At 40.3% G+C, this 72,089-nt stretch overlaps 1 pseudogene; it reads left to right on the plus strand.

Moving 5' to 3' along the window:
• Positions 1-54,811: 54,811 nt before the first annotated feature.
• On the plus strand, positions 54,812-55,419 carry LOC109575971 (large ribosomal subunit protein uL22-like; annotated as a pseudogene).
• Positions 55,420-72,089: the final 16,670 nt, after the last annotated feature.

A 72,089-nucleotide genomic window follows, 5' to 3' on the forward strand; every position in this document is an offset into this window, starting at 1 on the left:
ATATAATGGAGATTAAAAATTAAAGAATATTTAACACAGTAGATAAGAAAATCTAGGTGATTCTGTAGACAAATTTTTGTATTCATTTTTCTAGATAAATATTAATTTCCTAATATGACATTTGAGGACAATGAAAACCAAAGAAAACTAATAGCCAAAGGAAAAAAATCTACAGTGAGCGAGAGAGGGAGACAGAGATAGACAGAAATGTAACATGGCCTTTGTAGTTTTGGGAATGACTTTTTATCAAAACCAAAAAAAAAAAAAAAAAACCCATACCATTGTTAAAGTTACCCATGTATTTAGGAAAAATGGAAAACTTTTAAATTTACTCTATAAGATTGTCATGAAAGTAATAATACCAAAAATTATAATTGATTTTAATAACAAGCAATATAAAAATCCCAAATATATTATTAAAAATTATCCTTGGGACTATCTGAAGACCAAGAAGTGTATCTGAAGACCAAGAAGTGTATCTCAAGGATGCAAGGATTGCTCAATACTAAGAAATATATTTGTGTAATTTATATTAATAAGAGGCTAAATAGTATGGTTAATTTGTGGGCCCTGGAACCAGACTGCCTCAGTTTGAATCGTAGGTCTGCCAGGTTTTACCCTTACGACCTTGGATAAGTTACTCAAACTCTCTGCTCTTTTGGGTCTTCGTTTGTAAAGCAGTTATTATAGTTGCAGCTACCTCATTAAGTTTTGTTTGGGTAAATGAGTAAATATATGTGGAAAATTTAGAACACTGCTTGGCAAATTAATAAATAGAGAAGAAATGTTTAATTTAAAGATATATATAATATTTTTATTAACATAAATAAATAATTAAGTTTAAAAGAAATGAAACAAAAATATAGAGTATTGCTTTGCATTAATAAGGTACCCTGAAAACTGAACTTTAAAATACTAGGCCAAGAGATGAATAAAAAATGTTCATATGTTGTCAGATGCCAATAGTACATAAAACTGCAAGACTCATTTCTAACAAAATTATAAATAACTTTTCAATAGAAAGAAAATCCATAACCTAAAAAGCAAATGGACCTACTGGAAAATTACAGGAGCATCAATTTGTTTAATTTTTGCACCATCATTCTTAATGGTAAAACTTTAGAACTGATTCTGTGAAGTCAGAGAATACAAAAATGTGAATCTTAATGCTACTATTCATCTGTGTTCTGGAGGTTTAAGACAATGTAGGGCTTCCCTTGTGGCTCAGCTGGTAAAGAATCCGCTTGCAATGCGGGAGACCTGGGTTCGATCCGTGGGTTGGGAAGATGTCCTGGAGAAAGGAAAGGCTACCCACTTCAATATTCTGGCCTGGAGAGTTCCATGGACTATACAGTCCACGGGGTCACAAAGAGTTGGACACAACTGAGAGACTCTCACTTTCACTTTCACTTTTGTAATATAATAGCAAAATCATGAGGTTAAAAAAATGAAATGGCAGATGCTGTGCTTATGCAGACATTCCCAAGACATAACCAAAAAGAGATAGAGAAAGGATCAAAATATAATATCACTTGTTCTCCTATATAGTAACAATGCACAATTATAAATAATACAAAATAATTCAATTTATAATAACAATTTAAACTATAAAATTTTTAGAATAAATGTGGGTTACATAAGATATGTGTGAAAAACATACAATTTGTGAAAAAAATAAAAATAAATAGAAACCATGTTCACAGTAAGGAAGATTTATTATAATAAGCATGTCAATTAATCTGGAACAGCTTGTAAAATAAAAATCTTGAGATACTTTTCAAAGAAATTGACAAACTGATTTTGAAGTTAATCTGGAATAGTCACGTGCAGGATTAGTCAAGGGGAATTTTGAAGAAGATTAGCAGTGGAGCAATGTCCACTCATGACAGTTTCCGTTCAGTTCAGTCGCTCAGTTGTGTCCGATTCTTTGCAACCCGACCCCATGGACTGCAGCAAGCCAGGCTTCCCTGTCCATTACCAGTCTCTGGTTCCTCTGCCTTTTCTAAACCCAGCTTGAACATTTGGAAGATCTTGAATCATGTACTGTTGAAGTTTATCCCACCAGAAATCAAACATACAATGCAACCAAGGGAACTAAAACTGCAGGATTATGTAAGAATTGAAAACAGATCAGTAGCATATACCCGTGTGAATACAGAATTTTTAATATTCAGTAAATGCAACATTTTAAATCAGTGTTATGAGAGCAGGGGTCCCCAGTCTTTTGGCACTGGGACTGATTTCATGGAAGACAATTTTCTCACTGATGAAGGTGGTAGCAGATGGTTCTGGGATGATTCAAGTGTATTACATTTATTGTGTACTTTATTTCTATTATTATTACCTCAGCTCCACCTCAGATCATGAGGCATTAGATCCTGGAGTTTGGAAACCCCTGATAGATAACCTCAAGTGGATACTATCTTATAGTGGCAGTTGGTAGATAAATCAGTGAAGTGTCATAGGAGGCCAAGAGCTAAGTGTGCACATCTTTACCCAACTGCCTTCACTGACGCTATGTTGGTAGCTGTGGTGGGAGTACTTACAGAAATTCACAAATGTTGCAAATGAGGGATTTCCCCTCAAGGCTTTTCTGTGCTCCCCACCTCTACTTCCATGAATGTGTCAAGTATTTACTAGCTGCCGCTGCTGCTACTGCTGCTGCTAAGTCATTCCAGTCGTGTCTGACTCTGTGCGACCCCACAGACGGCAGCCCACCAGGCTCCCCAGTCCATGGGATTCTCCAGGCTAGAACAATGGAGTGGGTTGCCATTTCCTTCTCCAATGCAGGAAAGTGAAAAGTGAAAGTGAAGTTGCTCAGTCGTGTCTGACTCTTCGTGACCCCATGGACTGCAGCCTACCAGGCTCCTGTGTCAATGGGATTTTCCAGGCAAGAGTACTGGCGTGGGTTGCCATTGCCTTCTCTGAGCACTTCGTACATCCTTTGAACAAACAATTCTACTTGTAACAATAAGCCCTGTAGAAACCCTTTCCATGTTGGATTAGTTCAGCAGAAAGTAAGAGTGACCAAGTCAAACTGAATTACATCATAACGACACTTGTGATCTCGCAAGGCGGGAGTTCAGAAGTCAAGCACTAGCTGGTTGACTCTGGCTCGACGGTGTCATCAGTGACAGGTTCCCTTCATTGCTCTATTCTGTTGTTCATAGAATTTGCTTCACTTTAAGTCTTTCAATTATAAAATGGTCCAGTGTGGGAAGAGATAAACTCTTCCTTGACCATAGAACCTGTTTTCCCCTTTGAATGACTGGGTCCACTCAGGTCAAGAGAGTCAGAAGGGTAAGGCTGCTTTGAAGCCTCAGTTTTCTCAGGATCAGCTGAGAAATGGGGATTTGTGTGGCCAGTTGAATAAAGTCAGGGTTTTTCTAGGCCCAGGTAGACCTCCTAAGTTTAAAAAAGAAAAAGATTTAAAAGAAGAAAATCTTAAAAGGAATAAAAATGATAAGTATTTATTGTATAATCACATTTATTTAGAACAAAAAAACTCTCATGTGTGTGTGTCTGTTTGTCTATCTGTGCCTATCGAGGTGTGAGGAAGGAGAAAGAGGGAAGAGGAGGAAAGGGAGGGTGAGGAAACCAGTTCTGTCAAGGGATGGACCCAACCCGCTGTAGCTGTGTGACCTTGGGCATGATACTCAACCTCTCTGGCCTCAGTGTCTGCAACCGTACAATGAGGATAACAGTGTCTACCCTATGGGATTGCTGTGCTGATTAAATGAAAGACTATCTGTAAAGCTCATTGGAGGATACTCAGCAGATAGATGTCAATGCTCTATAAAGGTATATTGATATTTCCTTATTCTTTCTATGCAATTAGATATAAATTTTTAGCTGTGGGAATTTTTTGTAAGATAAAATAAATGAAAAGTAGTGTTCCCAGGGAAGCAATACTACCAGCTGTAATTAAGGACCTGGTATATTCCAGGACTGGATTGGGTCATCTGTGAGCTGCCCCATGAGAGGCAGAGGGGAGCTCAGCTGGGAGCATTTACTCTCTGGCCTTAAGGCTTCTTTCAGGATGTTCTATAAAGGACATATCTTACACTTTTCTTGAAAGAAAAAATGTAAAGGTAGCTTTCTTTTTGAAATGTGATTTTGTGCTTTATAATGCAATAGAATGAAAGTTTTTCTTATCTCATTTGTTTATTGCATTGAAAGAGTTATTCTTTTTTGCTATAGAGAGCCCACTGCAGTTTGATAAAATGTTATGACATATTTTTAAATTACATTCAATTTAAGTGCAATACCAAACAAGGTATCTGCCAGTTTCTATCATGGAATATCCAGCCTCTATGAATCCTGTTGGTATATATTTTTATCTTTACTCGCATATGAGTATTTTCATTTAGTGGTATTTTGAGTTTGCAAATGATTTTACATCTTAGTTTTTAAAGTTAACAGTACATTATAAGCTCCTATTTATATGTTCTTATATAATTTTAAAACTATATACTGCAGTGCTGCATTCCATATTATATTGATCTGATGGGGTTATGGGAAGTTCCCTGGGTGTTAATCACAATAGGCCCCCTAGCCTGCACCCTGGAAATGAAAGATTGTAAATTCTGCTGAGATGTTTCCAAGATTCAGAAGACAGCACTACACCAGTGTGTACTGTTGGGTGTTTTGTTTTGTTTTGTTTTGTTTCTCTCTCTTGGTTAAAGGAGAAATCAAGTCCAGAGCTGAGTTCAAGGCATTCATGGCTGGGATTGTAGCCAGGCTGTCTGTCTTTAGAAGTGGGCTCCTGTCTGGGGAGGAACAGAGGCCCCGTGCAGCGCCGCCCAGACCCTGCCGCCCGCGGTGCCAAGTGCGCTGAGCTCTGCATTGAGCCAGGGAGACCCCGCACAGCTGCTGATGCTTCGATGTCAGAGCTGACATGGGGTCACCATAGCGACGGAGGCGGCTGCCAGAGAAGCCCGGGGGCGAAACCCCGCCTGAAAGGACAGGAAAATGACACTGGCCAGTTCGTGCCCAAATACCCACTAGGTAGAAGACAGAGCTGGTTACAGATCAATATAAAAAGAGAGAAAATGCAAATCAGTCCAAATTATATAAAACCAACAAATAATTACCGGTCCCCAGTATTTCCAGCCGGGAGCCAGAGGGTCGGCCTGGGCAAGGGGCAAGACTGGTGTTTAAGTCCCACCTCTAAGATTTGATGCAGTATTGGCAAAAGACAGTGCTAATTTATTTGCACATGAAATAATGTTTATCTTAAATGAAGTGTGGAGAAAATTAATGAAAATATCAGATGTAAATTACTGGGGGCTTAAAGAACAAGCCAGCACCCCTTTAGGGAAACAAGACACAGTTTAAGAGATTAAGACACTTTGATGGAATGACAATCGAGGTTCCTAATTGTGACTTCAAAGAGTGTAACTGCTGAAGTTCCTTATGAATTGTAAGAGAAAAGCTGATTTGTTTGTGCAGTTTTGATATTAGATTTATTTTATTATGTATTCCTGAAAGACACTCTATTTGGAGTAGACATATCATAAATATTTAATTATCTGAAAATTAAATCAATCATCATTCTCTATCTTATTCTGGATAAATAATTTACTTTTATTAATTCTAATATAGAAGCTACTTTCTCTTTATTTTCCCTTGTTATTTCTGACTGTAAAAGAATTGTCCACTCAGTAGAAAATTTGAGACACAATTGAAGCTATAAAAATGTGGAGAAGAAAATATCTATAACTCCATGCCCAAGAAACCAATTTTAACATCTGGAATATTTTTTCAAGAGCTATCCTTATGCATTTTTTATCCTAATTGAATTCATATTGTATATGATTAAATTTTTGCTTTGGCTTAGTGGTATTTAAAGGCATTTTTCCCTGCAGAGGGAAATTAAATTGAATGTAATTTTTAAGATTGCATTTTATTTCTTTGACATATTATGATTTCATTATTGATCTCTGGATCTTGAGGATGCCCTGGAGAAGGAAATGGCAACCCACTCCAGTATTCTTGCCTGGAAATTCCCATGGACAGAAGAGCCTGGCAGGCTACAGTCCATGAGATTGCAAAGAATTGGACATGACTGAGCGACTAACAAGCACACATATTATTGAGAATTTTAAATATCTTCTTCATTAAAATTAACCCTAAGTTAAATATATTTGGGTTAAATGCCTGTCGACATTTTAGATTATTTCATTAGAATAAATAGGTTACTTAGAAGTGGAGTTAATGTGTCAATATGTATGAGAGTAACACCATTCTTGTTAATACCGCCAAAATTCTATTAATTGCCAAAAACACTGACAGAAGTTATTCGGTTCCCTCAGATACCACTAGTGAGAGTCAAGCAGAAACTTTCAGAAAAGTTTCTAAATAGCTTCCCCAATAACTTCCATCTGTTTATTTCATCTTTGTACCTTAACATTTGAAATCATATCATTTTCAATTGAAAAGTTTTTATAATTAGGAAGCTGATGTCTTTTTTAATCTCCATTTATTTATTTATTTTAATATAAATTTATTTATTTTAATTAGAGGCTAATTAGTTTACAATATTGTGTTGGTTTGTACACATGTTCCCATCCTGACCCCCCCTCCCACTTCCCTCCCCATACCATCCCTCTGGGTCATCCCAGTGTCTTTTAAATGCAAGGAGATCCAACCAGTCCATTCTGAAGGAGATCAGCCCTGGGTGTTCTTTGGAGGGAATGATGCTAAAGCTGAAGCTCTAATACTTTGGCCACCTCATGCGAGGAGTTGACTCATTGGAAAAGACTCTGATGCTGGGAGGGATTGGGGGCAGGAGGAAAAGGGGACGACAGAGGATGAGATGGCTGGATGGCATCACCGACTCAATGGACGTGAGTCTGAGTGAACTCCGGGAGTTGGTGATGGACAGGGAGTCTTGGCGTGCGGTGATTCATGGGGTCGCAAAGAGTCGGACACGACTGAGTGACTGAACTGAACTGAATTGAACTGAACCATTTGTAATTTATGTTGTGGTTTATTGGTTCATGACCTTTGTTTAAAAGATGATTTTGTTTGTGTGATATGGATGGGTAAGTAATTTGGGCCATTTCATCCACTCAAAGCAACTAGAGAATGTGGCAAGATACCGCCAAGGTGCATCAGAGACCTAGTAAGTCAGTAACCACTGAGTCAGGACGCAAGGAGAGAGTGAAGTCAGACAGGCTACCCAAGGTTTAGAGGTCTTCATCCTTTTGCTGCAGTGTGGGCAGGCTCAAAGGGACAGAGGTTCCATGGTCTCCCAAGAGGAAGGATGAATCTGGTAACCTGGTTACTTTTGATTGGACTTTGGAAACCTGCTCTTCAGTAGTGAACTAAAAGGCAGTAAGACTTGTGCTCTGGAATCCACATAAGGAGTAAGTGTGACCCAGCGCCCTTTCTTGGTTGTCCCTCTTTCTTTGTTTCACTCCTCTGGTTGCTCATTTCTGCTTCCTGGGATCATTTTCCAAGTAAAGCACTAGCTGGTGAACTTTAGTCTCAGGGCTCTGCTTTGGAGGGATCCCAAACTAGTACATTTGATATCAAAAGGAACCTTAGAAAACAGATATTCAAGGTGGGATTTTACAGCTGGTTCACTCACTGGGCAGATGGAAATGAGAACACACATCTGACTATGTGCGGATGGCACATGTAGCCCCATCACTATTAGTACTGTCATCAGTGGGGGATTAGGGTAAGATATAGTTAGAAAGGAAAGTAACAAGTTGTATACTTGTGCTGGCTTTTGAATTGAATGGGAAAAAATGGTCATTAAAATTTAGCTTTTGTTAGCTTCTTTGAAAGCTTCAGTTCTAAGTACTCTGAGATTCAAAGGGTCTCCAAGGCAGTTGTTTGTGCACCCCCTTATCTTCTTCAGGTACAAGGGTCCAGCATCTAACTGCTAACATTGCAGAGCTGCAAAGGGGAATGAATGAACACACAGCCTTACCAGGTGTCCTACATTGAGGGCCCTAAGGGGAACTAATGGAATCTGAGACCTGAGATTGGGTGTATGTATGTGGACATGCTCAGAACGTGGGCTCGTAGGTTCCCCTGAATCTTCTGGGGCCAACAGAAGTAACATCATCCCGCTTTGCAGAGCAGCACAGACTTCTTGTGCTTGCAGACCCCATGGAGCCCTTGCCCAGGAAGCGCCTCACAGGATGACTTTACACCCACTATCACCACCCTCACTGTCTCAGACAGTTACAGTCCAATCTCAGCACAAGCTGAGCAGGCAAACCCAGTCCCTGCCTATGAGGAATAACTGGGACACAGAAGTATTTGCCCCTGAGTTACTATATTAGCTGGACCTGGGAGGCCCCATGTTGGAGTGGACTTTGCAAGAAGCACAAGAGAACATGAGACTCCATGGGGGAACTCCTAGCCCAGGACTTGGGCTCAATTGCCTTCCTTGAACTCCCTGCCACTAATCCTAGGATACTCCTTGGATGGCTCCTTGAAGCTTGAATATGAAAGTCAGATGGAGCTGCCCCACTACATCAGGATAGTATTGGAGATAGGAACCAAAAAACAGAAAGGGAGAAATGAAGAATGTGTTTATAAGGTAAGATGAGAAGATGTAGGATCCTAGCAGGTTTCTCAGAGGCTCCATGAGGATGCTCATGGCACCAAGACAGTGAGGGAAATGCCGCAAGGGGGAGGTAGCAGCATCTTTGGGAATTTCCATAATGTTCTTAACTGAAATTGATAGTAGGACATAGGGGTGCATAGTGTTGTTTGGAGGGGGTGTTAGTGTGGGATGGAAGGCATGCCGTCATCGCAGGCAGGCACGATGGATACAACTACAGTCCCCACAGTAATTAGCAGCAATGCTGGAGTGCAATTTAGGGCTCCTTGCCTATGAGAATCTGTTCTGAGGAGTGAGATAGGTGGATAGCTTGATTTTCTCCAGACTGCAAAAAACATCAAATATCCATCAAATGGATGAATAATTGGTGATAAAATCATATAATGGAATTCTCTTCAACAATGAAAATGAACATCTCCGGTTACAAGCAATAATGTGAATGACTAAACTTAACATCGAGCAAAATAGTCAGATGCTAAGGTCATGTATTAAATAGTTCTATGCTTATCAAGTTCAAAAACAGCAAATCTAAGTTGTGACAGTATAGAAGAGAAAAATAATATGATTATCTCAATAAACAGAAAAATTATGTGATAAAGTTCAACATTCTTTAGCAAGGAATAAATGGAACCTATAACAATGAACATGTTTATTAGTGAAATATTGAAAATTTTTCTTTTAAATTGGATGACCACGGTGTAGGTCTCTAGAAGTAAAATAAGGCAAGTTAAATAAATAAAATATGTAAGGTTTCCAAGGGAGAAGTAAAACTTGTCATTATTTGCCAAGAAAAAGATTTGTGTGTAGAAATTCTAAAAACTTTACAAATAATTGGAATTAAACACCGAATTTAACACAATTGCTTGAGTGGATTAAATATGGAAAACACAATTTTACTCCTCTGTAACACTGACAATTAGAAAATGAAATTAAAATTAGACATTACACTTACATCGTTAAACATCAAATATCTAGGAGTAAATCTAATATAAAAGGCACAAGCCTTCTATAGTGGAAACTTTGAAACAGTAATGAGAGCAATTAAAGCAGATCTGAATAAGTAAAGCAATGTATTTTGTTGTTGGATTAGATGATTAATTGTTACAAGGATGCCAATTTTCTAGGAGCTGATTTAATTGACAAAATCCTTATTTTAAAAAGCCACCAGACATGTGTATATACATAGGTGCAAACTTATAAGCTAATTTTCAAATTAATGCAGGATTTTAGTCCCAAGACAAGCTGGAAGAAGTTTAAAAGCTGAAAGATTTATGTATTGGATATCAAGACTTATGATTAAACTTGAATTATTAAAAGATGTGTTATTTGGGCAAAGATAGAGAAATTTGCTACTAAAGAGAATAGAGAGCACAAATATAAACTCAATACATGCAGTCATTTGAATCATGACAAAGATATTATTGGAAGGCAATAGAGAAAGGACAATAAATATATAAATGGTACTGGGCAGTCATAAAAACTGCATGTCAATAAGAAAAGAATTAATCTTTAACTCACATTGTGAAACAAAATACATGGTTTGGTCTCTGCCTCTGCCTCTGCCTCCTCGCACATCTCTCCTAAAACCCCCTTGTAATTTCACATGAAATAAAAGCACCAGGGGTGGCTGCGTGGTGCTGGAGTGACTTTGAGGAGATAACCTGCTTCCAAAGGCAAAGGAGAAGCCCCAGCAAGATGATAGGAGGGGCAAAATCACATTTAGAATAAAACCCCATACCTACCAGAAAGTTCAAACGGCCTTGTGCTCACCGGGAGCCAGAGATGCCAGAGACTGAGACAGAACTGTGTGTGAGTGTCTCCTGTGGAGATGCGGGGAGGCAGTGGGCTGCCATGGGGGCAGGGGCTCTGGGTGCAGCAGAGCTGGGTGTGGCATAAGCCCTCTTGGAGGAGGTCACCATTAACCCCACCACAGAGATGCCAGAACTTAAACAGGACCAGGAAACAGACTGTTGGAGGGCACAAACAAAGCCTTGTGTGCACCAGAACCCAGGAGAGAGGAGAGGTGACCCCAGAAGAGATTGACCCAGACTTGCCTGTGAGTGTCCAAGAATCCCTGGGGAAGCCATGGGTTGGCGTGTCCTGCTGCAGGGTTGGGGGCACTGCATGCAGCACTGCCTGCATGGGCACTTTTGAAAGAAGTCACCATTATCTTCATTACCTCCACCATAGTTTGGCCTCAGGTCAAAAAGCAGAGAGGGCACACAGCCCCGCCCATCAATGGAAAATTGGATTAAAGATTTACTGAGCATGGCCCCACACATCAGAATAAGACCCAGTTTCCCCCTCAGTCAGTCTCTCCCATCAGGTAGCTTCCATAAACCTATCCTTCTCCATCAGAGGGCATACAGACTGAAAACCGCAAACACAGAAAACTAACCAATCTGATCACATGGACCACAGCCTCGTCTAACTCAATGAAACTATGAGCCATGTGTGTAGGGCCACCCAAGACAGACGGGTCATGGTGGACAGTTCTGATAAAACGTGGTCCACTGGAGAAGGGAATGGCAAACCACTACAGTATTCTTGCCTTGAGAACCCCATGAACAGTATGAAAAGGCAAAAAGATAGGACACTGAAAGATGAACTCCTCAGGTTGGTAGGTGCCCAATATGCTACTGGAGATCAGTGAAGAAGTAACTCCAGAAAGAATGAAGAGAAGGAGCCAAAGCAGAAACAAAACACATTTCTGGATGTGACTGGTGATGGAAATAAAGTTTGATGCTGTAAAGAGCAATATTGCATAGGAACCTGGAATGTTAGGTCCACGACTCAAGGCAAATTAGAAGTGGTCAAAAAGGAGATGGCAAGAGTGAACATCGACATTTTGGGAATCAGCAAAATAAAATGGATTGGAACGGGTGAAATTAACCCAGATGACCACCAAATCTACTACTGTTGGCAAGAAACCCTTAGAAGAAATGGAGTAGCCTTCATAGTCAACAAAAGATACTGAAATGCAGTACTTGGGTGCACTCTCAAAAACAACAGAATGATCTCTATTCATTTCCAAGGCAAACCATTCAACATCACAGTAATACAAGTCTATGCCACAATGAGGAATGCTGAAGAATTTGAAGCTGAACAGTTCTATGAAGACCTACAAGACCTTTTAGAACTAACATCTAAAAAAGATGTCCTTTTCATTATAGGGGACTGGAATGAAAAAGTAGGAATAATAGGCAAATTTGTTCTTGGAGTACAGAATGAAGCAGGGCAAAGGCTAAGAGTTTTGCCAAGAGAATGCACTGGTCATAGCAAGCACCCTCTTACGACACAAGAGAAGAGTCTACACATGGACATCACCAGATGGTCAACACAGAAATCAGATTGATTATATTCTTTGCATCCAAAGATGGAGAAGCTCTAGACAGTCAACAAAAACAAGACTGTAGCTCAGATCATGAACTCCTTATTGTCAAATTCAGACTAAAATTGAAAAGTAGGGAAAACCACTAGACCATTCAGGTGTGATGACCTAAATCAAATCCCTTATGATTATACAGTGGAAGACAAATAGATTCAAGAGATTAGATCTGATAGATTGCCTGAAGAACTATGGACAGAGGGCCGTGACACTGTACAGGAGACAGGGATCAAGATCATCCCCAGGAAAAAGAAATGCAATAAGGCAAAATAATTGTCTGAAGAGGCCTTACAAATATTGCTGTGAAAAGAAGAGAAGTGAAAGGCAAAGGAGAAAAAGAAAGATATCAATTTGAATGCAGATTTCCAAAGAGCAAGAAGAGATAAGAAAGCCTTCCTCAGTGATCAGTACAAAGAAATAGAGGAAAAGAGTAGAATGGCAAAGACTAGAGATCTCTTCAAGAAAATTAGAGATACCAAGGGAACATTTCTTGCAAAGATGGGCTCAATACAGGACAGAAATGGTAGGGACCTAACAGAAGCAGAAGATATTAAGAAGAAGTGACAAGAATACACAGAAGAACTGTACAAAAATGATCTTCATGACCCAGATAATCATGATGGTGTGATTACTCACCTAGAACCAGACATTCTGGAATGTACAGTCAAGTGGGCCTTAGGAAGCACCACTACCAAGCAAAGCTAGTGTAGGTGATGGGATTTCAGTTGAGCTATTTCATGATGCTGTGAAAGTGCTGCACTCAATATGCCAGCAAATTTGGAAAACTCAGCAGTGGCCTAAGGACTAGAAAAGGTCAATTTTCATTCTAATCTCAAAGAAAGGCAATGCCAAAGAATGCTCAAACTACCATACAATTGCACTCTTCTCACACGCTAGCAAAGTAATGTTCAAAATTTTCCAAGCCAGGCTTCAGCAGTATGTGAACCATGAACTTCCAGATGTTCAAGCTGGATTTAGAAAAGGCAAAAGAACCAGAGATCAAATTCCAACATCTGTTGGATCATAAAAAAAAGCAAGGGAGTTGCAGAAAACATCTATTTTTGCTTTATTGACTATGCCAAAGCCTTTGACTGTGTGGATCACAACAAACTGTGGGAAATTCTCCGAGAGATTGGAATACCAGACTACCTGAGTTGTTTCCTGAGATATCTGTATAGAGTTCAAGAAGCATCAGTTAGAACTGGATATGGAACAACAGACTGGTTCCAAATTGGAAAAGGAGTATGTCAAGGCTGTATATTGTCACCCTGCTTATTTAACTTATATGCAGAGTGCATTATGAGAAATGCTGGACTGGATGAAGCACAAGCTGGAATCAAGATTTCTGGGAGAAATATCAATAAGGTCAGTTATACAGATGACACCACACTTATGGCAGAAAGTGAAGAACTAAAGAGCCTCTTGATGAAAGTGAAAGAGGAGAGTGAAAAGGTTGGCTTAAATCTCAACATTCAGAAAACAGATCATGGCATCTAGTCCCATCACTTCATGGCAAATAGATGGGGAAACAATAGAAACAGTGACAGACTTTATTTTTCTGGGCTCCAAAATCACTGCAGATGGTGATTGCAGCCATGAAATTAACAGAGGCGTGCTCCTTGGAAGAAAAGTTATAACCAAACTAGACAGCATATTAAAAAGCAGAGATATTACTTTGCTGACAAAGGTCCATCTAGTCAAAGCTTTGGTTTTTCCAGTAGTCATGTATGGATATGAAATTTGGACCATAAAGAAAGCTGAGTGCCGAAGAATTGATGCTTTTGAACTGTGGTGTTGGAGAAGACTCTTAAGAGTCCTTTGGACAGCTAGGAGATCCAACCAGTCCATCCTAAAGGAGATCAGTCCTGGGTGTTCATTGGTAGGACTGATGCTGAAGCTGAAACTCCAATACTTTGGCCACCTGATTCGAAGAGCTGACTCATTTGAAAAGACCGTGATGTTGAGAAAGATTGAAGGCAAGAGGAGAAGGGGACGACAGAGGATGAGATGGTTGGATGCTATCACCGACCTGATGGACATGAGCTTAAGTAAGCTCCAGGAGTTGGTGATAGGGAAGCCTGGCGTACTATAGTCCATGGGGTGTCAAAGGATTGGAAATGAATGAGTGACTGAACTGAACTGAACGTCAGGAGCATCTTTTGTTCTGATATTTAGTCTCTGACCTTGATTCTTGGCACAGAACTCCTACATTCTTTGGATTTCCCTGGGTGATAGAGTATCTTTTGTTCTAATAGGGTGATCTGTAGTGGGCTTCAGGATCGGGGCTGGCCACTTCAACTAAGACATAATTAGACGTTTGGATCTTTCAGCCCCACTGTCATCGTTTCAGAAGAGGAGAGAAGCCAGAAGTGGAGTTTTTGGTCAACGACAGCCCACTCCAGTATTCTTGCTGGGGAAATCCCATGGACAGAGGAGCCTGGTATGCTACAGTCCACGGGGTTGCAAAGAGTCAGAAACAAGTAAGTGACTAAGCACAACAACATGATGAAATCTCCTAAAACTTTCAAAATATGGGGCTCAGAGAGCCTCCAAGTTGGTAAACACATCTATGTGCTCCCCAAATTCATGAAGATAGAAGCTCTTGTGGTGGGGATATTTCCAGACCTCACCCTATGTACCTCTTCCTCTGGCTGTTTATCTATAGCCTTTATCATGTTCTTTGTTATATAATCAACCAGTAAACACAAGTGAGTGTGTCTCTGAGTTCTGTGAGCTATTTCTAGCAAATGATCGAACGTGAAGAGGGATAGTCCTTCAATTTACAGCCAGGTCAGACAGAAGTTGTGGGTAACCTGGGGACCTGTTATTTGCACTTTATATCTGAAGTGGGGAAGTTTTGTGGGATTAAGCCTTTAACCTGGGGGATCTGCACTCACTCTGGTCACTGTTAGAATTGAATTGAAATGCAGGACACTCAACTGGTATCAGAGAACAGTTTGGTGTGGAAAATCCACATGTCTGAATTCACAAGTATTGTGAATGTTAGGAAAACCTAAAAGGTGTAAAGGAAAACCCAATGAGTTTTTTCTTAGAGACATACTCCATGCTCTACACAAAAATAAAATACAGATGGGTTATAAAGATAATTGTGAAAAATAAGTCAACTAACATTCTAAGAAGATAACAAGAGAATACGTTTAGGAGTGGAAAGTTTCTTAACTATCAAAAGTATTAATCAATAAGAAAAAATGACTATGGAAAGAAAGAATTAACACTAAGACACATTAAGAGAGTGAAATACAAGCCACTGAGTTGGAAAAGATATTGCCACACATATAATTGAAAAGAACTTGTATCAAAAATGAAAAGCTCTTAAAAATAAGAAAATGACAACTCAATTGAAAAAAAAAGTGGGCAGGAGATTTTAACAGCTTCACTGAGTGGAAATACAATTGATTAACAAACATATGGAAAAGAATACACACTCATTAGTTATCAAGAAAATGTGAATTAAAACCACAAATAAAAATAAATAAATAAATAAAAATAAAACCACAAATACATTCTGCCACAGAACTACCAGAAAGGCTAAAATCAAATATGCTGCCAATAGGAAGTGTTAGTGAGAATGTAAAGCTTTCATATACCCTTAGGAGGAGTATAAATGGGCATATTCACTTTGGAAAACTGTTTCCTATTAACAATTAAAGTTAAACTTACACATACCCCATATCTCTGTAAATCCACTCCTAGGTTTAAACTCAACAGAAATATAATTTATGTCAAAATATGTGTACAAGACTGTTTACTGCAGGATTATCTTTAACGACCAAAAACTGAAAACAGATTAAAATGTCATCAACATTACAGTCAATAAAAAATATTCATCATATGCAATATCTTCATATAACGGAACACTATCCAGTAATTAGGATACTATCCAGTAATCAGAACACTATCCAGTAATTAGTTACTGCTACATACAATATAACACTATAAATCTTGCTAACAATGAAGAGACAAAGAAGCCAGTCACAAGAAATGTGTGCTGTGTGCTGCCATTATATGCAGTTTAAATATGGATAAATCTAATGTGTGATGTTAGAAGTCAGGATGGTAGTTATCTTAGGAAACGACTCTAGGAGTACTGGCTGCAGGGGGCACTTGAGGGGCTGGCATACTGTAACTCCTGTTCTAGCTTCTGATTCAATGATGTGTTTTTTGTGTGTATGATAATTCATCACTTAACATAATTCACTTTTCTGAATGTTAGGCTATTCTTCATTGAAGGTATTCCTAAGAAGGAAAGAAGAGATGTACTTTACGGCTGCAGAAAAGTTAAACATTCAGGGGTAGAACTACCTTTAAGCTCAGTCATCTCTCATTGCTAACAACTCTTTATTAAATGTGCAGCAGCACTGGCAGCAGCACCAGGATGCGGAGCAAGGGTATGCCCGAATGCCTTGAATTTATGCAGTTGTTCTCCGTCTTGGCCTTCCTTTCTTCTATTTCCTCCCTGTGAGTCATTTCCCCATTTACGTGTGTAAGTCTGTGTAACAGGTATTCACTGGGCAATTTTCAGTCCCATCAAGGTGACATTTTGCTTTTACGGGAAATAATTTCTTGTAGTTTCCCATTACCTATTACATTCACATAAAAGATACTATTTGGTTGGCGAATGGTCCCACGGACTACAATTTGGTTATAACAGGTAGGTAGTAATGAACTAAACTATCCTATCCAAGTAGGGATGAAAGCTATTTCTCTCATCCACTGAGAACTGTTCTTCCAAGCAGTCTATAACAGCCAGGCTGGGCAGAGATGCTTAAGTGAGGGTAGGTATATTTACTGTCTAGTATAATAGAGATAATGTCCCCACCCCCACCACAGGGAAAAGGGTAAGCAGATCTACTTGCTGTTCCCTTATAAAACACTGGGGACTTCCCTGGTGGCTCAGATGGTAAAGAATCTGCCTACAATGCAGGAGACCTGGGTTCAATCCCTGGGTCAGGAAGATCCCCTGGAGAAGGAAATGGCAACCCACTCCATTATTCTTTCCTGGAGAATTATGTGGACAGAGGAGCCTGGTGGGCTACATCCATGGGGTCCCAAAGAGCTGGACACGACTGAGTGACTAACACTTTTACTATAAAACTTTAGAGTTTCCCAAGCTTGGGGCTCTTTGGCTATGATACAAATCCATGGCCAGCACACTGTCCCCTTGGTCACCTCCTCACTACCCAATGGGACTTGGGAAGCAAAGGGAGCTGATGCTAGCTTGAAGTTCATTCTGCCTACTATGCCCTGAGAAATAAAATCCTTTGTCTCTGACCCAGGAGTCGCATGTCTTCTGCCAGCAACCATAAAACTGTGGCCGACTAACTTATTAGCTTGCAAGTAGGATAAATCCTCAGACCTCTTGTAATTATTGAAAGGGCTATGCGTGGCTTCATCTAGTATTGCTTCTATGCTTGTAATATAATCTAAAACTGATATTCTGAGCTTAACGGTGATAAATAAAATGCAACTGAGTAAAATGTAAATGCTTTAATCAAAGACTTTGTGGATCTCATCCAGGTTTTAAACTCAGAAAAAGGGTGAAGCAGGAAATTATCAAACAATGAAGTGTTTCAGGGAAGACCACCCTCCTGAGAGGATTAGAAGGATCCTTTTGGGAGGATCACCTCACTAGTGTTGACCAGTTAAGATTACATTTCTGAGAGAGATTGAAACTACAAGTTAGGTTCGGTATTAAGTCTTGGTTTGCAGTATGGGGCTTAGCACAAATGACTCTGCTTGGAATGACTCTATTTTGGGCCTGTTGTTTTTTTTTCTTTTTAACAACAGTATCCCAGATAAGTTGCCAAATATCGTAAGCAAGAATTGTGTCAGTGGCAACATGGTTCAATATAATCCTCTTTTGGCCTGGGGGTGTGGGCTTAACAATATCTCCTCCAGAGCCGCCCAGCAGCCTCTTCTTTTTTGGGGGACTAAGAGTTCATACCATTGCCTGTGCTTGTCTACAAGAGGGGAGGTTGTGCTGTCTTTCAAACACTGACCAGTGTGACTCCAAATGAGATGCTCAGTGAGTGAGAGGCAAGGGCCTGATTGTCCTCCATAGATGGCTGGAAGGACAGTAACTTGCTCTGAGGAAACTTCCAGGCACTCCTAAGAAATGTTCTTGACCAGCTTCTGCATTGACAGTGTCTCCATTTCTTCCTCACCATAATCCTCATAGTCTCTGCCTCTATTTTTTAAAATCTTTTCCCTCAAACTTTGATCTAATTTCTGACACAGAGACTTTGCTCTTCAAGTATGCATCCCAGTCACAGCCTTTGTTTCTGTTTTCACTCAATAAACTCATTTCTTGGGTGTGTGTGGTGGTGGGTAACAGAGAGAGGAGACCCTGGGGTGTATTTGAAAGGATTTAATATGTTTGTGTAGAAAGGGAGGAGCACTTATATTTGAGATGCATTTTTCAGCCACCCTCATATTTCCAATCCAGAGTCATCTTCTGACATGTGTTTGGCTGCACAGTGCCCATCTTCATGTGAGGCCCTGCAGGAATCTAAAGCTCACAAGTCGGAAACTAGCTCCGGGTCCCCTTTCTCCATAGTCTCTGTCCCAGGGAGGGCATTTAGGCAGATTTAAACAGAGTGTGGTTGGTCAGCTCCTGCTGAAGGAGGGTGATTCAAATGCTAATGTAAGTTCTCTTTGAATCTTCTGAGTACAAAAGAGAACTGAGCAACAACTGTGATCACTGATGCCTAGAGCTTTGTTTTTAATGACTGAAAGTGAAAGATATCCACAGCAAATATTTTTCCACTTGAGGGGATTTATGTGTATTTAACTTATCTCAAGTTTCAACTAATAGTATTAATGGGTCTTATTGTAATTCTCAGTAACTATAGCCAAGATCATTGTATGAAACTATTTTGATTTTTAGAGGTAAAAGGGAAAGATTTGCCATAGCAAACATTGTGTTCATCCCACTTATCTCTACTTGTAACTCATGTCATTGATAACATTAAAAGTAACATGCATTTGCAAGTTTCAGGCAAAAAATAGACTTATTAGAAATTCCACCTGCTAAAATACATCAAGAAAGTATCTTCATCTATTTGTGTGTGCCATAAATTCTCATTGTTAGGTAACTTGAGAGGGCTGTTTGAACTTTTCTTTACTAACACTGGCTGATTGACATTGTCTCTCGTTCTGATAAAAATAATCATTCTGTAAACAAGAGATTGTGAATATAAAAAGTGTCACAGTAAAGGTGTGCTGGCCTCAAAGAAAAGGTGAGATTGGAGATACATTAGTTCAAAACCTTGTATTTTGCACTTCAAGGACAAACTCCTGTGAGAAGAAAGGAAGAATAAAAGCTGACTAAATGGTGATTCCCCTTTTGCAATGCTACAAAAGCTGCTCTTGAAATTTTGCCAAAATGTTTTTTGTAAAAGTTCACGTCTCTACCTAAACAGATTTTTTGTTGTTTCATATAACTTTCTATATTTTTCTTCAAGTTTAGATATTTACAACAGCATTGAAATGAAAACATAAGAGATATCCCTCCAAAGTCATTCTTACCAGAGAGCACTGTCTGGTACACTGACTTCCTATCTGGTCTCTTATTGCCCAGTTTTAAATTCTTCCAATTCTTTCTCTGTGTGATCACTGAAGTGGGTTTTCTAAATGCAGAATTTACCACATCACTTCTTTACTTACTGACTGCTGTGAGTCTTCATTGGTCTTAAAGAACAGCTCCTTAGCGTGTCACTCTAAGTCATTCCCAGTCTAGGCCCAATTCAGCCTCATACCCTGACACTACCTCCACTCCACCTGCCTTCATTGTGCCCACAGTGACATATTATAGGGCCCTGAGGGCCCGCCCCTGGTACTGCACCTGCTGGCTCTGAACCTCTGCATTTTTGTTCTGCTGACTTGGATTGCCCTTATCTCCCTTGCTCCGTTACAGACTGTCACTGAAGATCTATTTAGGCTCAACTTAAGGTCACTTCTCAGTTATGTATTATTCCTCAAAGAAGAGCAAATGGCTCCATCTTTTAGATTCCCTTGAAAATTTTCATTTCCTACTAGTGAAGTGTATATATCACATAGCATTATTGTCATTGGATGGCATCACTGACTCAATGGACATGATTTTGAGCAAACTCAGGGAGAGAGTAAAGGATAGGGAAGCCTGGTGTGCTGCAGTTCATGGGGTGGCAAGGGGTCAGACATGACTTAGCAAATAAACAACAACAACAACTTCTTTGTAGTATGATTTGTGTTTCTTGCTGACTCACAGTCTGTCTCCTAGAAGGAATTTTTGTTTCCTGTTCACAAGTATGCATTTGTTTTTACATAGAAGTCTTAATTATTTATAACACATTTATTGAATATTACCAGAGTCAGTATTCAATCAGGTCAATGATTGAATTGTACTTGGAAATCAAGCTAAGCCTTAAACTGTTTGGAATCTAAATTTGTAGTGATGGAGAGAATAGTAAGAGTTTGAGACATTAATAATGAGATATAAAATGTGATCAGAGCATATGTGGAAGCAAAGGAGACATTAGAAACCTGAAATTTCCCATGATAATAGCAAAACAAAGACTGAGAGTAAGTAAAACAAATAAATACAACTAAAGGGTGGCACTGGAGAATAGTAGACAATTCTTTTTTTTTTAATATAAATTTATTTATTTTAACTGGAGGCTAATTACTTTACAATATTGTATTGGTTTTGCCATACATCAACATGAATCTGCCACGGGTGTATACATGTTCCAGAAGATTAAGTATAGAATTACCATGCATGCATGCATTGCTTCATTCATGTCTCTTTGTGACCCTATGGGATGTAGCCCACCAGGCTCCTCTGTCCATGGGATTCTCCAGGCAAGAATATTGTAGTGGGTTGCGATGCTCTCCTCCAAGGGATCTTCCTGACCCAGGGATCAAACCTGCGGCTCCTGCATTGCAGGCAGATTCTTAACTGCTGAGCCACTGGGGAATCCCATAGAATTACCATATGACTCAGCAATTCCACTTCTGGGCACATACCCCCAAAAAATTGAAAGCAAAGACTCAAATAGGTGTTTGTTTACCAGTGTTTAAAGCAGCATTATTCACAATAGCCAATAGGTAGAAACAGCCCAAATGCCCATTGCTGGATGAATGATGAATAAAATATGATATACACACAAAATGGAATATTATACAGCATTTAAAGGAAATATAATTTAGACATATGCTACAATATTTTGCTAAGGGAAATAAGCCAGACACAAAAGGACAACTATTACATGATTCCTCCACTTATATTAGCTACCTAGAATAGGCAAAATCATAGAGAAAGAAAGCAGAATTGTTTCTGGGGGCCAGGAGAGGAATGAGTGGGGAATTATTGTCTAATGGGGTACAGAGTTCTAGCTTGAGGTGATGAAAGAATTCTGAAGATGAATAGTAGTGAAGGTTGTACAACCATGTGAATGTACTTAATGCCTTTTAAATGGTTAAGAAGGTAAACTGTATGTCTAATTTTACTTTGCCACAATAAAAATTTAAAGAAATCCTTCCAGTTCAGTTCAGTTCAGCTGCTCAGTCATGTCCGACTGTTTGTGACCCCATGAACCGCAGCACACCAGGCCTCCCTGTCCATCACCAACTCCCAGAGTCCACCCAAACCCATGTCCATTGAGTCAGTGATGCCATTCAACCATCTCATCCTCTTTTTGCATCAGGTGGCCAAGTATTGGAGTTTCAGCTTCAGCATCAGTCCTTCCACTGAACACCGAGGACTGATCTCCTTTAGGATGGACTGGTTGGATTTCCTTGCAGTCCAAGGGACTCTCAAGAGTCTTCTCCAACACCACAGTTCAAAAGCATCAATTCTTTAGAGCTCAGCTTTCTTTACAGTCCAACTCTTACATCCATATATGACTACTGGAAAAACCATAGCCTTGACTAGATGGACCTTTGTTGGCAAAGTAATGTCTCTGCTTTTTAATATGCTATCTAAGTTGATCATAATTTTCCTTCCAAGGAAATTTTAATTTCCTTTTAGTTTCATGGCTGCAATCACCATCTGTAGTGATTTTGGAGCCCAGAAAAATAAGGTCTGACACTATTTCCACTGTTTCCCCATTTATTTGCCATGAAGTGATGGGACCAGATGCCATGATCTTCGTTTTCTGAATGTTGAGCTTTAAGCCAACTTTTTTGCTCTCCTCTTTCACTTTCATCAAGAGGCTTTTGAGTTCCTCTTCACTTTCTGCCATAAGGGTGGTATCATCTGCATATCTGAGGTTATTGATATTTCTCCCAGCAATCTTGATTCCAGGTTGTGCTTCCTGCAGCCCAGCATTTCTTTTGATGTACTCTGCATAAGTTAAATAAGTAGGGTGACAATATACAGCCTTGACGTACTCCTCTTCCTATTTGGAACCAGCTTGTTGTTCCATGTCCAGTTCTAACTGTTGCTTCCTGACCTGCATACAGATTTCTCAGGAGTCAGGTCAGGTGGTCTGGTATTCCCATCTCTTCAAGAATTTTCCAGTTTACTGTGACCCACACAGTCAAAGGCTTTGGCATAGTCAATAAAGCAGAAATAGATGTTTTTCTGGAACTCTCTTGCTTTTTTGATGATCCAGCAGATGTTGGCAATTTGATTTCTGGTTCCTCTGCCTTTTCTAAAACCAGCTTGAACAACAGGAAGTTCATGGTTCACGTATTGCTGAAGCCTGGCTTAGAGAATTTTAAGCATTACTTTACTAACGTGTGAGATGAATGCACTCGTGAGGTAGTTTGAGCATTCTTTGGCATTGCCTTTCTTTGGGATTGGAATGAAAACTGACCTTTTCCAGTCCTTTGACTACTGCTGAGCTTTTCAGTGCAAAGAAATAGAGGAAAACAACAGAATGGGAAAGACTAGAGATCTCTTCAAGAAAATTAGAGATACCAAGGGAACATTTCATGCAAAGATGGGATTAATAAAGTACAGAAAATGTAGGGACCTAACAGAAGTAGAAGATATTAAGAAGAGATGGCAAGAATACACAGAAGAACTGTACAAAAAAGATCTTCACAACCCACATAATCACAATGGTGTGATCACTCACCTGGAGCCAGACATCCTGGAATGTGAAGTCAAGTGGACCTTAGGAAGCATCACTATGAACAAAGCTAGTGGAGGTGATGGAATTCCAGTTGAGCTATTTCAAATCCTGAAAGATGATGCTGTGAAAGTGCTGCACTCAACGTGCCAGCAAATTTGGAATCCTTCCAGTATCTGAGAGCATATTCTAGAAACCTACTGTATTTAATATGCTTAAATATTTAAAATATTAAATATTTTATTTAATATGCTTCTGCTAAATAGTAGTCATGTCTTTTAAAAAGTTGGCTTCCTCTACTTACTTTCATTGACATACATATTGATTGTTTCACTTTCATCTGACTCATTAGCACAAATCAAATTAACAACCAATGTTCATGCTGAAACTACCTTTTTTTGGACAATACAAATAATTTCTTTGCAGATTAGACAATAATCCAGCCTTTATTTATCATCTGATTTTGTTACATTGTACATTAGAAGTATAGGTTGCATTTTGTAATAAATAGCAAGTCACACTGAAGTTATAGGTTAGAGAACTGAAAAAATAATATATATATATATATTTTATTATTTGTAAATTGGGCATTTCTTTTGTAGCAGTAAAAATTATAATAAGCAGATATACATATATCCTTGCCTACAGTTTATTTTTTGAAGGCTGGTTGTTAAATATTTTCAACACATTATTGCATTGGACACTAAAGAAACTTTTCCAAAAACATACACATAAATAGACATAAAAGGCCCACTTCTCAAATGGGAGTTAAGATTATGGGCTCTGGAGTTTAGCTCTACCATACAAGCTGGGTGATTTATCCCTTCCAAGCTTCAATTTTTCTCATCTGCAAAACAGAAATACTGAACACCTGATTTGTATACATATTAAGAAGACTAAATAAATATTTATATGTTTATGTAAAACTCACAGGATTATGTCTGGCACATAGAGTGTTCTTACCAGATGCTAATTATTTTTATAATTCTGTTCCAGTAATTTGTGTTGTATACTCATTTGGAAGTTATCACAAAATAGTTTTTATCATAATATACATATTGGTGTGCTGCTGAGAAAATAACTCAACCTGATTTTGAATTTCTGTACCAAAGTTTTCGAATTTTTTTAATCATACCCCCATTATTAAAACGAATTTGAACACAATCCCATGATGTGATTATTTATTTATAAACTACATGCTTCCCTTGTGGCTCAGATGGTAAAAAGTCTGCCTGCAATGCAGGAGACCTGGGTTCGATCTCTGGGTCAGGAAGATCCCCTAGAGAAGGGCATGGCAGCCCACTCTATTGTTCTGGCCTGGAGAATCCCATAGATAGAGGAGCCTGGTGGCTTACAGTCCATGGAGTCTCAAAGAGTCGGACACAACTGAGTGACTCAGCACATAGCACATGCATATGCTACTGAACTACATACATTATAAACAAATAAAATAGAATTAAGAAAAGAGACAAAGATTGAATTATATTTTAAGTTATTTAAAATTTTTGTGTTTCCTATCAATAAATAGCAAACTTTTAGCTTTTATCTTTGTTATAGGTAGCATTTTCCCAATGCAGCCACCCCAGTGCATCCAATCCCATACATTCTTCCGTTGTATTGTTGACACTCCTTCCAGGAGAAATTTTGTCTACATTTCCTCCCTATTGAATCTGGTGAGCCTCTGGCTACTGTATGACTTTCAAGGCTAGATCATAAAAGGACCTTCCACTGCGACTTCCACAGTAGTTCAGTGGTTAAGAATCTGCCTGCCAATGCAGGAGACATGGGTTTAATCCCTGGTCCAGGAAGATCCCACACGCTTTCAAGCAACTAAGCCCATGCACTGCAGCTAATGCGCTTTTAGTCTAGAGCCCACAAGCCACAGCTACTGAAGCCTGCTTGCCCTAGAGACTGTACTCTGCAACAAGAGAAGCCACTGCAATGAGAAGCCCATACACCACCACTAGAGAGTAACCCCCATTCGTTGCAGCTAGAGACTGCATAGAAACAAAGACCCACACATAGCAACAAAGACCCAGTCAGCCAGAGTTAATAATTTTTTATTTTTTATTTTTTCCTTTTTTTATTTTTAAACTTTACAAAATTGTATTAGTTTTGCCAAATATCAAAATGAATCCGCCACAGGCATACATGTGTTCCCCATCCTGAACCCTCCTCCCTCCTCCCTCCCCATACCATCCCTCTGGGTTGTCCTGGTGCACCAGCCCCAAGGAACTTCCACCTGACTCTTTCTCCCAAGACATATGTCTTAGAAGCTCTCTGGTGACATTTAAAGGGTCAGCTACCCTGAGGCACTCATGGACAGGCTACATAAAGACATAGAAAGATATCCCCAAAGCCCCAGCTATTCTAGCCCCCAACGTCATCCATCACAAACATGAATGAGTGAACCCTTAGATTATTCCAATTCCCAAGCTTTCAGGAAATGTAGTTGACATGGAGTAATGCAAAAATGAGCCCTTATGGCACCCTGTTAAAATGCAGATTCATGAGCAGAATGAACATTGCCATTAGACACAGTTTTCTAGTGATTTCTAATGCACCAAATAGATAACTAATACATAACAAGTAAAATAATAAATAATGAATAAAATAAACCTATTATTGCATATATATCTTTTTAACTGAGCACAATGAATATGTTTCACTAATTTTGAAACTCTTGACATAAAATCATATGATTTTAGGAGACTATTTCCAGAATGATGGCACAAGGACCTCCATGAACCTCCCTCCCCAGATAAATAACCTGACTAGCAAAAATTAGAAAAGAAACTTGACTATTTTAAATCACTGAATGCTCACACGGAAAAGGAAGAAGCATTTGTTTTAGAAAATCTGCTTGGTAAGAACAGTGACAGTCTGTGGCATTTAAGCTATGACTCACTCATTCTTTTCTCACACTAGCTCAGCAAAGTGGAAGCTCCACTCTGCAGAGGTGCAGCCAAGAATACAGTGCTCCCTTTTCATTCAGCTCCCAGTCAAACGATGTGATACCTCTGAGGGGCTGGCCACCAGCTCAATGTTGCAGAGGCTGAATCTGAAGCAAGAAAAGTGAGAGGTCTGGAGAGCTCTTCCTCCACCTAGCCCCTGCTTATAGGACAGAAAGCACACAAGCATGGCAGGCTAAGAATACTGGTGCCCCAGCTGCTCTCACCGCAGTTCATAAACCAGAGTCTGCATCCCAGGAGAGGACAACAGAGAAATCTTCAAGCAGCTGCCCTACCACCCAGTAACCTGTTTGTGAAGCAGAGTGTCATTTTGAGAGACTTGGGGGCACTGAGCTGGTCTTTACCTCCAGAGCAGTATCGTAGAGGTTTTGCCCAGCAGGCTATGTAGGTCATAAGAACACAGACCTTTAAAACTCTACCCAAGGGAACTAACAATTTGGAACAGAGTGTGGGAAAATTCAAGCCTAAGGGTGCTCTGGAAAACAAAGAGGTGAGCAATATATGATAAGAAATCAAAAGGTAGCCCTATGACAGCAACAGGCTACAGGGTAAACAGGCTAGAAGTTTATCAGAGAAAGCCAGGAAAAGAGACAACAAAAAGGAGCCCTCCTTTGGTCAGAACAATCCTGGACAGGTGACCTCAAAGATCTGGATCAGAATAGGTAGCAATTTATGCCCCAAAGCATTACTGAAAGCAATAGAACGACCAGCCTGCAATTAATGGAAGCTAAGAACAGGTACCATGCTAAGGTAGACAGACAGTTTAACATAAGAGAAAATAAAATAAATGGGACTCTGCCAAACCCACTACCATAGCAGGATGACTGTACATGCCTAAGGCTGTGCTTTTGAGGTGTGGCATTGAAGTTGTACACTGCAGGGAAATAAACTTCATTACATAGTTCAGCAAAGTACTAAACAGAGAAAAAAAAAAAAAACTAACAAAGAACAAGAAGCCTTACAAAGAATGGAAGCAAGGTGGGAAGGATCAGCATCCATTGTTGCTAGAATAGTGGGTCCAAAATGATCAGTTCTGAACAAAAATTTACAAGATTTCCAGATAGAAAGGAAAATATGATCCATACATAAGAAAAAAAGGCAGGCATCAGTACTTGAGAGAGTACTGTGTTCAAACTTAGCTGACAAAGGTTTCAAAGAAGCAGTGAAGACTTCAAAGAACTAAAATATAAACAATGATTAAAGAAATAAATGCAGGTCACTCTCCAGGTCAGGAAGTTCCCCTGGAGGAGGGCATGGCAATCCGCACCAGTATCCTTGCCTGGAGAATCTGTGGACAGAGGGGCCTGGTGGGCTACAGTCCACAGGGCTGCAAAAAGTTGAACATAATGGAAGCGACTTCACACACCCAAAGAAATAAAGGAAGTTATAATAACAGTGTCTCATCAAATAAAAAATAACAATTAAGAGAGATAAATTATTTAAAAATAAAGAACCAAATGGAAATTCTAAATTTGAAAATATAACTAAAATAAAAATATCTCTAAATGGGTTCAACAGTAATTTGAGTTGGAAAAACAAAAAATCACAGAATTTAAAAATGAAGTGAAAGAGATCATGCAATCTAAACAACAACAACAGCAAACGAATTTTTTTAAAAAAGAGCTTTAGAGAAAGTCGGATGTGTAAATTACAACAACATGTGTATTAGGCATAGAGAGATAGAGGAAATATAGAATGGAGAAAAAAAATGTTTTAAAAATTAATGGCTGAAAGCACAAAATTTGATGAAAAACACAAATCTAAAATCCATCCATATGCAAGTGATATAAACCCAACGAGATTCATATGCCGTCACATCATAGAGCAAAAGACAAAGACAAATTCTTGAAAGCAACAACATTCACATTTTCAGGAACACCAATAAAATGAACAGTTGACTGGTCACTAGAAACAATGGAGGCCAGAGGCAGCGGCATGACGTATTCAAATTCCTAGAAGAAAACTGTCAACTGAGAATCTTATGTCCACCAAAACCATATTGCAAAAACGAGGGTAAAATAAGGACATTCAAAGATACGCAAAATAGTAGAAAATTTATTGCTCGCAGACTTGCTGTGTGAAAGTGAAAGTGTTAGTTGCTTAGTTGGGTCCAACTCTTTGCTACCCCATGGTCTGTCCATGGAATTCTCTAAGCAAGAGTACTAGAGTGGGTTGCCATGCCCTCCTCCAGGAGATCTTCCCAACCCAGTGATTGAACCCAGGTCTCCCACATTACCAGCAGATTCTTTATAGTCTGAGCCATCGAGGAAGCTCATGCTGTGACCTTAGGCTATGCCATTCTTTTAAAGGTTGTGCCCTGCCCCCTGTTTCCTGTTTCAATCTCTTGCAAAATATGTATTGCTATAAATAAGAAAAATATATATATAGTTGGCTGTCTTCCTATGGTGGAAGAATCATAAAACTTTAGAAATGGTATGATAATATTACTTTTAATAAAAATAATATACAGTACTTTGTGTGTATGCTAAGCTGCTTCAATCGTGTTCAACTCTTTGTGACCCTATGGACCATATCCCCTCCAGGCTCCTCTGCCTGTAAGATTCCATTGGCAAGAATACTGGGGTCAGTTGTCATTTCCTCCTCAGGGGATCTTCCTGATGCAAGGATCAAACCTGCATCTCCTGCAGGTGGGTTCTTTACCACTAAAACCAACTACCTATGTGCTACTATTTCTTGGTAAATTAATTTTCTTTCTTAATAGAAAGTAATATGATCATCTCTTTTTTTCTGTTACACCTACTGCTTGATGGATATGTCTGTCATCCAAGAGTAGCCTCTTAGTTAAAAGGAAACCACATATTAACTTTTAATGATACATAGTTTATATTAATGATACAGGCCAGCCTTGTCTCCATGCTGTGGTTCTAGCAGCTGTGTGTACAGAATCAGTTAGTCATTTGTCAATGGTAGAGCAATTAGGTAACTGCAGTTTCTAATTTTGTCCTATTCCTGCTGTCAGAGCTTTGCTGTCCTCAAAATATTTGCAATAGTCCTTGAAATCCACCTTATTTTACTTAAATACTGAAACCCAAGAGGCCCAAAGTTATCAGTAAACAAGAAAAGAAATTCCATCTTGTGACTGGAAGCGAGGTCCTGATTCATGTTTAATGACTCACTCGAAGAATGTGTTGCATTCCCATCCACCCATCAGACGTATATAAAATGAACAGCTTGCTTATATTTGGATCTCTCTCAGAATTTATCATGTTGAGACTTTATCTGCCCTGTTTGCTGAAGAAAGCCATGTGGTATGCGGAATGTGGTTGCAGCAATGGACTCACAATCAAAGGGGTCTGATGTTTGGCCTGTGGAGAGGAAGCTGGGAGATCTTGATGAATACGCTCACCTTGTTGGCTCTCAATTATTTCACCCAGCAAACAAGTTAGTCTTACTAGAATAGCCTCTAAGAGTGGAGGATTTTTAGGTTGACTGCTGCTGCTGCTGCTGCTAAGTTGCTTCAGTCGTGTCCGACTCTGTGCGACCCCATAGAAGGCAGCCCACCAGGCTCTGCCGTCCCTGGGATTCTCCAGGCAGGAACATTGGAGTGGGTTGCCATTTCCTTCTCCAATGCATGAAAGTGAAAAGTGAAAGTGAAGTCACTCAGTCCTGTTCGACCTTCGCGACCCCATGGACTGCAGCCTACCAGGCTCTTCAGTCCATGGAATTTTCCAGGCAAGAGTACTGGAGTGGGTTGCCATTGCCTTCTCCGTTAGGTTGACTAGCTTTTGTGAAGAATGACAGTGATGAATCTGTGATATGGTCCCAACAGAAGAGCCCTCTTACCATCAGCACCTCAGTCAGCTCTTTGGAAAGTGTATGCCCTCTGTTCTGAAGTGAGCTGGGGAAAAGGAGTGACAGGCACATAATGGAACTACTGCAAAAATAGCCTTGAGTACAGGTCCCAACAGTGTGGGCTTAACAATTATGTCCTTATATACAAAGGAAAGGGTTTGTTTGTTTGTCTGAAACACTGCCTTAAAGGAATCTCTGCTTTCCTTTTGTATTAAAGATGGGAGAAACCAGCCTCAAAGATAAACCCAGAATAAACTTACTGCAAGAGTACATTTAAATACATTCAACTTAAAAGAAAAGAAGAAAGAAGAGGGATTTGTCCTCCCAGATGTTGACATAGCATTAAAGCACAGCAGAACTGGCAAAAGAACAGACAAATAGACCAACGCAGTTTAATAGAGACCTGGGAGAAAGGTGGTTGTGTAAATGGGAACTCAATATACCATAAATCAAATGCGGAAGAATGGACTGTTTCATAGATTCCACTGGGAAAACTGGCTCACTTTATGGAGAAAAACAAAACTGAATTATTCCTTGACACCAGATGAATTAAAGACCCAAGTGCTGAAGGTAAAATTACAAAGTCAACAGAGAAAAAATGTAGAAGTATATCTTTTCAAGGAACAGGAAAAGTCTTCTTGAACAAAATTTTTAAAAGCAGATTCAAAGGCAAACATAGTGGTGATGTTTTGACAGACAAAAAGATTTTCAATCCATGAAAGGTAACTGTGGGTAATTGAAACAAGACTGAATGAAAAAAGATATTTATAATATCTGAAACTGACATGCAACTTCTGGTTTCTGGTCCAACGTGTAAAGATGGTGAAAGTCTCATCCTCAGAAAAAGAAAAAGAACTTAAATAAAAATCAAGTTTTCTCATATCTATCAGAGAACTGAACTCAGGGCAGACTAGCATGCCCCAAACTGGAGGGACAGCTGGGCAGATACAGAGAAACACAGTTTACAGTGAACAAAGCTGCTGTTGGAAAGAACAGCTGAAGATGGGAGCTTAAGCTGGGCCAGCTTCTGAGATAAGAACTCCAGGAGACTAAGCCTTCATTTTCCCTCCAGAAGCCCTACCAGGTTCTCAGGGTAAAGATAGGAGAAAAAACCCTCATGCTTCTGTCAGGGTAAGTGGAAAAGTTACCATTTTGAAACACACCTAGAGCATCCCGTTCTCCTTAACAAAGACCTGCCCTCAAGAAAAAACTATTTTGACTGAGTCTAAACAACCTGGGTTTTACCAGAGTCAACCAAAAGAGACTGGGGGGAAGGAAATACCCAAACACAGCCTTTTCCAGCCTTCCACATATGATAAAAAAATACCCGTCTATCTCTTTCTAGCCTTCTTGTGTCACTTAAGGTCTTAAGTGTGGGATGACGGCAGGAAGCTGAGGGTCACTTGTGAAAGTCACAGCCCAGGCGCACAGAGTCACTAAAGGACTGAGACAGGATACAGGACTGAGATGGAATTCTAGAATGTTCTTCCCCTCCATACCACTACACTAGGTGGCCACATCAGCTTTCCTGTGTAATAATAAGGTTATACAGCTGAAATACTTGAAAGGCTCAGCCTCTATTTAAAAAGGAGTATCTAAGAAAACACAAAGAATACAGGCGAGAAAAAAAATTTTTTTCTAAATATTCTCATAAAATTTAAGCCTCTGACCTCTACAAACATTAAATACTGGGTACCTCCTACCCAGATAAAACCTCACATTACAGGCATACTGATCTCAGTTTCTTTCACCCAGCTTTTCCATATCCAACTTTCAACAGAAAGTTACATAGCATGATAAAAAGAAAAAAAAAAAAAAAAAATCCAAAGAGGCAAAGAAAGAATTATAGCCTCAGAAATGGCAGGGATAGGGACTCTGGAATAATCAGACTGAGAATTTAAAATAGCTGTGATTACTATGCTAAGAATTCTGATGGAAAAGTGGTCCACATACAAGAATAGGTGAATAATGTCATCAGAGAAAATGGGAAACTTTAGAAAGAATTAAGAGGAAATATTAGAATTAGAAACACTGAAGAAGAAATGAAGGCTGCCTTTCATGGGGTCACCAGCAGACAAGGCATATCTGAGGAAAGAATCAATGCAGTAGAAACTCCCAAATGGAAAAGCAAAGAGAAAAACAAAAACCAACCAACCAAACAAAAAAAACATGAAAAAACACAAGAGAATATCCAAAGACTGTGGGGGTAATTACAAAAGGTATAGAGATGATACACAATCACTATCTAGAATGAAAAGGAAAATCCTGCCAAAGAAAACATTATTAATTAAACATTCAAAAACCATACATTCTAGAAATGAAAAACAAAAGAGGAAAACCAAGCCAATAAAGGATATGAAGAGTTGCTCAAACTCATCCGAAATCATTAAAATAGGAATTTAAAAAGATGAGATATCATTTAATATTTCTAGATTGGCATAAGTTAGAACATTGCATAATGCCAAGTGCTTGGCAGAGAAGACAGAGTTTGGGAATGTCCATGCATGAAGGTACATTGGTACCCACCTGGAAACCATCTGCTAAGTCAGCTGAAGAATGTGTACATTATATATAGCATGAACCTACCCTACATTCCAAAGAAATTGCTTCAAAAGGATGCAAGGTAAATGTGTACAGAATTCATTTGGATAGTGAAACAAGAACAAAGACGGCAGGGCACAGCATTTAAAGGAATGACATAGCCTTGGATATGACATGAATTGGCTAGAACCAGCTTGGTCCAAGATGGCAGAAGATTCATCTTTCAAGTGGACCTTGAGCTTTATTATACTGCTACTGCTCATTCTCTCAGTTGTGTCTGACTCTTTGCAGTCCCATGGAATGTAGCTCACCAGGCTCCTCTGTCCATGGAAGTTTTCAGGCAAGAATTCTGGAGCGGTTGCCCATCCTTCTCCAAAGCTTAATTATATGCTTATTGTAATAGATTAACATATGCTAAAATAACACATCCACAGGCTCATGACAGTTCTAAGCCTGGCCATAAAAGGGCAAAAAGTGAGCAGTGGCCTAATTCCTGGAAATCCCCACCCCTTCCCCAAATAGTTGGAATAATCCTCCCACTTGTTAGCCTATGAAATTACCCAGCCCATAAAAACTAGCCATGCCATATTTGGGGGCTTCTTGCCTTCTGAGATGGTCCGCACTCTGTAGAGTTTGTTTCTCTCAGGGCTGCTCTGGTCTTTTGATGTGCACCACATTCTGTCTATTCCTCTCTAAATTAATCCACTACTTACTTATTGCTTGGTCTCTCACTGAATTCCTTATGCAATGAGACATCAAGAACCTGAGCTTCATTGAGTTCCGAGACCAGGTATATGATTTTATTTATTTATCTGGCCAAGTTGTGCAGCATGCAGGATCTTAGTTCCCTGACCAGGGATTGATGTCATGACCCCTGCCTTGGGAGCATAGAATCTTAATCACTGGACCACTGGGAAGTCCCAGGTATGTGATTTTAATTAAAAGACAGGGGGTTCAAGTCCCAGTTGTGCAGTTTGAATAGTAGGAAGTTGGAGTTGACCAGGGTGATAGTACCAGGAAGTAGAAGGGAAAATTGCTGTCTATGCCACAGTCAAGTGTTAAACCCAGTGAAACACAGTGCAGTACTACTTAGGTCAATCAAAAATCATGAGCCCTCCACAGAAATGAAAATGTGTATGTTAAATTAGAATGCTTGATCATAGGGAAGTGGGAGCTAGCAGTCAGTCAGTCAGTTCAGTCACTCAGTCGTGTCCAACTCTTTGCGAACCCATGGACTGCAGCACGCCAGGCTTCCCTGTCCATCACCAACTCCTGGAGCTTGTTCAAACTCATGCCCATCGAGTCAGTGATCCCATCCAACCATCTCATCCTCTGCTGTCCCCTTCTCCTCCTGCCTTCAGTCTTTCCAAGCATCAGGGTCTTTTCAAAGGAGTCAGTTCATTGCATCAGGTGGCCAAATTATTGGACTTTCAGCTTCAGCATCAGTCCTTCCTATGAATATTCAGGACTGATTTCCTTAGGATAGAATGGTTTGATCTCCTTTCAGTCCAAGGGACTCTCAACACCACAGTTCAAAACCTAGAAGTAGAGGATGGAAATAAAAGACAATTTTAAAAACATGAAAGAAGAGGAACAATTTGCTAGGAGAGAATAAAATGTTGGAGGAGTAGATGGACATGGAGTACATCTCTCTCCATGTATACATCAGGAATACACCTTCAGACACAGAAATGCATGTAGAACACCAGCTGAGAGCAAACAGGAGTACACAACCAGAAGAAAAGAATATATAGAACCATGAAAAACTCAGTAGGACAAAGGAAATAGGGGGAAAACAGGAGTGTTAGTAGGACTGGACCTGTTCTCAGCAGGTGGGGAACTGAAGCAGGGGTCCAATCCTCACATCAGAGCAATAGAGTCAGGGGAGAAACATTTAAGGCTTACAGTGAAACAGCTGATCTGTGGCAGCCTAAATGGGATGAGAATCAGACAGTCCTTGCCCAGCCATACATACCGCGGACAGGGACACAGGTCCCCTGCAAGGTGCAGTGGCTGGGAGCTGGATAAAGGGATTGTGAAGCAATCCCAGGGCTAGGGCTGCTGTTGACGGTGCAGAGATGGATTGAGGGGATGTGAGGGAGGAGACTGTGGTAGGAAATGCCTGTGGAGGAAAGCTGGGCAGCCATGGAGCAAGGCAATACTGCTGAGTCACTCACAGGGGCTGGAGCCATCACCATAGCCTCTCTCTCCCCACACACCAGCATAGGCAGCTGAACAGTAGAGAGGCTGCCCCATCAAATGTCTGATGCACTGAAATACAGAGTAGGACCCCAGCCAGGGTGCTCCTTAAGTGACTGATGTACTGATTTACAGAGTAGGACCCCAGCTAGGGGAGCCGCTCTATGTGCATGATGCACCGAACAACACAGAAGGACCCCAGGCAAGGGAGCCCTCTAAGTGCCTGAATGGGCAGAGCTACAGAGAAAGACTGGCCAAAAAAGTTTCTGATCATCAGCTACAAGAAGCTCAAAAAAAGACTCTGATAGGGCCATAACTTTTGCAACAGAGGCAGTCCGTGTCCCTGCACACTTGGCGCCACCAGAGTCCCTGAAAGCCAAAGCATGCCACCTTCATGCTCAACTCTCACTGGGGCAGAGCTGCCACAGACAAAAAGAAAAATCTTGTATATGCAACTCTTTGTGACCCTGTAGACTGGCCTGCCAGGCTTCTCTGTCAGGGGGGTTCTCCAGGCAAGAATTATGGAGGATATTGGCCAATACTTGTTGCCATACCCTTCTAGAGCACTATATTTCCTGTTTCCCTAGGTGCCAACTTCCCTGAGTACCTGGTGCTGCCAGAATCCCTGTGACTCAAGCAGCTGCACCACTTCCACAGCTGGCCCTCACAGGGGCAAACTAAAGTCCTCCAGGCAGTCTCAGGAGCAAACCCCAGTGGTTGACCCAAACGCAGAGGTGGAAATAAAATCACAATAGAAACCCAGGGGCAGTGTGGCTAAGGAAGAAGACCCAAAACCTTCCCACCAGCTGTACAAGCTGCAGATTAAATAAATCCACATGAACAGCTAGGCAGGCTCTGTGTCTATGGAATATATAAAAGGCCAGTGAGACCTCCCACAAAAGAAAACACACTAGCTCTGATAGCTGTGAACATCGGAGGCAAGAACACACAAGGGCAGGACCAGATTAGAATCTGAGCTGCACCTACAGCAGGTCCAGAGATCAGCACAGTGTTGGAGGGCATCCGAGGGAGGTGGACTGTGACTCCCAGCGAGGGAAAGGACTCTGACAGCAGTGACCCAAGAAAAATATTTATTTTTCTTATCTTTTGACTTGTTCTGTAGATTCTTTTGGATTCCCTCCCCCCATCTGTTGTAGCTATCAATTTTATTGGCACTATGAAATCTAATTAAGCTTTTTTTTCCTCAGTCACTTTTTTTTTATTATTGTTATAAAACTATGCCTCTACTTTGGGCTTTTGCAGTTCTGGAGAGTTTGCCTTTTCTCTCTCTCTCTCTTTAATTTTAATTTTTTAAGTCTATTACTATTTTTTCTACATTTATTCCTTTGTTTGTCTTTCCTACTGATCTTTTCCTCTTGCAGTTAGCCTTTAATGCATATAAATCTTCTTTATCTACCCCTATTTAACTTTGCATATCTATCCTTTCTTTTCTTTCTTTCCTTACCTCGCAATATATTTGTTAGTTTTTTCATTGCTTTATTCCCCAATTGGCACCTTGCTTTAGTTTTGTTTTCCAGTTTGTGCTTTGGTTAGTTTTGTTCTTAACTGGTAGATATAATTTTTGGTTTCCTTTGTTCACCAGATTAACCTGTTGTACTTTATTTTTGTTAGAGAATTTTGATTTTGCTTATGGGTGTATATGTATATGTGTATATTCAGTCACACTTTTTATTGTTGTTATAAACCTCTTCCTTGCATTGGGCTTTTGCAGTTCTGTGGAGTTTGCTTTTTTTTTTTTTCCTTCTTCTTCCTTTTTTCTTTTCTCTTTTTATAATTTTAATTTTTTAAACCTATTATATTTTTCTACATGTATTCATGTATCAGCATTTCCTACTGCTTTTTCCCCCTTGTAGTTGATCTTTAATGTATATAAATCTTCTTCATCTACCTCTATTTAACTTTGCATATCTGTTCTTTCTTTTCTTTCTTTCCTTTCCTCTCAATTTATTTGTTAGTTTTTTCATTGCTTTATTCCCCAATTGGCACCTTGCTTTAGTTTTGTTTTCCAGTTTGTGCTTTGCTTAGTTTTGTTCTTAACTGGTAGATACAATTTTTGGTTTCCTTTGTTCACTGGGTCAGTCTATTGTACTTTATTTTTGTTGGGCAGTTTTGATTTTGCTTATGAGTGTATATGCATATGTATCTTTTCAGTCACACTTTTTATTGTTGTTATAAACCTCTTCCTTGCATTGGGCTTTTGCAGTTCTGTGGAGTTTGCCTTTTTTTTTTTTTTTTCTTTCTTTCTTTCTTTTTTTTTTTTCTCTTTTTTGTAATTTTAATTTTTAGTTTTTGAAACTATTATATTTTTCTATGTTTATTCCTTTATTTCTCTTTCCTACTATTTTTTTCTCCTTGCAGTTCATCTTTAATGTATATAAATCTTCTTCATCTACCTCTATTTAACTTTGCATATGTAATCTTTCTTGCTTTTCTTTATTTCCTTTCCTCTCAACATATTTGTTAGTTTTGTTTTCATTGCTTTATTCCTTACTTGGCACCTTGCTTTAGTTTTGTTTTCAAGCTTGTGCTTTAGTTAGTTTTGTTCCTAGCTGGTAAATATAACTTTTGACTTCCTTTGTTCACCAGGTCAATCTACTGTACTTTATTTTTGTTGGATCGTTTTGACTTTGCTTATCGGTGTATATGTATATGTGTATATTCCATTATTTTAATTACTATCTGCCTGATTTTGTAACTGCCATTTTTTTGGGGTTCATCTTTGGTTTTTCATTTTGGGGTATTTGTTTTAACCTCACTTAATGAACAGGCTTCCCTGGTGGCTCAGAGGTTAAAGCGTCTGCCTCCAATGCAGGAGACCCGGGTTTGATCCCTGGGTCAGGAAGATCCCCTGGAGAAGGAAATGGCAACCCACTCCAGTATTCTTGCCTGGAGAATCCCATGGACAGAGGAGCCTGGTAGGCTACAGTCCACAGGGTCCCAAAGAGTCGGACACAACTGAGTGACTTCACTCAATGAACAGTATGAAAAGGCAAGGACAGGGAGGCCTGGCATGCTGCAATTCATGGGGTCGCAAAGAGTCAGACACAACTGAGCAACTGAACTGAACTGAATGCCATAACAAACCACTTGTGGAATATTTGTTCTTGACCAGAGACCAAGTCCTGAGCCTTTGGAGTGGGAGCACTGACGCCAGGACCCTAGACCATCAGAAAATTAACCCTAGGGAGTATCAAATACTGAGAACTCACACAAAGGAAACCACTTGAATCCAAGACTCAGCATCACTCAACCACCAGTAGCCCCCTGTGCAGGACGTCTAATCCAAACAACAAACAAAACAAAAATACAAACCCAATCATCAGCAGACAGAATTACCCCCTCACTCAGCCTTGCCCATCAGAGGAAAAACAAACAAACTAACTAAAAGAAAACTCAGCACAAATCTCACCCTATGCAAAGCTCACACAAACCTCTGAACCAACCTTAGGAGGGCAAAAACCAAAAGGCAGAAAGAATTCAACCTTGAAGGGTGGGAAAAGAAGACCTCAAATGCAATAAATTAAAAAAAAAAAAAAGAAAAGAAAAGGCAGAGAAATACTACACAAATGAAGGAACAAACTAGAAACACATAAGTCCAAATAAATGAAGAGGAAATAGGCAAGGTACCTGAAAAATAATTCAGAATAATGATAGCAATGATGATCAAAAGCCTTGAAAGCAAAATGGAGAAAATACAACTATCAATTTGTTAGGCTTAGAAGAATTAAAGAATAAACACACAGAGAAAAACAACAAACTTACTGAATTTAAAAATACTCTAGAAGGAATCAGTAGCAGAATATCTGAAGCAGAAGAATGAATCAGTGAGCTGGAAGATAAAATGGTAGAAATGGCTTCTGAAGGACAGAATAAAGTAAAAAGAATAAAAAGAACTGAGGATAATCTCAGGGACCTCTGGGGCAATGTCAAACACATCAGCATTCAAATTATAGGGGTCTCAGAAGAAAAGCGGAGAAGGCGATGGCACCCCACTCCAGTACTCTTGCCTGGAAAATCCCATGAACGGAGGAGCCTGCTAGGCTACAGTCCATGGGGCCGCTAAGAGTAGGACACGACTGAGCAACTTCACTTTCACTTTTCACTTTCATGCATTGGAGAAGGAAACGGCAACCCACTCCAGTGTTCTTGCCTGGAGAATCCCAGGGATGGGGGAGCCTGGTGGGCTTCCGTCTATGGGGTCGCACAGAGTCAGACACGACTCATGTGACTTAGCAGCAGCAGCAGAAGAAGAAGAGAAAAAGAAAGGTTATGAAAAATTTTTTGAACAGATAATGGTTGAAAATTTTGCCAACATGGATAAGGAAATAGTCAATGAAGTCCAAGAGGCACAAAGAGTCTGATACAGGATAAACACAAGGAGAAACACGCCAAAGTGAAAGTGAAAGAGAAAGAAAATGAACGTGAAATCACTCAGTCATGTTCAACTTTTTGTGACCCCATGGACTGTAGCCTACCAGGCTCCTCAGTCCATGGTATTTTCCAGGCAAGAGTCAGAATGGATTGCCATTTCCTTCTGCAGGGGATCTTCCCAACCCAGGGATCGAACCTGGGTCTCCCATATTCCAGGCAGACGCTTTACCATCTGAGCCACCAGGGAAGCCAAAAAGCATGCCAAGACACATACTAATCAAACTAACAAAGACTAAACAGAAAGAAAAAATATTAAATGCAGCAAGGGAAAAGCAACAAGTAACATGCAAGGAAAACCCCATACATTTAAGAGTGGATCTTTCAGCGGTAACTCTGCAGGCCAGAAGGGACTAGCAGGATATATTTAAAGTACTGAAAAGGAAAACTTTCATTCAAAATTGATATAGGAATAAAAAGCTTTTCAGACAAGGAAAAGTTAAGAGAATTAAGTACCATCAAACCTGCTTTACAACAATTGTAAAGGGACTTTTATAGTTAAGAAACACAAGAGATGAAAAAAGATCTACAAAATTAACTCCCAAAATTAAGAAAATGGCAATAGGAATATATATCAATAAATAGCTTAAATGTAAATGGATTAAATGCTCCAACCAAAAGACACGGACTGGCTGATGGATACAAAAACAAGACCCATATATATGTTGTCTACAAGAAACCCACTTCAGACCTCAAGACACATATAGACTGAAAGTGAGAGGATAGAAAAGTAGAGGATTGAAAAATATATTCCATGCAAATAGGAAGCTAAAGAAAGCTGGAGTAGCAATCCTCATATCAGCCAAAACAGGCCTTAAAATAAAGAAGATTATAAGAGATAAGGAAGAACACTACATAAAGATCAAGGGATCAATCCAAGAGGAAGACATAATAATTGTAAATATCTATGCCACCAACATAGGAGCACCTCAATACAGAAGACAAACACTAACAGACATAAAAGGAGAAACTGACAGTAACACAATAATAGTAGGAGACTTTAACACCCCACTCACACCAATGGACAGATCATCAAAACAGAAAATTAATAAGGAAACACAAGTCTTAAATGATACATTAGATGAGATGAATATCATTGATATCTTCAGGACATTCCATCCAAATGCAGAAGGACACACCTTCTTCTCAAGTACACATGAAACATTCTCCAGGACAGACCACATCTTGGGTCACAAATCAAATTTCACTAAATTTAATAAAATTGAAATTGTATCAAGCATCTTCTCCAAGTGCAATGTTATGAGAACAGATATAAATTATAAATAAATTATAAGATATAAATTATATAAATTACAAATTATAATTATATAAATTATAAGAATATGAATTGTTAGAAACTATAAGAAAAAACCTGTAAGAAACACAAGCACATAGTGATTAAAGAACACATTTCTAAATAACCAAAAAGTTACTGAAGAAATCAACAGGGAAATAAAAAAATTTCTAGGAGCAAATGACAATGAAAACATGACAACTCAATACCTATGGGATGCAGCAAAAGCAGTTCTAAGAGGGAAGTTTATAGCAGTACAATTCTACCTCAAGAAATAAGAAAAACATTGATTAGACAACCTAACTTTACACCTAAAACAACTGGAAAAAGAAGAACAAACCGCCCCCCCCCCCAAATTAGTAGAAGGAAAGAAGTCATAAAGATTTGAACAGAAATAAATGAAAAAGAAATGAAAAAAACAATAGTAAAGATTAATAAAACTAAAAGCTTGTTCTGTGAGAAGATAAACAAAACTGACATACTTTTAGCAAGACTCATCAAGGAAAAAGAAGAATAAAATCAACAAAATTAGAGAAAAAGGAGAAATTAGAACAGACAATGCAGAAATACAAAGATTTATAAGAGACTATTATGAACAACTATATGGCAATAAAATGGATAACCTGGAAGAAATTGACAGATTCTTAGAAAAGTTCAGTCTTTCAAGACTGAACCAGGAAGAAATAGAAATTATGAACAACCCAACTACAATCACAGAATTTGAAGCTGTGTTAAAAAATCTCCCAAAAAACAAAAGCCCAGGACCAGATGGCTTCACAGGAGAATTCTATCAAACATTTAGAGAAGGGCTAATGCTCTTTAAAAAAATTGCAGTGGAAGGACCATTTCCAAACTCATTCTATGAGGCCACCATCACCCTGATACCAAAACCAAAGACAACACACAAAAAGAAAACTACAGGCCATTTCACTGATGAACATAGATGCAAAAACCCTCAACAAGATTTTAGCAAACAGAATTCAGGTACACATCAAAAAGCTCATACACCATGATCAAGTTGGGTTTATTCCAGGGATGCAAGGATTCTTCCAAAGACTCAAGTCAATCAATGTGATACACCACATTAACAAATTGAAAAATAAAAGCTCTATGATAATCTCAAGAGATGCAGAAAAAGCCTTTGACAAAATTCATTACCAGTTTATGATTAAAACTCTTTAAAAAATGGGCATAGAAGGAACCTACATCAACATAGTAAAGGCCATTTATGATAAACCTATAGCAAACATTATTCTCAATGGTGAAAAACTGAAAGCATTCTCCCTAAGATCAGGAACAAAGCAAGAATGTCCACTTTTATCACTATCATTCAACATAGTTCTGGAAGTCCTAGTTAAAGCTATCAGAGAAAAAAAAAGAAATAAAAGGAATCCAGATTAGAAAAGAAGTAAAGCTCTCACTGTTTGCAGATGACATGATACGGTACATAGAAAGCCCTAAAGATGGTATCAGAAAATTACTAGAGCTAATCAGTGAATTTAGCAAAGTTGCAGGATACAAAATGAATACACAGAAATCACTTGCATTTCTATATACTAACAATGAAAAATCAGAAAAAGAAATTAAGGAATCAATCCCATTCACCATTGCAACAAAAATAATTAAATATCTAGGAATAAACTTACCTAAGGAGACAAAAGAATTGTACACAGAAAAGTATAAGACACTGATGAAAGAAATAAAAGATGACATAAACAGATGGAGAGATATTCCATGTTCCTGGGTAAGAAGAATCAATATTTTGAAAATGACTATACTACCAAAGACAATCTACAGATTCAACATGATTCCTATAAAATTACCAATTGCATTTTTCACAGAACTAGAACAAAAGATTTCACAGTTCATATATAAACACAAAAGATCCAGAATAGCCAAAGCAGTTTGAGAAAGAAGAATGGAGCTGGAGGAATCAACCTCCCTAACTTCAGATTATACTACAAAGCTACAGTCATCAAGACAGTATGGTACTGGCACAAAAAAAGAAATATAGACCAATGGAACAAGATAGAAAACCCAGAGATAAACCCATACACCTTTGGGTACCTTGTTTTTGACAAAGGCGGCAAGAATGTACAATAGGGCAAAGACAGCCTCTTCAATAAATGGTGCTGGGAAAAATGCACAGCTACATGTAAAATAATGAAAAGATAAACACAAAATGTATTAAAGGCTTAAATGTAAGACCAGAAACTATAAAACTCTTAGAGGAAAACATTGGTGTTCTATGAATCCTCTATGACCCACCTCATAGAGTAACAGAAATAAAAGCAAATGTAAACAAGCAGGACCTGATTAAACTTAAAAGCTTTTGCACAGCAAAAGACACTCTAAGCAAGGTGAAAAGAAGACCCTCAGAATGGGAGAAAATAAGAGCAAATGAAACTGACAAAGGATTAATTTCCAAAATATACAAGCAGCTCATATAACTCAATACCAGAAAAACAAACAACCCGATCAAAAAGTGGGAAAAAGACGACCTAAAGAGACATTTCTCCAAAGACATACAAATGGCTAACAAACATATGAAAAGATGCTCAACATCACTCATTATTAGAGAAATGCATATCAAAACTGCAATGAGATATCACCCCACACTAGTCAGAATGGCTTTCATCAAAAACTCTACAAACAATAAATGCTGGAAAGAGTGTGGAGGAAAGGGAACACTCTTTCAGTGCTGGTAGGAGTATAAATTGATACGGCCACTATGGAAGAAGGTATGGAGATTCCTTTAAAAATTAGGAATAAAACCACCATATGACCCAGCAATCCCACTCCTAGGCATAAATCCTGATTAAACCAAAACTGAAAAAGACACATGTACCACATTGTTCATTGCAGCACTATTTACAATAGCTAGAACATGGAAGCAACCTAAATGTTCATTGACAGATGAATGGATAAAGAAGTTGTGGTACATATACATGATGGAATATTACTCAGCCATAAGAAGGAATGCATTTGGGTCAGGTTTAATGAGGTGGATGTACATAGAACCTTTTATACAGTGTGAAGTAAGGCAGAAAGAGAAAGATATATATCATATCCTAAAGAATACACAGAATAACTATACAAAAAAGATATTCATGACTCAGATAACTATGATGGTGTGATCACTCACCTGGAGACAGACATCCTGGAATGCAGTCAAGTGGGCCTTAGGAAACTTCACTATGAACAAAGCTAGTGGAGGTGATGGAATTCCAGTTGAATTATTTCAAATCCTAAAAGACGATGCTGTGAAAGTGCTGCACTCAATATGCCAGCAAATTTGGAAAACTCAGCAGTGGCCACAGGACTGGAAAAGGTCAGTTTTAATTCCAATCCCAAAGAAAGGTACTGCCAAAGAATGTTCAAACTACTGCAGAATTGCACTCATCTCACAAGCTAGCAAAGTAATGCTCAAAATTATCTAAGCTAGGCTTCAGCAATACGTGAACTGTGAACCTCCAGATGTTCAAGCTGAATTTAGAAAAGGCAGAGGAACTAGAGATCAAATTGCCAATATCCTCTGGATCATCATAAAAGCAGGATAATTCCAGAAAAACATTTGCTTTATTGACTACGCCAAAGCCTTTGACTGTGTGTATAACAATAAACTATGGAAAATTCTCCAAGAGATGGAAATACCAGACCACCTGACCTGCCTCCTGAGAAATCTGTATGCAGGTCAAGAAGCAACTTTTAGAACTGGACATGGAACAATAGACTGGTTCCAAATTGGGAGTGGTGTATGTCATGGCTGTATATTGTCAGCCTACTTATTTAATTTATGTGCAGAATACACCATGTGAAATGCCAGACTGGGTGAAGCACAAGCTGGAATCAGTATTGCTAGGGAAAATATCAATAACCTCAGATATGCAGATGACACCAGCCTTATGGCATAAAGTGAAGAAAAACTCAAAAGCCTCTTGATGAAAGTGAAAGGGGAGAGTAACAAAGTTGGATTAAAACTCAACATTCAGAAAACTAAGATCATGGCATCCAGTCACATCATTTCATGGCAAATAGATGGGAAAGCAATGGAAACAGTGAGAGACTTTAATTTTTTTTTTCTTTTTAACTCCAAAATCATTGCAGATGGTGACTGCAGCCTTGAAATTAAAAGACACTTGCTCCTTGGAAGAAAGGCTATGACCAAGGTAAGCATCATATTAGAATACAGAGGTATTACTTTGCCAACAAAAGTCCTTCCAGCCAAAACTATGATTTTTCCAGTATATATGGATGTGAGAGTTGGACTATAAAGGAAGCCGAGCATCAAAGAATTGATGCTTTTTAACTGTGGTGTTGGAGAAGACTCTTGAGAGTCCCTTGGACTGCAAAGAGATCCAATCAGTCAATCCTGAAGGAAATCAGTCCTGAATATTCATTGCAAGGACTGATGCTGAAGCTGAAGCTCCAATACTTTGGCCACCTGATGTGAAGAACTGACCCATTACAAAAGACCCTGATGTCGGGAAAGATTGATGGCGGGAGGAGAAGGGGATAACAGAGGATGAGATTGTTGGATGGCATCACCGACTCGATGGACATTAGTCTGAATAAGCTCCAGGAGTTGGTGTTGGACAGGGAAGCCTGTTGTGCTACAGTACATGGGGTCGCAAGAGTTGGAATTGTCTGAACGACTGAACTGAACTTAACTAAACACATATATATGCGATCTAAAAAAATGGTACTGAAGAATTTATTTACCAGGCAGCAAAGGAGAAGCAAACATAGAGAATAGACTTATGAACGTGGGGAAAGGGGAGGAGGGGTTGAAATGTATGCAAAGAGTAAAACAGAAACATACGTTACCATGTGTAAAATAGATAGCCAATGGGAGTTTGCCGTATGGCTCAGGAAACTCAAACAGGAGCACTGTATCAATCTAGAGGGGTTTGATGGGGAGGGAGAAGGGAGGGAGGTTCAAAAGTGAGGGGATATGTGTATACCTATGGCTGATTCATGTTGAAGTTTGACAGAAAACAACAACATTCTTTAAAGCAATTATTCTTCTTAACAAATAAATAAATTTAAAATTTAAAAAAAATGAGAGAAGAGGACTTTCAAGGATCAATGATGATAATGTGAACTAAGATGAATTCTCATCCCTCTGTATCTGTGTAAGAGAAAAAAGAAAAGCTAAAAAAAGTTCATAATCAAGGCCGCTGAGAGAGTAGGGAAAGCCTGTACAAGTGATGACCCTGTGGTCTAGAACGTGGGCAACTCCTCCCCTACCACCAGCCATTTTCTTAATAGGCCAAACTTACTCATAGTGGCCTTGCCATACTATTCGAGTTCTCGAAGCAAGAATAATGAAGTGGTTTGCCATTCCCTTCTCCAGTGGACCACGTTTTGTCAGAACTCTCCACCATGACCCGTCCATCTTGGGTGGCCCTACACGGCATGGCTCATAGTTTCTTTGATCTAGACAAGGCTGTGGTCTGTGTGATCAGTTTGATTAGTTTTCTGTGATTGTTGTTTTCATTCTGCCTGCCCTCTATTAAGGATAAGAGGCTTGTGGAAGCTTCCTGATGGGAGAGACTGACTGTGGGGGAAACTGGGTCTTGTTCTGATGGGCAGGGCCATGTTAGTGAATCTTTAATCCAATTTTCTGTTGGTGGGTGGGGCTGTATTCCCTCCCTGCTGTTTGACCTGAGACCCAACTATGATAGGGGTAATGAAGATAATGGCGGCCTCCTGTAAAAGGTCTTGAGCACACACTGTTGTATTCAGTGCCCCCAAACCTGCAGCAGGTCACTATCAACCCACACCTGCACTGAAGACTCCTAGAAACTCACAGGCAAGTCTGGATTAGTCTCTTGTGTGGTCACTGCTCCTTTCTCCTGAGTCCTGGTGTGCAAAAGGTTTTGTTTGTGCCCTCCAATAGTCTGTTTCTCCAAACTTGTGTAAGTTTTGTAGTCAATTCCCTGGGTGTTCTCATTCCATTTCCCCAGGATGGGAAATCTGCTGTAGGTCCTAGAACTTTTTTAACAGTATGAGAATTTATTTGGTATAATTGTTCTGCAGTTTGTGGGTTGTCTTCTCAATAGCTCTATGGTAGGGTTAATGGTGACCTCCTCCAAGAGAGCTTATGTCACACACTGTGTGACCCAGGTCTGCTGCAGCCACAGCCTGTTACTCTGCAGGAGACACTCAAACACTCATAGGCAGGTCTGGCTCAGTCTATGTGGGGTCTCTGGGTCCTGGTGCATAGAAGATTTTGTTTGAGTCCTCTGGACATCTCTGGCAGGTATGGGGTTTGATTCTAAATGCAATTTTGCCCCTCCTACTGGCTTGCTGGGGCTTCTCCTTTGCCCTTGGATGTGGGGTATCTTTTTTGATGGGATCCAACATTCTCCTGTAGATGGTTGTTCAGCAGCAAGTTGCAATTTTGGAGTTCTCACAGGAGAAGATGAGTGTGTGTCCTTCTACTCTGCCATCTTGCTCACTATGGTTTTCCCAGTAGTCATATATGGATGTGAGAGTTGGACCATAAAGAAAGCTGAACACTAAAGAATTGATACTTTTGAATTGTGGTGTTGGAGAAGACTCTTGAGAGTCCCTTGGATGGCAAAGAGATCCAACCAGTCAATCCTAAAAGAAATCAGTCCTGAATATTCATTGAAAGGACTGACGCTGAAGCTGAAGCTCCAACACTTTGGCCACCTGAGGTGAAGAACTGACTCATTGGGAAAGACCCTGATGCTGGGAAAGATTGAGTGCAGGAGGAGAAGGAGATGACAGAGGATAAGATGGTTGGATGGCATCACCAACTTGACGGGCACGAGTCTGAACAAGCTCTGGGAGTTGGTGATGGACAGGGAAGCCTGGCATGCTGCAGTCTCTGGGGTCGCAAAGAGTCAGATGCAGTTGAGCGACTGAACTGAACTAAACTCACAGTGGCCATTTGGGGAAAAGGAAAGATAATTTTAAATTATCTAAAATTCAGCAACTCAGATGCATACTATCTGAACTTCAAATGTGTATTTCCAAGAACTTACTGAATGCTGTCACATGCACATCCTGAAGGAACTTTCTACTTCTTCAGCTCCTCCGTCTCCCTTGTGGCAGAGGGTGTGGGGGCTGCAGCAGCACCAACTCTACCCGCCCACTGTCCTCTCCCCTGCAGGTCACGGACATCCACCCTTCCTCTACCCTCACTGCCCATCATTGTCATTGATTAGCTCTCAGAGAGTCTTCTCTGAATAATTACAGTGCTTCTTATCCACACTTTATAAGCCAGATTTGTTCATTTCTGCTCCCTAGTTAAGATCTGGGACTCGACTGCTTATAGGTTATCTACCACATCTGAAATATGTCAAAGGAGAGTAGGACAGGATTCTAATGCACCTCCAACGCTGCATCAATCAGATACAGGCCAAGGTGCTAGGTTCTGCTGTGCTTACACATCTTAATGGCTTATTTCCCACTCATGCTATGTGTTCCTTTCAAGACAGCTGCTGCTCTGATTCATGTCATCTTCATTCTGGAATGCAGGCTGATGAGACCGCCTTTCTGGATGCTTTCTGGTCAGAGAAAACAGACAGCATGTCAGCCACACCAAGGTCTGTCTATTAAAGCTTCCCAAGAAGTGCCTTGAGCCATTTCTGTTCACATTCCATCTGGTCAAGTCTGGTATTAGTGAGGAGAGTACACCCCTCCCCTAGGGAGGGGCTACAGAGATTTGAGATAAACAATAAGAGCCCATCAAACAGGCAATTTTCTTCTGATGGAATCTCTGTGCATTCTTGGACATTCTTAACAGCTATCTTACTTTGCAGGCATAGTTTATTGTTTCTGGAGCACTTGGGACATGCCTCTACACTCACACTTTCATGCACTAATTGCAGATTTCCATGTTTGTCTTCTCATTAGATTTTGAACTCTGTACATGAAAGAATTCAGCCTTTACCATTTTTGTGTTTGGAGCATGCGCACTTTTTTCTGTGCTAGGGGTGGCACTTGGTGCTTAGTTGCTTGATAACTGAATGCTGAATTCATATTTATTGACCACTATGGTGGCCATGCGGAGAAGGCAATGGTACCCCACTCTAATACTCTTGCCTGGAAAATCCCATAGACAGAGGAGCCTGGTGGGCTGCAGTCCATGGGGTCGCCAAGAGTCGGACACAACTGAGCAACTTCACTTTTTACTTTTCACTTTCATGCATTGGGGAAGGAAATGGCAACCCACTACAGTGTTCTTGCCTGGAGAATCCTAGGGACAGGGGAGCCTGGTGGGCTGCCGTCTATGGGGTCGTACAGAGTCGGACATGATTGAAGCAACTTAGCAGCAGCATGGTGGCCATGAGACATTATCTGACAGACGAACTACAGAGCATGTGACTGATCCAAGGGCTTTAGTTGTCGTGTTCTCAAGTTTGCTGCTGAGTTTCCACATCTACGTACCTCCCATGCACCCCTCCCACCACATGACTCGGTGGGAGCTGGTTCCTGAGAGACGCTGGACCAAGCTACTGGCCAAGGTTTGCTCTCAGACTCCCCAGCAGCCCGACATTTGCAAGCATCGCACAACATTCTGGGACATTTCTGCCCCTCCCCTTCTCCTTAAGTTTGAGTTAAGAGTTACATCACTTCTGCCCACACTCCCAGCCACCCACCTACTCCCCACGTTCTCCCGCAGGTGTTTCCCCATCATAACATACTTGCACGTTTCATCCCTTCTTGGCATCTGCTTCTTAGAGGACATTAACACAGAAACTTTCATTGTTATAATCAGTTCTGACAGAATCTGATCAAATGTCTTTGCAACCTTTGAAGAGAGCAGTGCAAGAGTTAAGAAAATCAGGAAATTGCTTCATGGCAGAAGTGGATTTGAATCAGGCTTTGTAACTGGGTTTGCCTCCATTGCTGGGGGGAGGTGTGTAGGAGGAGGAGGAAGAGGGGTGGGAAAGGAGTTCTCTCCAGGGATGACTCTTATCCATGCACAATGTGGTGAGTTTGTTTTTTTAAATCTCTAGACTCAAGTTTCTTTTAAATATTGGGAAAAGATTCTTCCCGAACACATTGATTTCTTTTATTTTTCCCTTGAGTTATTTATTCTGTTCCTTTTGTGTGGCTTTGCCCTCTGGGGGAACTGATTATTCAAGATTTGGTTTTGTGATTCCCTCTCTAATACCTTGGTCAGCACTTTCCTTCCTTTGTTCCATGTCCTGGGATCACTTCTCAAATTCCTTCCTCACATCAACAATAGGATGATTTGTTGTATCAGATTCGCTGTTCTTTTTCCAACAAACATTTCAGTTTGGCTCTTGTGATTTTGGTTTCCATGCAGTCTCATCTTGCCTGAGCTCAAGTTTGTCTTTTTTAAAAGAGTATACAACAAGTGTATTTTACAATATTCTTCTGTTTCCTGTAGCAAATTTATTTCAGGGAAAGTTTTCCATTTAAGCCCTGAAGCAGTGTTCCCCCTCTCTGTCTTTATTGGCTTCCTCTGTGTTGTCTTTATTGGCTTGTTCTGTGTTGTCCTGCCTTCCTAGGAATGGGGGCCTGTAGCTCTGTACCTTGGTTGGATGCAGTAAGAATTCTGTGAAAATCCCCAGAATGAGGTTTTCTTGTTCACAGACCAAAGTTCATGAAGCCAAATGAAGCCACCTGGGAAGAGACATGTGAGATGTCACGAGATGAAATGGGCCCAGCACCACAGGTTAAGAAGGAGGAGCATCTGGTTATGAGCCTCTGGGACAGAAACCAGAGAAACCAGATGGGGGAGCAACTAAAAATGGGTGGCAGAGCCTGGAGAGTTCTCCAGAGCCAAAGAGTTTGTCAACAGTGAACTTTTATGGAGGGCTGGCAGCCCAGGCAGTGGCAGAAAGGAAGCTATTAGGAATGTTAATCTGGTCCACACAGACATGTTGATTATTTAGGTTTATTTGTCCTAGAATAAAGAGAAACTCTTCCAGACCCCCCCCCCCTTTTTTAAATAGTTGTCATACACTTAGTCTTTTTAGCATCCTATGATCTTCATTTTCTGAATGTTGAGTTTTAAGCCAACTTTTTCACTCTCCTCTTTCACCTTCATCAAGAGGCTTTTTAGTTTCTCTTCACTTTCTGCCAAAGGGTGGTGTCATCTGCATATCTGAGGTTATTGATATTTCTCCCGGCAATCTTGATTCCAGCTTGTGCTTCTTCCAGCCCAGCGTTTCTCATGATGTACTCTGCATAGAAGTTACATAAGCAGGGTGACAATATACAGCCTTGACGTACTCCTTTTCCAATTTGGAACCAGTTTGTTGTTCTATGTCCAGTTCTAACTGTTGCTTCCTGACCTGCATACAAATTTCTCAAGAGGCAGGTCAGGTGGTCTGGTATTCCCATCTCTTTCAGAATTTTCCAGATCACATTTTATTATGATCCACACAGTCAAAGGCTTTGTCATAGTCAATAAAGCAGAAATAGATGTTTTTCTGGAACTCTCTTGCTATTTCGATGATCCAGCGGATGTTGGCAATTTGATTTCTGGTTCCTCTGCCTTTTCTAAAACCAGCTTGAACAACTGGAAGTTCACAGTTAGAGAGTTAAAAAGTTGGCTTAAAACTCAACATTCAGAAAATGAAGATCATGGTATCTGGTCCCATCACTTCATGGGAAATAGATGGGGAAACAGTGTCAGACTTTATTTTTGGGGGGCTCCAAAATCACTGCAGATGGTGACTGCAGCCATGAAATTAAAAGACACTTACTCCTTGGAAGAAAAGTTATGACCAACCTAGATAGCATATTGAGAAGCAGAGACATTACTTTGCCAACCAAGGTCTGTCTAGTCAAGGCTATGGTTTTTCCAGTGGTCATGTATGGATGTGGGAGTTAGACTGTGAAGAAAGCTGAGCACTGAAGAATGGATGCTTTTGAACTGTGGTGTTGGAGAAAACTCTTGAGAGTCCCTTGGACTGCAAGGAGATCCAACCAGTCCATTCTGAAGGAAATCAGCCCTGGGATTTCTTTGGAAGGAATGATGCTAAAGCTGAAACTCCAGTACTTTGGCCACCTCATGCGAAGAGTTGACTCATTGGAAAAGACTCTGATGCTGGGAGGGACTGGGGGCAGGAAGAAAAGGGGACAACAGAGGATGAGATGGCTGGATGGCATCACTGACTCGATGGACGTGAGTCTGAGTGAACTCCGGGAGTTGGTGATGGACAGGGAGGCCTGGCGTGCTGCGATTCATGGTGTTGCAAAGAGTTGGACACGGCTGAGTGACTGAACTGGACTGAACTGAACTGAACAGAGCATTTGGGTGTGGCTGAGGCCCTGGCAAATATTAACCACATACAAAGGATTCCTTAAGGCATGTAGGCAGATCCACTCAGGTCTGAGCAGAGAAGGGCACTGCAGTTGGGCTGTGGTTCAGAGAGACAGGGGGATGTTATCCAGGCTTTGTCCCAGCTGTAGAGCTCCACCACAAGCTTAGCCTGCACCATCTGCCCCCAGATACACTTAGATAAAGGCAAGCTTTGCAGGATTGCCCAGAATCCTTTTCCCCACTGGCCTCCCACCCCTTCACCTCCTCTGTCAGATCAGCTCCAATAATCTAAAGAGAATGTGTCTCTAGACACACTGCCGACTTCTCAGATTGCTTTGGCTCTTTATGTTTTAAAAGATCTTCAAACATTTTGCTCTTTTAAAAATTTCCTACGTTTATATTGGTGGCGGGTTTTTTATGACAGTAGTTTGCAGAGACGAAAAGAAGCCTCAAGGGCTGCGGGCTTGGTTCCCCTAACTGGCTAGCCCATGGGAGCTGAGGTCAGTGCGGCAGGCTTGGCCAGGGCTCCTCCTACTTCCCCATCGTGGCTTTGGCTCAGTGAGCAAAACATATGTTACCCATTAATTGTGTTTTTAAAATCTGGTCTAAGTGATTATTTATTTAGTAAAATGGCCCCCAGTTTTTATTATATGTTGACTATTAGCCTTACTTTTCAATAATGATGCAAACCTTTTATTTGTTTTGGTGAATATTTTAATGGAAATTGAGTGACATCCTTTTTTTAGGAGTTTTTATTTTTAAATGACAAATCTACTGCTTTTGAATTTGGTTTCTCTGAGTGTACCTTTCAAAGAACTCTCAGTGCTCTGTACAATTACATTAAAAATTATTTGAAGGCAAGGGTCAAATCCTGGACTGCTGATGACTACTGAAAGACTTCTTTCTCCATCAGGCAACCTCATCCTAATTTTAATTGTAAAACAACTCTCAGTTTCCTCAAGTGAAGAATGAAAGGTATGGGTTGAAGGGTTGAAATCCCTTCTTTTAAGTTTTTCTATCACACTGGCTACCAACGAAAAGAAAGAGAATATATTTGAAAGAAAATTATGCATCAATAATATTTTATTTTTATTAGCCACAAGAGAAGAAAGAGACTACAATCTGTCTACTGATTCTCAAAGTGTATTCCAGGGAAACTGGGGGAATCAGGGAATCCTCCGAATCCCCTTCAGAGAGTCCACAAGCTGAGAATAACTTTCATAATAGCACTAACACATTGTTGGTGTTTCTTGCTCTCTTTTTCTCATGAGTGTATGATGGAGTTTTTCAGTCTGCATGATGTGTAATAGCACAACAGATTAGTGCATTGAATTTTAACCTCCTTTAAAGCTAAAAATTCTGATTCTGAATGCCAGTTCATTATTGGTGATCATCCTCTTGTGCAGATACTGATTAAAGAGAATGTTCATGTTCAATCAGAAGCGTAGCTTAGCTATTAGCATTAAATCATTCATTCACCCACTTGTTCCCTCTGTAAACATTTACTGAGTACCTACAGTTTGCCAGATACTGTTCTGTTTTGTTCAAAAGGAGCAGAAAACAATCTGTGCTTGCTTTGAGCTGGTGTTCTAATCAGGCATGCAGATAATAAACAGTGAACAAGAAATAAGGAAATACATAAATTACGTAGGATGTTGGAGGATATGCATTCCATACATTCAGGCCAGGGGGTCTTTTATGTTAGGGGCATAAGTGGTGAGGTAGCACTGGCATATTTTAGTGACAAGACGCTAAAAAGGTCAGAGTGGAGTAAGTGAGGAGGTGACTGGGAGGACATAAAGGCAGAGACATGCGGGAAACTGGATGACCTGTTGAGAAAGAGAATGTACATTTTCTGCAGAAAATTATGTTTTATATTTTCTAAGGACCATTCTGGCTTCCATATTGAGAATAATACAGGGCTAGAAACCTGGGAGACACGCTAGGGGCTATTGCTGAAGTCCAGGCATGGCGTGATGTTGGTGTGGACCAAGATCCAGGTTCAGAGCTAGGGGTTTGAGTCCAGAAGTGGTGAGAAATGGCTGAATAGTGGATATGTATTAAAGATAGAGATGGCACCATAGTTCATCAAGGGACGTTCCAGGTAACATAGAGTAATTGGTTATGACTAAATCATCCTGATTTATGTCATCCACCCTAAAATAAAAGTGAAATGTCTCCTTTCTCTTTGCATTGTCTTACTTTCAGACGTGTTCTATTTGGAATCACTTAAAAATAGCTAGTCTGAAAGTGATAGGAACTGGTAAATAGCTGTCAATGAATCATCACTACATTATTCATGGATTAAAATGAATGTGTGGCTTAGGGCAACTGAGCTAGACAGTAAATGACTACATGCATGTGATTGCTAACTGATTTAGGAAACATTTCAATCTGATAAACACACTTTTCCTAGGACTTTAAATGGGCTTGTCAGCAATTCTTACTCAAATACAAATGAAATTGTCAGCCTTGTCTAGAGGAACATCTATTGCTTAATGTCAAAGACAATAAATATATAATTTAATTGTTAATCTTTTCTCTGAATGTTTTTAAAGGAGAGATCCATGCACATTTGAATTAATTAATGAGCATATCACTTGAATAGAGGACCTATAGTATTAAAAGTAATATTTAGAATCCCAGGAACTAAACCACTAGGGTTTGAATCCTGACACCACTACTAGCTGTGACTTTCAGCAGATTATTTAACCTCTTGACTTTCTCTTCTGAGAAAGGATGTGCTGCTTCTACTACCACTACACTGTTACTACTGCCACTACCACCGCTCACGCTCTCGCTAGGGCCCAGGGAGTTTGTCCCTGTACAGTACTGGTGCAGAGCATAGTGAATGCTAAGTAAGTGCTATTGTTATTACAGCATTTACTATAATAGTGACCCAGCAGACATTGGCAATTTGATCTCTGGTTCCTCTGCCTTCTCTAAAACCAGCTTGAACATCTGGAAGTTCACGGTTCACGTATTGCTGAAGCCTGGCTTGCAGAATTTTGAGCATTATTTTGCTAGTGTGTGAGATGAGAGCAATTGTGTGGCAGTTTGCGCATTCTTTGGCATTGCCTTTCTTTGGGGTTGGAATGAAAACTGACCTTTTCCAGTCCTGTGGCCACGGCTGAGTTTTCCAAATTTGCTGGCATATTGAGTGCAGCACTTTCACAGCATCATCTTTTAAAATTTGAAATAGCTTTTCAGGTAAGCGGCCTGAGGTGACCCCTAAAAATGGTGCGCTATTCACTTGACCCAGAAAACCCCACAAAATCATGCAAATCAAGAGGTTCAAATCTTCGTATTCACTTTAAGAACACTCATGAAACTGCCCAGGCCATGAAGAGTATGCATATCCGAAAAGCCACCAAGTATCTGAAGGATGTCACTTTAAAGAAGCAATGTGTGCCATTCCGTCGTTACAATGGTGGAGCTGGTAGGTGTGCACAGGCCAAACAGTGGGGTGGACGCAGGGTCGGTGGCCCCAAAAGAATGCTGAATTTTTAGTACACATGCTCAAAAACGCAGAGAGTAATGCTGAACTTAAGGGCTTAGATGTAGATTCTCTGGTCATTGAGCACATCCAAGTGAACAAAGCCCCCAAGATGCAGCATAGGACTTACAGAGCTTATGGTCGGATCAGCCCCTACAGGAGCTCTCCCTGCCACATTGAGATGATCCTTACTGAAAAAGAACAGATTGTTCCTAAACCAGAAAAGGAGGTTGCACAGAAGAAAAAGATATCCCAGAAGAAACTGAAGAAACAAACACTTATGGCCCGGGAATAAATGCCGCAAAAAATAAAGGCAAATAAAAGTAAAAAAAAGAAAATTGAAATAGCTCATCGGGAATTCCATCACCTCCACTAGCTTTGTTCACAGTGATGTTTCCTGATGCCCACGTGACTTTGCATTCCAGGATGTCTGGCTCTAGGTTGGGGATCACACCATTGTGATGATCTGGGTCGTGAAGATCTTTCTTGTATAGTTCTTCTGTGTATTCTTGCCAACTCTCCTTAATATCTTCTGCTTCTGTTTGGTCCATGCCTTTTCTGTCTTTCATTGTACCCATCTTTGTATGAAATGTTCCCTTGTTATCTCTAATTTTCTTGAAGAGAGCTCTAGTCTTTTCGATTTTATTGTTACACTGATCGCTGAGGAAGGCTTTCTTATCTCACTGCCTTTCTTTGGAAATCTGCATTCAAATGGGTACATCTTTCCTTTTCTCCTTTGCTTTTCAGTTCTCTTCTTTTCACAGCTATTTGTAAGGCCTCTTCAGACAATGATTTTGCCTTTTTGCATTCCTTTTTCTCGGGGATGGTCTTGATCCCTCTCTCCTGTACAATGTACAAACTTCTATCCATAATTCATCAGGGACTCTGTCTATCAGATCTAGGCCCCTAAATCTATTTCTCACTTCCACTGTATAATTGTAAAGGATTTGTTTTAGGTCATACCTGAATCATCTAGTGGTTTTCCCTTCTTTCTTCAACTTAAGTCTGAATTTGGCAATAAGGAGTTCATGATCGGAGCCACAGTCAGCTCCTGGTCTTGTTTTTGCTGGCTGTATAGAACTTCTCCATCTTTGGCTGCAAAGAATATAATCAATCTGATTTCGGTGTTGGCCATCTGATGATGTCTATGTGTAGAGTCTTCTCTTGTATTGTTGGAAGAGGGTGCTTTCTATGACCAGTGTGTTCTCTTGGCAAAACTCTATTAGCCTTACCCTTGCTTCATTATGTACTCCAAACCAAACACCTGTTACCCTGGGTGTTTCTTGACTTCCTACTTTTGCATTCCAGTCCCCTATAATGAAAAGGACATCTTTTTGGGGTGTTAGTTCTAAAAGGTCTTGTAGGTCTTCATAGAACCGTTCAACTTAAGCTTCTTCAGCATTACCGGTCAGGGCATAGACTTGAATTACCATGATATTGAATGGTTTGCCTTGTAAACGAACAGAGATCATCCTTTCATTTTTGAGATTGCATCCAAGTACTGCATTTTGGAGTCTTTTGTTGACTATGATGGCTACTCCATTTCTCCTAAGGGATTCTTGTAATAATGGTCATGTGAGTTAAATTCACCCATTTAGTAGTAGATATAATGGTCATCTGAGTTAAATTCACCCATTCTAGTCCATTTTGGTTTTCTGATTCCTAAAATGTCAAAATTCACTCTTGCCATCTCCTGTTTGATCACTTCCAATTTGCCTTGAGTCATCAATATAACATTCAAGGTTCCTATGCAATATTGCTCTTTATAGCATTGGACCTTGCTTCTATCACCAGTCACATCCACAATTGGGTGTTGTTTTTGCTTTGGCTCCATCTCTTCATTCTTTCTGGAGTTATTTCTCTACTGATCTCCAGTAGCATATTGGGCACCTACCAACCTGGGGAGTTCATCTTTCAGTGTCCTATCTTTTTGCCTTTTCATACTATCATGGGGTTCTCAAGGCAAGAATAATGAAGTGGTTTGCCATTCCCTTTTCCAGTGGACGACATTTTGTCAGAACTCTCCATCATGACCCGTCCATCTTGGGTGGCGCTATGCGGCATAGCTTAGTTTCATTGAGTTAGACAACGATGTGGTCCATTCGATCAGATTGGTTACTTTTCTGTGATTGTTGTTTCAGTCTTCCTGCCCTCTGAGGCTCTCTCTCAGCACCAACCATCTTACTGGGGTTTCTCTTATCTTGCATGTGGGACATCTCTTCATGGCTGTGTGGATCACAATAAACTGTGGAAAATTCTGAAAGAGATGGGAATACCAGACCACTTTACCTGCCTCCTGAGAAATCTGTATGCAGGTCAGGAAGCAACAATTAGAACTGAACATGGAAAAACAGAATGGTTCCAAATAGGAAAAGGAGTATGTCAAGGCTGTATATTGTCACCCTGCTTATTTAACTTATACGCAGAGTACATCATGAGAACCTCTGGGCTGGATGAACCACAAGCTGGAATCAAGATTGCTGGGAGAAATATCAATAACCTCAGATATGCAGATGACACCACCATTATGGCAGAAAGTGAAGAGGAACTAAAGAGTCTCTTGATGACAGTGAAAGAGGAGAGTGAAAATTTGGCCTAAAGCTCAACATTCATAAAGCTAAGATCATGGCATCCAGTCACATCACTTCATGGCAAATAGATGGAGAAACAGTGGAAACAGTGGCCGACTTTATTTTGGGGGGCTCCAAAATCACTGCAGATGGGGATTGCAGCCATGAAATAAAAGACGCTTACTCCTTGGAGGAAAGTTATGACCAACCTAGACAGTATATTAAAAAGCAAAGACATTACTTTGCCTAGAAAGGTCCCTCTGGTCAAGGCTATGGTTTTTCCAGTAGTCATGTATGGATGTGAGAGTTGGGCTATAAAGAAAGCTGAGCACTGAAGAATTGATGCTTTTAAACTGTGGTGTTGGAGAAGACTCTTGAGAGTCCTTTGGACTGCAAGGAGATCCAACCAGTCCATCCTAAAGGAGATCAGTTCTGAATATTCATTGGAAGGACTGATGCTGAAGCTGACACTCCAATACTTTGGCCACCTGATGCGAAGAACTGATTCATTTGAAAAGACCCTAATGCTGGGAAAGATTGAAAGCAGGAGGAGAAGGAGAAAACAGAGGATGAAATGAGGATGAGATGGTTGGATGGCATCATCGACTCAGTGGTCATGAGTTTGGGTAGACTCCGGGAGTTGGTGATGGACAGGGAGGCCTGGCGTGCTGCAGTCCGTGGGGTCACAAAGAGTTGGACACAACAGAGAGACTGAACTAAACTGAACTGAATAATAATGTTTCCTTGAATGTTTCAAGGAAAGCATCCTCATTAATACACATTTAACATTAACGTAGTAATGAGTGAATTGCTTCTTCTTTCAGTTACTACTAGTCCCTAATTGTAAAGGACTTCTAGCACCCCAGAGCATTTTGGTACTTAAATTTATTGATCTCTGAAAATTTTCCTTATCACTGAGACTATTTTATACATATGTTGGAGAAAAAGTACCATTGCAGTCATAACTCTAGTGGGGTCAAGACAAGTATTTCTTCCATAGGGAAATAAAACCCTTCAGGGAACCTAATTAATGGGAAAAACATAGGAAAACTTGCAGATACCAGTAATTTCCTAAGTCATTCTTTTCTATCTAGCTCCACATTTGCTTCTCTTTGAAAATACTCTCCCCTCAAACCTTATCATCTCAAAGTAATATTTCTAGAGAGAACATTGCTTTACAAAGCAAAAGCTGTCTTCTTTATTTAAAATTATGTGTAAATTTTTAAAAGTTTTTTTGATGGTTGCATAAATATGGTTCACCCAAACAACAGAGAAAACTCTTCCTAAGACCACACATTTGCATATGTTTGAAAATTTTAAATTCCCTGAAAATTCTGCACTGAGTATTTATAACTGTATTTCTGCTGTAAATATTTACATGTAACATAGCATACACATTACTTTGACATGTTTATATTTAAGATGTTATTACATATATAGCAATATTATTGAAATTATTCTTGAATAATCAAAACGGAAAATAGCTAACCAAAACCAAAAATTATGGTTATGAATGATTAATGTGCTAATACGGGGCCAAAGAAAACTGCAGCACAGTAAAATTGTGATCAGGAAAGAAAACACACCCATCCTAGGAGACCTGCTAATGAAGAACATCATGGAGGGGATCTTCTTTCACTTACCATTGGTGCCATGAGCCAAAAGATTCCCAGTTTGTTTGAACAAAGACACAGAGGAACTGCTTTTGGGAATCGATTTCAGGCCCTTCAAAAGCCAGGAATTTGGCCTCATGCAGGGTGTGGGATTTTGCAGGCATATTTTGTAGTGTGGGAATAGCTGTGCACCAAGAAAGGAAATGAACATGAGCACATGGACATGGACATGTGCTGCTGCCTCTCTTGTGCGTGATGATAACTTAGCACCCGCTGCTCTGACATACCAGTCATTACAACATCTTGTTCTTTACAAACCTGTCTCTTTTCAATGATTAGGCCCATTTCCAAATTGATTTGAGTTTTAAAACGCAGTAAGTCTAAGTCAACTCAGTGGCAGCATCCAGTCTTTTGTGTTCTCTGAGCCTTGGAGGCAGCCTTGGTTCCTCATTCATTTTGTTACTGCCAAGCACTTCTCATTGTGAAAGACTAGAAATCTGACAGTGAAGCACATACAGTATTTGCTTTTGCTAGATCATTATCTTTGAAAAAGTCAGTCTTATATACAAGAATAACCATTTCCTCCAGATTCAGGGAAGCCTAAGACTCTCCTGGTGTCCTTTAAGTTTTGGCTGACATCCTGCTTTGGGGACTCCATTACATTTAAGAAATGGAGAAAAGAAAGATGAAAGTGTTTCTGTTAAGACCTCCGCAGGTGAAGGTCAAAGACTCCTGAGACCTGATCTTACGGCTCTGGCAGGTGTGACGTGCAAATCTCAGTGTGAATGACTGATTTGCATGGCTATGATTTGAAATACCCACAATGCATAGCGTGTGTATGAAAGATACAAAAACTACTTTTAAATGGAGTGAAAACTAATTGAGATGTTAAAAACGATAATGCATTAGCATCAGTTCAGTCAGTTCAGTCGCTCAGTCGTGTCCGACTCTTTGTGACCCCACGGACCACGGCATGTCAGGCCTCCTTGTCCATCTCCAATTCCCGGAGTGTACTCAAACTCATGTCCATTAAGTCGGTGATGCCCTCCAAACATCTCATCCTCTGTCATCCCTTTCTCCTCCCACCTTCAATCTTTCCCAGTTTCAGGGTCTTTTCCAGTGAGTCAGCTCTTCACATCCAGTGGCCAAAGTATTGGAGTTTCAGCTTCAACATCAATCCTTCCAATGAATATTCAGGACTGATTTCCGTTAGGATGGACTGGTTGGATCTCCTAGCTGTCCAAGGGACTCTCAAGAGTCTTCTCCAACACCACGGTTCAAAAGCATCAATTTTTCTGTGCTCAGCTTTCTTTATAGTCCAACTCTCACATCCATACATGACCACAGGAAAAACCATAGCTTTGATTAGATGGGCCTTCATTGGCAAAGTAATGTCTCTGCTTTTTAAAATGCTGTATAGATTAGTCATAACTTTCCTTCGAAGGAGTAAGCGTCTTTTAATTTCATGGCTGCAGTCACCATCTGCAGTGATTTTGGAGCCCCCCCAAATAGTCTGTCACTGTTTCCACTGTTTCCCCATCTATTTCCATGAAGTGATGCGACCAGATGCCATGATCTTCGTTTTCTGAATGTTGAGTTTTAAGCCAACTTTTTCACTCTCCTCTTTCACTTTCATCAAGAAGCTCTTAAGTTCCTCTTCACTTTCTGGCATAATGTTGGTGTCATCTGCATATCTGAGGTTATTGATATTTCTCCAGGGAATCTTAATTCTGTCTTGGGCTTCACCCAGCCCAGCGTTTCTCATGATGTACACTGCATAGAAGTTAAATAAGCAGGCTGACAATATACAGTCTTGATGTAGTCTATGTGTGATTTGGAACCAGTCTGTTCTTCCATGTCCAGTTCTAACTGTTGCTTCTTGACCTGCATACAGATTTCTCAGGAGGCAGGTCAGGTGGTCTGGTATTCCCATCTCTTGAAGAATTTTCCAGAGTTTGTTGTGGTCCACACAGTCAAAGCCTTTGTCATAGTCAATAAAGCAGAAGTAGATGTTTTTCTGGAACTCTCTTGGTTTTTTGATGATCCAATGGATGTTGGCAATTTGATTTCTCATTCCTCTTCCTTTTCTAAAACCAGCTTGAACATCTGGAATTTCATGATTCAGGTACTGTTGAAGCCTGGCTTGGAGAATATTGAGCATTACTTTACTAGCGTATGAGATGAGTGCAATTGTGTGGCAGTTTGAGCATTCTTTTTCATTGCCGTTCTTTGGAATTGGAATGAAAACTGACCTTTTCCAGTCCTGTGGCCACTGTTGAGTTTTCCAAATTTGCTGGCATGTTGAGTGCAGCACTTTCACAGCACCATCTTTTAGGATTTGAAATAGCTCATCTGGAATTCCATCATCTCCACTAGCTTTGTTCATAGTGATGCTTCCTGATGCCCACTTGACTTTGTATTCCAGCATGTCTGGCTTTAGGTGGGTGATCACACCACTGTGATGATCTGGGTCATGAAGATCTTTTTTGTATAGATCTTCTGTGTATCCTTGCCACCTCTTCTTAATATCTTCTGCTTCTGTTAGGTCCATACCTTTATGTCCTTCATTGTGCCCATCTTTGCATGAAATGTTCCCTTGGTATCTCTAATTTTCTTAAAGAGATCTCTAGTCTTTTCCATTTTATTGTTTTCCTCTATTTCTTTGCACTGATCGCTGAGGAAGGTTTCTTGCTTTCTCTCCTTGGTTTTCTTTGGAACTCTGCATTCAAATTGGTATATCTCCTTTTCTCCTTTGTTTTTTGCTTCTCTTCTATTCACAGCTATTTGTAAGGCCTCTTTAGACAACCATTTTGTCTTTTTGCATTTTTTTTTCTTGGGGATGGTCTTGATGCCTGACTCCTGTATAATGCCATGAATCTCCATCCACAGTTCTTCAGGCACTCTGTCTATCAGATCTAATCCTTTGCATCTATTTCTCACTTCCACTGTATAATTGTAAAGGATTTGATTTAGTTCATACCTGAATCATCTAATGGTTTTCCCTACTTCCTTCAATTTCAGTCTGAATTTGGCTTTAAGGAGTTCATGATCTGAGCCACAGTCAGCTCCTGGTCTTGTTTTTGTTGACTGTATAGAGCTTCTCCATCTTTGGCTGCAAAGAATATAATCAATCTGATTTTGGTATTGACCATCTGATGATGTCCACGTGTAGAGTATTCTCTTGTTTTGTTGGAAAAGGGTGTTTGCTATGACCAGTGTGTTCTCTTGGCAAAGCTCTATTAGCCTTTGCCCTGTTTCTTTTTGTACTCCAAGGCCAAATTTGCCTGTTTCTACAGATATTTATTGGCTTCCTACTTTTGCATTCCAATCCCCTATAATGAAAAGGACATCTTTTTGGGTTGTTAGTTCTAGAAGGTCTTGTAGGTCTTCATAAAACCATTCAACTTAAGCTTCTCCAGCAGTACTGATCAGGGCATAAACTTGTATTACTGTGATACTGAATGGTTTGCCTTGGAAACAAATAGAGATCATTCTTTCATATTCGAGATTGCATCCAAGTACTGCATTTCAGAATTGTTTGTTGACTATGATGGCTACTCCATTTATCCTATGGGATTCTTGCCCACAGTAGTAGATATAATGATCATCTGAGTTAAATTCACCCATTCCAGTCCATTTTAACTTGCTGAATCCTAAAATGCCAAAGTTCACTCTTGCCATCTCCTGTTTGACCACTTCCAATTTGCCTTGAGTCATAGACCTAACATTCCCGGTTCCTATGCAAAATTGCTCTTTACAGCATTGGACTTTACTTCCATCAACAGTCACATCCACAACTGTGATCCAGTTGTGGATGCATTAGAATACCAGGGACTTTTTTTTTTTCTCCCCTCTTTAGATCTTCTTAGAGATTGCCAGTATCCAGAGGAGAATTTGTGGTGTTTACCCCAAACCAGAATCCTTTTTGTTTTGTTGAGCATCATGAAGCAAAATGCCCAAGGAATATTCTTTGGGAAACACTGTCATCAGAATGCACAACTGCCCTAGCATTTCTTAAACACTTCTCTGCTGCAGCCCCTTTCTGTTAACTCGTGGGTCTAGAGCAGTGGTTTCCAAGTGGGGTCTCTGCCCACAGCATTGGTACCACTTGTGAAAGTGTTAGGAACAGAGGCACAGACTATACCACAAAGGTACTGAATCAAAGCCTCCAAGGACTAGAGCTAGCAAGCTGCATTCTACCAAGCTCCTCAGGTAACCTACTCGAGGCCCTAAGGCAAGTCAGCTTGGGTCCTGACCCAGTCCAGCTAATCAGGGTGGACCACTGTGCCACCAGAGGGAAGCAAAGGGCAGCAGAACAGAGGCAGGCCTGATGGGAGAGCAGAACACTCAACGGGCTCTGGCTAATGACGTCCCCAGCCAAGTGCAGAGGGAGGTAATCCCCAGGGTGGAGCCAGGATTACTCAGACACTAGGTCAAGCTGGGGAGTGTGGGTGGGTCAGTGGAAAAAGACGGTGAGCAGTTGAAGAGGAAATCAAATCTGACGTAGATGTCCGCTAATCAAGCAAAAAGCACGGTCATGACTGAAGGGTGCATTTGGGACCCAAGTCACACCTACAACAGGTTTCTCCTCAGGGATCACCTTATGAGGCTCATAGCTCAGCTGTATATTTGTATTTCTAGTTCTTAAGCTTAAAGGTAATATTAGGGCAGGGTTTATGCCAAAATATTCTGTCCCCTGATCTCTGTCACTGGGTCTTTTACTTGTCCCTTAGCTTTTCAGCATTAAGAATTATAAAGCCTCTGAAATTCTGAACTCTATACTTAGCAAGTTACCTCTCAAAGTTAAGGTACTATGGGACTTTCCTGGTGGACCAGTGGCTAAGTCTCTGCACTCTCAGTGCAGGGGTCAAGTTTGATCCCTGGTTAGGGAACTAGATCCCCATGCCACAACTAAGAGCTCACGTAGCATAACTAAAGAGCCTGTGTGCTGTAACTAAGACCAGGTGCAGTCAAATAAATAAACAAATATAAAAAATATAACTAACAAAACCCCCTCAAAACACAAAGTTAAGGTTGTTGTGCAGTCATTTGGTCATGTCTGATTCTGTGACCCCATGGACAGCAGCACACCAGGCTTCCCTATCCTTCATTGTCTCCTGGAGTTTGCTCAAACTCACGTCCATTTAGTTGATGACTCTATCCAACCATCTCATCCTCTGTCACCCCCTTTTCCTGCCCTAAATCTTTCCCAGCATCAGGGTCTTTTCCAACGAGTTGGCTCTTTGCATCAGTACTGGAGCTTCAGCTTTAGCGTTAGTCCTTCCAATGAATATTCAGGACTGATTTCCTTTAGGATTGACTGGTTTGATCTCCTTGCGGTCCAAGGGACTTTCAAGAGTCTTCTCCAACACCACAGTTCAAAAGCATCAATTCTTCGGGGCTCAGCCTTCTTCATGATCCAACTCTCATATCTGTACATGATGACTAGGAAACTATAGCTTTGACTACATGGACCTTTGTTGGTGAAGTGATGTCTCTGCTATTTGTCATAACTTTTCTTCTAAAGAGCAAGCATCTTTTAATTTTATGGCTGCAGTCACCATCTTCTGTGATTTTTGAGCCCAAGAAAATAAAGTCTGTCACTGTTTCCATTGTTTCCCCATCTATTTAGCCATGAAGTGATGGGACCAGGTGCCATGATCTTTGTTTTTTGAATGTTTTTTTTTTTTTTTCCTCTCATTTTTCTTTATTTTTATTATTGTTATTATTTTTTTTCTTTTTTTACTTTACAATATTGTATTGGTTTTGCCATACATCAACATGAATCTGCCACAGGTGTACACATGTTCCCCATCATGAACCCCCCTCCCACATCCTTCCCCATACCATCCCTCTGGGTCATCCCAGTGTACCAGCCCTAAGCTTCCTGTATCCTGCATTGAACCTGGACTGGCTATTCATTTCTTATATGATATTATACATGTTTTAATGCCATTCTCCCAAATCATCTTCCCCCTCCCTCTCCCACAGAGTCCAAAAGGCTGTTCTATACATCTGTGTCTCTTTTGCTGTCTTGCATACAGGGTTGTCATTACCATCTTTCTAAATTCCACATATATGTGTTAGTATACTGTATTGGTGTTTTTCTTCCTGGTTTACTTCACTCTGTATAATAGGTTCCAGTTTCATCCACCTCATTAGAACAGATTCAAATGTATTCTTTTTAATGGCTGAGTAATACTCCATTGTGTATATGTACCACAGCTTTCTTACCCATTCATCTGCTGATGGACATCTAGGTTGCTTCCATGTCCTGGCTATTCTAAACAGTGCTACGATGAACACTGGGGTACACGTGTCTCTTTCAATTCTGGTTTTGAGTTTTAAGCCACCTTTTCAACTCTCCTCTTTCACCTTCATCAGGAGGTTTTTTAGTTCCTTTCCCTTTCTACCATTCAGTTTAGTTCAGTTCAGTCGCTCAATCGTGTCCAACTCTTTGCACCCCCATGAATCGCAGCACACCAGGCTTCCCTGTCCATCACCAACTCCTGGAGTTCACCCAGACTCATGTCCATCAAGTCAGTGATGCCATCCAGCCATCTCATCCTCTGTCGTCCCCTTCTCCTCCTGCCCCCAATCCCTCCCAGCATCAGGGTCTTTTCCAATGAGTCAACTCTTCACATGAGGTGGCCAAAGTACTGGAGTTTCAGCTTTAGCATCATTCCTTCCAAAGAAATCCCAGGGCTGATCTCCTTCAGAATGGACTGGTTGGATCTCCTTGCAGTCCAAGGGACTCTCAAGAGTCTTCTCCAACATCACAGTTCAAAAGCATCAATTCTTCGGTGCTCAGCTTTCTTCACAGTCTAACTCTCCCATCCATACATGACCACTGGAAAAACCATAGCCTTGACTAGACGGACCTTTGTTGGCAAAGCAATGTCTCTGCTTTTTAGCATGCTCTCTAGGTTGGTCATAACTTTCCTTCCTAGGGTGGTGCCATGTGCATATCTGAGGTTATTAATATTTCTGCTGGCAATCTTGATTCCAGCTTGTGATTCATTCAGCCTGGCATTTCACATGATGCACTCTGCATAGAAGTTAAATAAGCAGAGTGACAATAAACTGCCTTGACATACTCCTTTGCCAATTTTGGACCAGTCCATTGTTCCATGTCTGGTCTAACTGTTACTTCTTGACTTGCACACAAGTTTCGTATAGTCAATGAAGCAAAAATAGATGTTTTTCTGGAATTCCCTTGCTTCCTCTATGATCCAACGGATGTTGACAATTTGATCTCTGGTTCCTCTGCCTGTTCTAAACCCAGTTCATACATCTGGAAGTTCTTGGTTCATATACTGCTGAAGCCTAACTTGAAGGATTTTGAGCATTACCTTGCTAGCCTGTGAAATGAACGCAATTGTGTAGTAGTTTGAACATTCTTTGGCATTGCCCTTCTTTGGGATTAGAATGAAAACTGACCTTTTCCAGTCCTGTGGCCACTGTTGAGTTTTCCAAATTTGATGGCATATTGAGTGCAGCACTTTCACAGCATCATCTTTTAGGATTTGAAATAGCTCAACTGGAAATCACCTTTACTAGCTTTGTTCATAGTGATGCTTCCTAAGGCCCACTTGACTTCACATTCCAGAATGTCTGGCTCTAGGTGGGTGATCACACCATTGTGATTATCTGGGCCATGAAGATCTTTTTTGTATAGTTCTTCTTCTTTTATTTTATTTTTTAAATTTATTTATTTTAGTTGGAGGCTAATTACTTTACAATATTGTAGTGGTTTTTGCCATACATTGATATGAATCAGCCATGGGTTTACATGTGTTCCCCATCCTGAACACCCCTCCCACCTCCCTCCCCATCCCATCTCTCTGGATCATCCCAGTGCACCAGCCCTGAGCACCCTGTCTCATACATCGAACCTGGACTGGCGATCTGTTTCATATATGATAATATACATGTTTCAATGCTATTCTCTCAGATCACCCCACCCTCGCCTTCTCCCACAGAGTCCAAAAGACAGTTTTATACATCTGTGTCTCTTTTGCTGTCTTGCATATAGGGTTATCACTGCCATCTTTCTAAATTCCATATATATGCATCAGTATACTGTATTGGTGTTTTTCTTTCTGGCTTACTTCACTCTGCCTAATAGGCTCCAATTTCATCCATCTCATTAGAACTGATTCAAATGTATTCTTTTTAATGGCTGAGTAATATTCCATAATGTATATGTACCACAGCTTTCTTATCCATTTGTCTGCTGATGGACATCTAGGTTACTTCCATGTCCTGGCTATTATAAACAGTGCTGCGATGAACACTAGGGTACATGTGTCTCTTTCAATTCTGGTTTCCTTGGTGTGTATGCCCAGCAGTGGGATTGCTGGGTCATATGGCAGTTCTATTTGCAGTTTTTAAAGGAATCTCCACACTATTCTCCATAGTGGCTGTACTAGTTTGCATTCCCACCAACAGTGTAAGAGGGTTCCCTTTTCTCCACACCCTCTCCAGCATTTATTTTTTGTAGACTTTTGGATAGCAGCCATTCTGACCAGCATGAGATGGTACCTCATTGTGGTTTTGATTTACATTTCTTTGATAATGAGTGATGTTGAACATCTTTTCATGCGTTTGTTAGCCATCTTTATGTCTTCTTTGGAAAACTGTCTGTTTAGTTCTTTGGCTTATTTTTTGATTGAGTCATTTATTTTTCTGGAATTGAGCTTCAGGAGTTACTTGTATATTTTGAGATTAATTCTTTGTCAATTGCTTCATTTGCTATTATTTTCTCCCATTCTGAAGGCTGTCTTTTCACCTTGCTTATAATTTCCTTTGTTGTGCAGAAGCTTTAAATTTTAATTAGGTCCCATTTGTTTATTTTTGCTTTTATTTCTGATATTCTTTGAGTTGGGTCATAGAGGATCCTGCTTTGATTTATGTTTTGTGTATTCTTGCCACTTCCTCTTAACACCTTCTGCTTCTGTTAGGTCCATACCATTTCTGTCCTTTATTGTGCCCATCTTTGCATGAAATGTTCCCTTGATATCTCTAATTTTCTTGAAGAGATCTGTAGTCTTTCCCATTTTATTGTTTTCCTCTATTTATTTGCATTGTTCATTTAAGAAGGCTTTCTTATCTCTCCTTGCTGTTCTTTGGAACTCTGCATTCAAATGTGTATATCTTTCCTTTTCTCCTTTGCCTTTTGTTTCTCTTATTTTTCTCAGCTAAGGCCTCCTTAGAGAACCATTTTGCCATTTTGCATTTCTGCTTGCTATTAAAATATTGCTTTTTGGCTCAGATCCACCTGTCTACACTCTCCTTTTGTGATTTTTGGGGACTTGTGCAAATTGTTTCTTCTTTTCCAGTTGGTCTTCCTGGGTTCTGCCCCTGTGGCACTAGAAGGGGATCTGGGAGGCAGAAGGTGGGTAGAGGGGACTCCCTGGGGTGGCTAGTGGGGGGATATAATTGTGATGACATGTTCTCCAGGAAACGGAGGTTCACCTTTCTCCAGCTTTCCTCGAAGCAGCCTCACTTCTGTCCCCTGAGATCTCAGCCTCTGACCTGGACAGGGTGCCAGCCTTGCCCAAGTGGTGTCAACCTCTAAGGGCCATCTTGGCAGGGCTGACAGGACACAAGTCAGGCTGAGGTTTCAACCTTGGCTGCTACCTGAAACCCAGGGAGCTTTGAAAAGTCCCTGTGCACAGACCACTGGGACCCAGAACCTGACTCAGGGATGAGTGCTCTGCCAGTGAGGACCCTGCAGCCCCCAGACCCAGCCCTCTGCAGCCCAGGATGAGACCACCAGCTGGGGCGGTCACTCATGATCCAAGTCGGTGCTGTGTGAGCCACAATCAAAGGCCCTGTGGGCAGTTTCCCTGGGCCTGTTCTGTGCCCATGGATTCCCGCTTGGCTATACCTGTGGGTGAAGAAACCCAGGTTGAAAAGGTGAAAGTTCGTTTCAGGGCCAGCCAATATCACCACACCAGGAGCTTCCAGAAGTATCCATCCCAGCCACCCTTCTGGAAGATGTCAATCTCAGTGGGCCGTGCAGAGGGACATCTGCTTACACCAGGCCAGGCCTCCTGGATACAAAATGGCAGGATCTCTGCCACACTGTGCTGGTTCCAAGCAAGATGCAAGTTGTTTTTGGAAAAGAAACATGTCCCTCATGCATCCAGGCTGCAAAGACAGCGCCAGGCAGGCACTCTGACCCCGGCTGCAGCTCCATGCCACTGGAAGCCTGGCCTTCATCTCCACTCACGGCCCTCCCCAGTCACCCAAACTCTCTCAAATGATGTACTGATAAAGGTGGTCCTGACTGCCTTGTGAATTATTATTTGTGTGAGGATTTGCAGTTTAAAAGCATTTACACATCCACTTTCTATGTGATCCTTTCTCTTGGTCCTCTTCCTTCCCTCTGGCTGTCAGAAAACTGAGCGAGCATGTGACTGACTCTCCCAGGGTTGGATCTGAACCCAGTCTTCTGATCAAACCACTAAGCTTTCAGATGCTCTTGGGTTAATCATAGTTTCTTGCATGCCCTTAAGTTTATTTTCTTTCCATTGAAATTTTAGTTATTTGAATGGACAGAAAAGGCAAATCAAATGTCTGCTGCCTCCATGTTAGATACAAGATAGATACTTGGTGTAAGATGTATTCCTCCTGCCCAGTCTGGACCAGATATATTTCTTAATATAATTAACAATATGAGGTTAAAACAGAGAGCATTCAAGTTTGAGAGTAAATGTAAGAGGTGAGGGCTTGAGTTTGGCTCTGTAAGATGAGAAAACATAGACAGGTGATAACATGGGACACATGTGGAGAGATAAAAATTCAGTAGTCACACCATGGCGTGGAGTGGAAGGGACTCTGGCATCTGTATCTCTATGCTCCATAATCATAGCAACCATAAGTTACCCTCTACCGTGCCTCCAAGCTCCAACAGATAAAGCTAACCTAAGCAAAACGAATGTACTATCTTTTCTACTGTAGCTTCAAGGTACGTTCTCTGATAGCAGCCTTCAGCCCGCCCAGTCAGATGGCTGGTCTAGAATCCTCCCTTTTGGGAAATTTGGAACTGTTATTGATCAAGCAGGAATACTTGTAAACAGACACTGAAGCTGGAATTTGAAACAGGCACTTGGAGAATGCTGGTGAAGGGCCTTAAACTTTCAGAGGGATGTGGTGGGGGCTGTGCTTTAGAAGGACTAAAGTTATAGCAGGGAAGGTTTGGGGTGTGATGGAGAATGAAATCACTTGAAGGTGTAAAAAATTTTCTAGAAGAATCTTGGAAGTTAGAGTATTAACTTGCATGGGAAATTAAGTACAGGTAAGAGTGGCCTGTCATGGTCACACAGAGAAGGCCACTGGTTACCTGTGCTGGTAACCAAGGCATTCAGTTTTTTCTTTAAGAAAAAGTCATGTTAATCCACTCTCTACAATGACAACAACATGCAAAGAGTCTTTTTTTTTTTTTCTCTTTTTTTTTTAATTTTATTTTTTAACTTTCATTTTTATAAGGATTTCCTTTTAGATTTTAAAGGGGCATTTTTCATGGTAATGGGACCCTTTATGTCTTCTTAAGCAGGATGATGGTAGCAACAATAGCTCTTGCTTCAGAAAAACTGTAAATCCATTGCTTAGGTTACAACTGAGTGTTCCTAAGTTTTGAACTTCTTGCCCAAATTTAAGACCAAATCCTTCTTTGAATACAATGATAGGGTGCTATTTCTTTTTCAAGGTTAAGACCGAGAGAACCCTATCCAAATACAGTGAGAGTTGATTTCTATTAAACATACAGTGTGCTTTTTCTTTTTATTTCTTTTATTATTCTTTTTTAAAATTTTACTTTACAATATTGTATTAGTTAAATGTGCATCATCATGTGCCTCCTGACCTGCAGAGAAACATGTAGCTTATGTGAGGGGAGCGGATGCAGAGTGGAGACTGTTGGAGAGATACACCATAGAGAGAAGCTGGAATCCCTAGGCTCACTGGTGATTAGCTGTGCTGCTGTCACTCAGAGAGTTTAAAAATATAGATTCACAGAGATCTTGGCTCAGTCAGTCCCTGTTGGATTCTCAGAATCTGTGTTATAAAAGCTTTGTGGGCAGCTCTGGTGTGCAGACCTTCTAGAGGAGGATCACCCAGCCACCCAGAATCCCATGGTGACAAAATCCTGCTGAAGAAGCTGGCTCAAAGACTTCTTGAGTTTGTTGATCAAGAAAATGAAACTCTGCTTTCCTACATTTCTTAAGGTCTGTTGAAACCATTTGTTAGTCCAGAATCAAACCTAGCTTTCTTCCTAGGCAAAATTCTGCTTTTTATTCATGTATGCATTCATTCAGCAAATATTTATTTCATGAGGTTTTTTTTTTTAAAGATACCCTAGCAACTAAGACACACTGATCATGTTTTTCATGGAGTTTACATTCTTCTGGGAGAAGATAATCAGAGAGAGAAAGAGAAAAGAAATGACCCAAAGGAGATATACAACTCAATGAGGATTTATTTTCAAGGGAAACATTTACAGAAGCATGTGTTAGTGCAGTATCTCAGTTGGGATAGCCCAGCTCTCACCATCTGAACCTGTAGGGATGAAGGGAGAGCGTGGTTACTTCAATTCAGAAAGAAGCCGATTCTGTACAGCTGCTCATTTTCAAAGGAACAGTGATCTTAGGTAGAGGGACAGAGCCAGACACAAACTGGGAAGGATGTGTATGTGTAGCTAGGACATTTGAAGAACTCATATAACTAAATAAGAAGAAGACAAATAACAATAAAATGGGCAAAACATGCAGCTAGTAAGTATATGAAAAGATGCTCAACGTCATTACTC

This window comes from Bos indicus, chromosome 22 (genome assembly GCF_029378745.1).
Source record: "Bos indicus isolate NIAB-ARS_2022 breed Sahiwal x Tharparkar chromosome 22, NIAB-ARS_B.indTharparkar_mat_pri_1.0, whole genome shotgun sequence".
NCBI lineage: Eukaryota > Metazoa > Chordata > Mammalia > Artiodactyla > Bovidae > Bos > Bos indicus.